Source organism: Sorex araneus, chromosome 3, assembly GCF_027595985.1.
Source record: "Sorex araneus isolate mSorAra2 chromosome 3, mSorAra2.pri, whole genome shotgun sequence".
In the NCBI taxonomy this organism is placed as follows: Eukaryota; Metazoa; Chordata; class Mammalia; order Eulipotyphla; family Soricidae; genus Sorex; species Sorex araneus.
In genome coordinates this window covers 166,942,703-167,010,069 of record NC_073304.1, presented here as the reverse complement: position 1 = coordinate 167,010,069, position 67,367 = coordinate 166,942,703, and the positions used below count along the sequence as shown (strand labels likewise).

Sequence of the window (67,367 nt, the reverse complement as noted above, 5' to 3'; positions counted from 1 at the left end):
GAATGCTCCTTTTCTGATTTTTCTTTTTTTCCTGGCCATACCCAATAATATTCAGGGGTAATTTCTGGCTCTGAACTCAGGAATCACTCCTGACAGTGCTCTGAAGACCAGATGGGATTCCGGGATCAAACTTGGGTGGCTCCCGTGGAAGACAAACACCCTATCCACTGTACTATTGCTCCAGCCCCCTTTTCTTTTCATGTCACACCCAGTGTGCTCAGGGATTATTCCTCATTAGGTACTCTGGGGTTACTCCCCAACAGTGCTATTGGGACCGTGCAGCGCCAGGGATCAAACCATTCTTCATTTACTTCCACAATAATAACGACCGTTTTTATTCCCTTATTTATTTATTTATTTTTTTGCTTTTTGGGTCACACCCAGTGATGCTTAGGGGTTACTCCTGGCTTTGCACTCAGGAATTACTCCTGGCGGTGCTGGGGGGACCATATGGGATGCCGGGGATCGAACCCGGGTCGGCCGCGTGCAAGGCAAACGCCCTACCCGCTGTGCTATGGCTCCGGCCCCTTCCCTTATTTTTGATGCCTGACCTAGCACATGGTTGTTACCTAGAAATGACTTAGTAAATATGGAATACAAGTTTTCCAGGTTCTTTCTCACCACCATGTGTTAAGAACAGCATTTAATAGAATTCCAAATTAGTTTGATAGCTCAACACTGAAGTTAATCTGGTTTTCTAGGGAGAGGTGCCTCCCAGGATGTTAGATACTTTTTGTGGGTTTTTTTGGGGGGAGGAAGGTGGCGGTAGGGGGATGGGCACAGCTGACTGTGCTCAGGACTTTCTCTGCCATCAGGGATTGCTCCTGGTGGTTTTGGGGACCATCTGGGGGTGCTAGGGATCAAAACCCTGTTGGGCTGCGTGCAAGATAAGTGCCCTATACACTGTGCTATCACTCTGACCCCATGCTTCCTGTTTTAACTCATTTCACTTCCTTTCCTCATGCCACAGGAAGCTGCCCTTGTCTCATTAAGATAAGCAGATTTGTGGCCTGGGAGATAACTGAATAGGCTCGGCCTGTAAGAACTACCTGTTTGAACCCCAGGACTTGATGATTCCCCAAACACCTCCGGATGTGGTTACCCCCATCCAAGAAAAAAAAAAAGAATAAAAAATAGGTTGTCCTACAGACACTTACAATCGACCAAGATCAAGGGACATAGCTCAGTGGCAGAGCACTTTTTTTTTTTTTGCTTTTTGGGTCACGCCCAGCGATGCTCAGGGGTTACTCCTGGCTCTGCACTCAGGAATCACTCCTGGCGGTGCTTGGGGAACCACATGGGATGCCGGGGATCGAACCCAGGTCGGCTGCATGCAAGGCAAACGCCCTATCCACTGTACTATTACTTCGGCCCCAGAGGCTGAGCATTTGCTTCATACAGGTGAAGCTCTGGGTTCAACCTCCCGCACTGCAAAAATGGAAACAAAACCCAAACCAGACTTCCCAGTGGAATAGTGCTATGATAAGAGCATCTGAGTTGCAGGCACTTAGTCATGAGTTCGAATCACAGATGGCTCATATGTGCCAAGTACTATCCTGGTGTTTGATTGAGCCTGACAGCTCTGCTCTCTGAAGTCCTCTGTGTGCTAGCTCTTTCCGGCTGTGCCACAGCTAGATGTGTGTAAGTACCACACACACACACACACACACACGTGATCTCCAGAGAGCACTGCAATTAAAAAAGATGTGCAAACACCATAGTTTGGAAATGTGGTTTCTGGCAAGCATGTGTGTGAGTCACTGTCACTGAATGTCACTGTCATCCCATTGCTCATCGATTTGTTCGAGCGGGCACCAGTAACGTCTCTCATTGAGAGACTTATAGTTACTGTTTTGGGCATATCCAATACGCACGAGTAGCTTGCCAGGCTCTGCCGCGCGGGCTCCATACTCTCGGTAGCTTGCCGGGCTCTCCGAGAGGGGCAGAGGAATTGAATTCGGGTTGGCCGAGTGAAAGGCAAACGCCCAACTGCTGTGCTATCGCTCCAGCCCCCCACCTCCGCCACTCCTGTCAGGACCACAATTACATCTGTGAGTGTGTGCCTCAATTCAGAGTGCCTGTGTGCAATTGCAGTGTGCAAACTCTGCAATGAAGAGCTCAAACTCAGTGTGCACCACTCAGGGTGTACCACGGCCAAGTGTGCAAGCACCACAGCCAAATATGCAACCTGCTGTGTGACCTCCAGCAAGTGCCAATCAAAATGTGTGCACACCATGGGACTGGAGTGATAGAATAGCAGGTAGGGTGCCAGACCTAGATCTTGCATGCGACACCCCATATGGTTCCCTCAGCACCACCAGGAATGATTCTTGAGTGCAGAGCCAGGAGTAACCTCGGAGCATTACCAGGTGTGACCCCCAAACAAAACAAAACAAGTATGTGAGCATCATAGCTGGGCGAGTGTGTAACACCCAGTTATCAGCAACATCATCAACAACTGTGTAATCTCTGGGTGGCTAGGGGAAGATCCGGTGACTTTCCCTCTCACCGCCTGGGTTCAGTGCACTTGGGCCGCTTGCCCATTTGGGTCAGCCCATGCCATGGGTGGACGGAGGAAACTAGGGCCGAGCTGGTTGATGGTCAGTTGCCGTTTATTCCATTCTCCCCATGTGCCTGTTCCAGTCTCACTAAGCTCCCCATTCTCGTCTCACACTGGCCCTCATTCCTGTCTCCTCCTGTCTCTCCTGCTCATCTCTCCGTGCTCCATCTTGCAGCCGCATCGCTTGTCTCTCCGCACGCCTGCTCTTGAATTCTTCCCCTACATTCTTCTCCCTCTGTTCCTCCCTCTGTCTTACTAGTCTCTCCATGATCCATCTTGCTGCCCTGGTCTCTCTCTCTCTCCAGCTCCCCATATTGGGAGTAGTCACCACACCCATCCTGGCAGCAAAATCAATATAAGAAAGCCCTTCCTTTGCTCATGGGCAAAATACCACTTATGGTGTTTTTCTCCTTTCCTTAGTCCAATAACTTAATTAACATATTAATTCTATTTTTTAATATTAGTTATTTTGTATGGACACAGTAAGAAGTACATTGAACTTGTAGGGTGGCTCTCCTGGGGACATCTCGCCACAGACTCAGACTACAGTGCTCAGGCCAGATTAATCATTCCTAACCCTAGCAGGGTTCAAATCTAGTTATTACTTTTTGGATCATGACAGCATTTTTCCATGACCATGCTCTTAACTTATAGTTAAGCATGATGGCACTTTGGCCAGGCCCATTTTGATGCCAGGGTAGCACATAGCTCACAGCTTGCCCTGGGTTCATCCAATCCCTTTTCAGGACCCAGCTTTTGGGGTGCTAGGAAGTAAGGACAGCTGAGGCTTAGGTCGAGAGAACAGATGCCCCGGAGGTAATATTATCTGGTCAATTAACTCCCATGTTACAAAAACATAGCATTAACTGTCCTCTTGAGCCCATACAGAAAGGATATTGCTCTGAATTAACTATGCAAAGGAGAAGAGAAAAACAGTATTTACAAGTCAACAGAGCACAAAGAAAAAGGTTATAAGTAAACACAGAGGAATGGGAGCACTGTGATGGGAGTAACCCAATAAACCTAAGCTCCCTGTGGCAAGGCAGAAAGGACAAACCAATGTTATCCTACAAACAACAATGAAGGAAAGTGGGGAGGGAATAAAAAAATGGAGAAATAAAAAAAAATATTGGCTTTAGGGTCAATATCTATTGAGCTTAACCCTCATAAGATACTTGAAAAATTAAAGAGGGGCAAGGGATGTAACTCAGTAGTAGAGTCCTGTGATGTAACTCAGTGGCAGAATGCTTGTCTTGCATGTATGAGGTCCTGGGTTTGATCCCCATGTTAAAAAAAAAAAGACATTTAAATTAAAGCAGTTCATGTTTATAGTAGAATATAAATAGTAACATAATAGAATAGTAAAGCAGTCACTGTATCACTGTTATCCCATTGCTCATCAATTTTGTTTGAGCAGGCACCAGTCACTATCCATTGTGTATACTTGTATCGAATACACCACAGGTAGCTTGCTAGGCTCTGCCATGCAGCAGGATACTCTCGGTAGCTTGCCAGGCTACATGTATATAACAGAAACATAGTAAAATAGAAAAGAATGAATACCATTAAGTATACCACTGCTCTGGTGTACATTATTTACTTCTGTATACTTGATTTTGTTTTTTAAGCAAGAAAGTTTTAATTGAAATGTATTTAGAAACATGTGATGGGAGAGAAAGGAGAAGTACATGGTCGGGAGAACATGGACTTCTCCAGAGTAGAAATAAGCAAGCAAAGGAGCAGAGAGACAAGGAAGCAAGATACATGTTAAGGGAAGAACATGAACTTGAAGAGCAAGCCGATAGTTGTTTTATTTATTTATGTATTTATGTATTTATTTATTTATTTCACTGTCACTGTCATCCCGTTGCTCATCGATTTGTTCAAGCGGGCACCAGTAACGTCTCTCATTGAGAGACTTATTGTTACTGTTTTTGGCATAGCCAATATGCACGGGTAGGTTGCCAGGCTCTGCTGCGTGGGCTTGATAACTCTCGGTAGCTTGCCGGGCTCTCCGAGAGGGGCGGAGGAACCAAACTCGGGTTGGCCGCGTGAAAGGCGATCGCCCAACTGCTGTGCTATCGCTCCAGCCCCATTTATTTATTTATTTATTTATTTATTTAGCTTTTTGGGTCATACCAGGTAATGCACAGGGGTTATTCCTGGTTCATGCACTCAGGAATTACTCCTGGTGGTGCTCCGGGGACCATATGAGATGCTGGGAATCAAACTTGGGTCGGCCGCCTGCAAGGCAAACGTCCTCCCGCTGTGCTATTGCTCCAGCCCCCGATAGTTTTATTTTTATTTAAAAAATGGGATATGGTAATAGTATACTCATACACATCTTTTGGTGTGAAATGCATTTAAATAATGCAACGTGGATTGGAGACCTAGCACAGCAGGGAAGGTGCTTACTTCCTGCTTGCACGCAGGCAAGCTGGGCTTGGTCACCAGTGGTGCTATATGGTCCCCCCACCAGGAGTGATCCCTGAGTGCAGAGTCAGGAGTCAACCTTGAGCATTGTCAGGTGTGCCCCCTGCCCCAACCAAACAAAATAAATAATGCAACTTAATTTTTTGTTTGTTTTTTGGCCACACCCTTCAGTGGTCAGGGGTTACTCCTGGATCTACGTTCAAGAATCACTCCTGGGGATGCTCAGGGGACCACATAGAATGCCAAGGATTGAATACCAGTTGGCTGCATGCAAGGCTGCTGCCCTACCCATTGTATCACTCTGGCCCGCGACTTAATTTTTAAAGCTTTTAATAAAGTTAAGTTGTAATCTCTGATTAAAGTCCTAAATACTTTGTTCTAGTCCACATAGTACTGTAATATATTGTTTATTTGTTTTGGGACCACTACCAGCACTGCTCAGGGCTTAAGCCTGGCTCTGCACTTTGGGATTCTCTCCTTATGGTGCTCGGGGATTACATGGAGTGCAGGGGATGAAACCCTCTTGGGCCGAATGCAAGGTAACACCTTACCCGCTGTACTATCTCTCCAGTCCCCTGTAACTAATTTTTTTTTCACTTTTTTTTTTAATTTATTTTATTGAGTCACCAAGTGGAAAGTTACAAAGTTCTCAGGCTTATATCTCAGTTATACAATGCTCAAACACCCATCCCTTCACCAGTGCTTATATTCCACCACCAATAAAAAAACAAACAAACAAAAAAAAACAGTATACATCCCACACCTCACCCCCCAACCCCCCACCCCGTGCGTGAGTGATAATTTCACTTCCTTTTCTCTTTCCCTTGATTGCATTCCAGATTTCAACACACAACTCACTATTGTTGTTAGAGTTTCAAAACAGACTCACTATTTTTGTTGGAATTTATCCCCCAAGAATACAGCTCTATTAACAAGGAAATATTTGATAATAAGTTTTCACTGATGAGAATGAAGAGATAAAATGTTGTGCGGCCGCGGTTGCGGCCGCGCGGTTTACAATTTCTGTATTATAGTAATTAAGTCCGCGGAGATTTAAGTTGGAAAATGAATCATTTCCCTTCCTGGAACAGCATGTAGCAAAAGCTTAGTTCACAGTCTCCATACATGGGTGCAAGCACTTGCTGGAACCCCAAATCCTAAAGCTGTCTCTGGTTCCCGCTCGTTCCACATCCACCGGCTGTGCAGAGGCAAGGGCACCCAGGCCGAAACTCGGCTGGAGCCGAGCACGAGCCCCTGCTGGGGCTGCCCCGGTATCCCGCGGCTGTTTCAAGTTCAAAGCACCCTGTAACTAATTTTTAAAATATAGATAATATGATGTACAAGTCCTTCCCAACGAAGGACAAGTAGAGAGAGGCTTCTAAAATCTCAGGGCTAGGACGAATGGAGACGTTACTGAGACTGCTTGAGAAATTCGAGGATCAACGGGAGGATGATGATGATGATGATGATGATGATGTACAAGTATTTAATATGTATCCATAGTACATATTTTTAATATATGTACTTAATATGTATTTAAAATATGTACTTAAACTACGCAATATAAAGGTGTGCAATTACAGACCGACTTTTATTTATAAGCTGATGTCACTTCACTGCTCAACTCCAGAGGGCACCATTCTTATAGGCTGGTCACTGCAACCAAGGAGAACAACCAAGGAAAAAAAAGATGAAGCGCGCCCTAAGGTTCTTCCGGCTAGATAACATTTCTCAGGCAAATGTTACAAAGTTGAGAAAAGCTAGGACTGCTTATTAAATAGCTTTACATTTCTTGTAGTGAAAACAGGCGGGAAGAGAAAGTGTTTTTTTTTCCCCCCTTATTTGAAAGCAGCGGAGAAAACGCGTGTCGGAGCTTGCCAACCACTAGACTCCAGGAAAAGAAGACGCCGGGACAGTCGCGGTGCCTCCTGGGAGTTGTAGTTCCGCTGGCCTCCTGGAAAAGGCGACGCAGGCATAGCCGCGGTGCCTCCCGGGAGTTGTGGTTCCGCCCTGCGCGGCTGCTGGGCCCGGAGGACTCCGTTTCCCGGCAGGCTCTGCGCCGGGGCGGGCGGCGGGAGCTGAGTGGCCGCGCTGGCGCCGCGGAGAGGGACGCGTCAGTGTCCGCGCGGCTTCTGGCGGGCGCGATGGCCTCGTTCGTCACCGAAGTCCTGGCGCACTCGGGGAGGCTGGAGAAGGAGGATCTGGGCACCCAGATCGGCCGTCTGACCCGGCAGGTGGAGGAAGTCAAGGTGAGGGCGGAGCAGCGGGGAGCGGCGGGAAGGCGCCCCCGGGTCGGAGGTGGGGGCGAGGCGGGTGGACACCGGGGCAGCGGGGAGGGGCTCGCGGCCCAGTGACTCCCAACTCAGTGCTCAGGCTGACTCCTGTCTCAGGGTCACTCCTGGCTCTGTGCTCAGGATCACTCCTGGCTCAGGGATCTCTCCTGGCGCTTCGTGCAGGGCTGACTCCTGGCTCTGTGCTCAGGGCTGACTCCCGGCTCTGTGCTCAGGGATCACTCCCGGCCCCGTGCTCAGGCTGACTCCTGGCCCTGTGCTTAACGCTGACTCCTGGCTCTGTGCTCAGGGTTTAGTACCGGCTCTGCTCAGGGCTGATTCCTGGCTCCGTGCTCAGTACTGTCTCGTGGCTCTGTGCTCAGGGCTCAGTCCTGGCTTTCTGCTCACGGATCACTCCTTGTGGGCTTGGGCGGACCATATGGGACACCAGGAATCCAACCCGAGGGCAAACCAAGTATGACTTACCTGCTGTACTATTGCAGCCGCCCTAGTTATTCGTAGTTGAGTTTTAGGCTGTTCCAACACCGACCCTGCCACCAGGATCCCCAGGCTCCTCCCTCCTCCCTCTGTGACAGGAACGGAGTTTTTAAGTTTGGTGGTTGTAGTTGGGATCTCGTGCTTGCAGTGTTGTTGGCTCTGTAATTTGAATTTATATATGTATTGCTACACTCCCTCACCCCCATGGCCCCTTACCCTGTCCATGTCTTCTTACACCTCCCCTTGATGTTTTACCTCCACTGTCTTTCTCCATAATCTAGGGTCAAAGGTAATCTCAGGTATCCCCCCTTTTGATACATATTGTATGTAGCACTGTAGCACGGTCGTCCCATTGTTCATTGATTCTTTCCCGTTGTTCATCAATTTGCTCAAGGGGGCACCGTAACGGCTCCATTGTGAGACTTGTTGTTACTGTTTTTGGCATATTGAATACACCACTGGTAGCTTGCCAGGCTCTGCCATGCGGGTGGGATACTCTCGGTAGCTTGCCGGGCTCTCTGAGAGTGACTGAGGAATCGAACCCGGGTCGGCCATGTGCAAGGCAAACACCGTATCTGCTGTGCTATTGCTCCAGTCCACTGGACATATTGTATACTTATAATAAAGCCCCTTACCTACATCATTGTAATTTGACAGAGAAGAAGAGAAATCGAGAGGGGCAAGGAAGAAGGTGAGAAAGGGAAGTAGTAGGGAAACAGGTCAGGGGCCCCGGGTCTCGCTATAATCAAAGCACAGACTTGACAATACCCAACACGAGAGATCTAGACGACCACCAGACTTTTGAAATGTGCCTGTGAGGGTGGCAGGTGGAGGGAAGTGGGGGCTGGGGGGCTGAGCGGGAGAGAGCGTGGGGAACACTGGTGGAGGGAAGCTGACACTCTGGTGGCATTGGTTTTGGAATATTGTATGCTTATGACCTATCTGTCGGTTACCTTGTCCGTCATGGTCCTTTAAGTAAAGATAAGTAAATTATCATTTTTTTCCCCCCTGTTTTGTATTTTAGGGTGAAGTGTGCAGTTTGATCAGCAAAAAGTACAATGAGTTCCTGCCTAGCATGCAGAGTGCTCAAGACCTGGTGGCGCAGGTGGATAAACTCTCTGAGGACATCGACCAGCTGAAATCCAGAATAGAGAGAGAGGTAGGACATTTGTTAGGGCTGGAGATGTGGCTCAGCCGTGGATGGGTTTGATCCCTGGCAACACACACACACACACACACACACACACACACACACACACACACACACACACACACACACACCCCATACTCATACAAGTTCATTATATTTGGTAGGTTTGTAGGCAGCTCGTTTGTGTTTTGGGGCAGGCATTGAGAGTCGCTCACAGTGATGACAGTGAGGAAATAAGAAGAGCCGATGAGTAATTCCAGGGCTCCCGGAAGCAAGACATGAACTCCAGCAACTTTGAGCCATGTCTTGGGTCTGTACAATTTTTTTCACTCACTTTCCTCATTAGCAAATGGAAGTTTAGGTAGAGTTTTAGGATTTAGACTTCCAGCCTTAAGATATAAATATCTTAAACAACCGCAACTTAGGTTTTTGGTGGTGGAGGCACAGCTGGCTCTTTGCTTGGTGAAGCTCAGAAGATCATGAGGTGCTAGGGTCGGGTGTGGCCCCCAAAACAAAATTAAAGAAGTACATAAACTAGGATACCAAAGAAAAGTCCAAATGATCCTGTCCTAAGCCTCACATGTTCTTCTTTATGAAGATAAAAATCCTGAGACTTTTTAAAAATGTGTAAGGTACTGGGCCGGAGAGAGAGCAGTATATGGGCTTGCCTGACATATGGCCAGCCTGGGTTTGCTCCCCGGCACCACACAGGGTGCACTGAATGAATATTGTCAGGTGTGATCCCTGAGTACAAACCCTGAGCACTGCTGGGTCTGGCCTCAAAACAAAGCAACAAGTATAAAGTACTATCCAAATGCACGACATTATTGCAGCCTTTAAAAAGTTACTATAAAAGTTGTTTATGTGCCAGAGTTAGCTTAAGGCACTCAGCGTCTGCTTTGATCTTGGGGCCACACCTGACAATGCTCAGGGCTCACTCCTGGCTCTTTTCCCAGAGATTGTGCCTGGCAGTGTTAGGGGGACTGTGTGGGATGCTAGGGAGCGAACCTGGGCTGACCATATGCAAGGCAAAAACCCCGCCCACTATACTGTCTCTCCTAGTTTAAAGTCTTGGCCAGCATTCTGATATCTGCAGCTCTCTTTATCCAAGCTCCAGCATAATGGTTGTCTTTTGACCTTCTGGAAAATTTACATGGTTTACCTTGCACGTGGCCGACCTGGGTTCGATTCCTCTGTCCTTCTTGGAGAACCCGGCAAGCTACTGAGAGTATCCCGCCCTCACGGCAGAGCCTGGCAAGCTACCCATGACGTATTCGATATGCCAAAAACAGTTACAACAAGTCTCACAATGGAGACATTACTGGTGCCCGCTTGAGCAATTCGATGAACAACAGGACGACAGTGCTACAGTGCTATAGTGCCATTCATGAACACTCTTTATTTCCTGTCAGAAAATTACTTTTCTTGGGCATGCCTAGAATCCATTTTTTTTCTTGTTTGTTTTTATATAGTAACTACCCAAAACTATATTCATTGAAACATGATCACATAGTTTTAATATTTCTCTGTTTCAGTTAATGATTCTGTTAATAAAAGTTAGCAACATACCTTACTTGTTGGGACAAGCTTGCCTCTTCCTACTTCCAAGTTCAGTTTATTTTTGGGGTGGGGAGATTGTTTGTTTGTATTCTTTTATATGTTAGAGCAGAGAAACACGCACATACCGGCAAAATTTTGCCTCAGACTTACAGAATTGTCCCCGTCTGTCTTACAAGGACAATTTGTCTGTTTGTCACTCCATGGGACAGTGTTTACTTACTAACTATAGAAAGTCTGGTGAGTAAGAGTGCTAGAGTACTATCACAAAAGCAAGCAAGTCTAGAAACAAATACCTGTTTATAATCTAAAAACTATTTTTAACTTATTATCTTACTAGGATTTTCTCCTCCTTTTTCGAAGAAGCAAGCAGCTGAAAGAGGTTTAAGCCAAGTCGTTCTGTTTTGCTGTTCTTGGGGGCAGGGGGACGTGAACGTTTCTCCCAGCTCTACCAAGCATGTCATGGAACACATGTGGGGCTGGCAGTGTGCAGGGCCTGGGACCACCTGTGCTCCCTCCAGCCCCACTGGGATGAATGTATATATATATATTTTTTTCATTTTGGGTTACACCTGGCGATGCACAGGGGTTACTCCTGGCTCATGTACTCACGAATTACTCCTGGCGGTACTCGGGGGACCATATGGGATGCTGAAATTGAACCCACATCGGCCGAGTGCAAGGCAAATGCCTACCCACTGTGCTATCGCTCCAGCCCCCCAGAATGAATATTTTTGATTGTAATAGTCTGGGTTTGCAGGCTGAGTCTCCTGTGTAAGGCCTGCCCACTTTATTTATTTATTTATTTATTTATTTATTTATTTATTTTGCTTTTTGGGTCACTCCTGGCGATGCACAGGGTTTACTCCTGGTTCTGCACTCAGGAATGACTCCTGGCGGTGCTCAGGGACCATATGGGATGCTGGGAATCGAACCCGGGTCGGCTGCGTGTAAGGCAAACGCCCTACCCGCTGTGCTATCGCTCCAGCCGCTGCCCACTTTATTTTTATTTTTATTTTTTTAATTTTATAAAGTAGTTCACAATATTCGATTACATTTAATATTCAAACACCAATCTCACCACTATTTGTACCTTCCCACCACCATATTTCGGATGTTTCCATTCTGAACCCCAACCCCTGCCCCAAAGCAGAGCTGAAATAATGTATTTTGTAGTGTTTGTGGGGCTGGAGCGATAGCACATCAGTAGGGCGTTCACCTTTCACGTGGTTGACCCGTGTTCGATTCCTCCGCCTCTCTCGGAGAGCCCGGCAAGCTACCGAGAGTATCGCGCCCACACGGAAGAGCCTGGCAAGCTACCCTTGGCGTATTGGATATGCCAAATACAGTAACAATAAGTCTCACAATGAGAAACGTTACTGATGCCCGCTCGAACAAATCGATGAGCAACGGGATGACAGTGACAGTATTGTTTGTGAACAAATCGATGAACAACGGGATGACAGTGCTACAGTGCTACAGTTATGAATAAACTGCCGAAAATGCCCCCAAGAAACTCTCCTTAGAGGAGAGTATGAGAAGATTGTCGTATTTTACCTAGGGGCCAGTAAGCCCACCTATAAGAGATCACTAACATGTTGTTAAAGGTTGAGCCTTGTGTGAAAAAAAAAAAATTCCCTCTAAGATTGGTTGCCTCTTACTTTAAACACCATCAGATGTGCTGTGGCACTCTTGGAGTATGGGTGGTGTGAAGTATGAGAGTCGTGGCCGTGTGCTCCAGGAATAGGAATAGGATCCTCACTCGTGGATGAGGCTCGGCCGGAGCATGTGGAGAGCGGCCGTGAGCCTGACAGCAGTTGAGTTCTGGAGGTTTTCAGCTATTGGGTCTGGGTCCCTTGGCAAGGCAGGGAGGGATCTCACCCGCTCCCCCCTCCTGGGTGCCCCGAAGGGAACATCCTGGCGTGGCATCCTGCCTGCTTTATTTTAGCCCATGTCAAGTCCTGTTGAAAGGGATCTGAGACTTGTAACTGCTTGTTTGTGACCGAATTGGCCTGCCACAGTTTCCGTGGTTGTTAGTAGAACTTAAGAAACTTTGAGTGGGAGACAAGAGAGTTTGTTCAATAGAGGCGTAGCCATTAAGTGTTTCTGCACAGTGCTCTCGTCACCCAGGCAGGCTGCGGGCAGTGAATTGCACTGTAGAAAACTCTCCCAGAGTTTAGGAAGCTCGGTATAGTGGAAATCAGGGAAAGGAGCAGGTCTGCTGTTGGAGGAAATGCCGTCTCTGTTTTCCAGGCTGTTTCCTACCCAAATGCTCTTCAGGAGTCCTGCACAGAGAAGCAGAGACTGCTTCACAGACATGCAGGCGATCCCTTGAGAATTGCCTTGTAACAAACCGGAGAGTGGCAGAACTGATAACCCCTAGCGACTCGGTAAGAGTTTCTGAGGCCTCATCTGTACTGAAATAAGATTCACCAAGTAATACCCCTCTAGGATTTTTGTTAAGGGCGAAGAGAGGGCATAAAGAATTTCTGTTTTCTCTCTTGCGCTTTTCACGCAGTTTTGCACATCATTTCTGCCTTACATATTTGGTGAGACCCTAGGTACCTGGTCCCCCTCTCCTGTGGGGGGGAATTTATAAATGTCATTGGCAAGCCATGAGAGAATGGATCTTTGCAATCTGTTTACACGAGGCTGTAGGGAGCCATTTTACAAGCCTGGCTCTTCTCCTCTAGTCAAGCGGAGGCTTACTTGGGATTCCTGTAACAAGGTCACCACTGCTGACCTTACTGATCTTATCAGTTCGCCATTCATCTCTCACTAGCCAACGCCCATGCCTGATCTGCATTTTACTACTGTTCCTATGGGGGTCCAAGCATGCATACCACCCCCTCCCAGCAAAGAGGTATAAGTATTGTAACTGCAGTAGAATAAACTCTCTCTCTCTTCTCCTCCTTCTGACTCTGTGTCTGTTCGTTCGGCTGCGTCCCCTCCTTAGCCCCACGAAGGGTCCTCCCTGCTGGACAGGACGGGACCCCCACACGTGGCCTCATTCACTGACATGTTTTGGTGTACGAAAAGCGATACAGGTTGAGGTAGCAGCATTTAGAAATTGAAACTGTAGGAATCCACAAGGTTGTTCAGAAACGGTGTATAGATGAGGGCTTCTCAGCCTTACTCCTGATGGTCTTTGAGACTGGATAATTCTCTGTCATGGAGGGTGACTCTGTACAATGTAGGCTGTATTCTAGCAGTGTCCTTGATTTCTACTGCTTTGGTTGTGACAGCTCACTTTATCTTTAGATGTTGCCAAATGGCCTTGGATGAACCGGGGCAAAAATTTCATTTTTGACTGGTTTAGAGAGTAAGAAAAGGGCCAGGGAGAAAGGACTGTCAGTATGTGTGAAATGCTTAAGGAGGACATGGCGTCCCCAAAGAAAAATGAGCCGAATGGTCAGAGAACTAGGAGGAAAATCCATAGAGAATGTTGCCAGGAAAGCAATCCTGTACTGATAGTTCAGTACTAGTTGTGTGTGCTTTGCATTTGCTACCAAGGACATGGCTGATGTGTCTGGAACCAGCTGACTTAGAATTGTTGCAGTGGCATGGGAGAGGTAGAAACCAGGTCATACAGTGAACAGTAGGTGAGGAAGTAAATAAAGACTATATTCTGTGATTCCCCCACCCCTCACCCATCTTTTCTGGCATTTAAACCCCAATGTAAGTTTGGTTTACCTAATAAAGTTCACAGGTAGCTGTGACTAGTCACTGGGTAAGTAGAGCATAGCATAAACGTACTTGTCTTTGATGTGTGAATTAGGTTCGCCGAGATCTTCACGTATCAACAGCCGAATTCACAGACCTGAAGCACCAGTTGGATAGAGACTTAGTCGTCTTAAGTTTGCTTAAACAGCTACAAGAGGTCAGTAGACTCAGCTTGAGCTTCAGTATTTCCGTGGTGATAAGTTTTTAAATTGATCTGCTTATTAAATTCCCTAACTTGAAGGTATTTGTTTATGTTATATTTTTATTAATTTGGGGGCTGGGGGCCATAGCCGGCGGTGCTCAGGGCTTACACCTGCCTCTGTGCTGAGGGTAAACTATATAACAGTCCTGGCAGGCTCAGAGTACCATATGGGGTGCCAGGAATCCAACCTGGGTTAGCTGTGTATAAAGCAAGCTCCCTACCCACTGTTTCTCTGGCCCTACACTTTTTATATATTTTTTTATTTTTATATTTTTGCTTTTTGGGTCACACTCCATGATGCACAGGGGTTACTCCTGGCTCTGCACTCAGAAATCACTCCTGGCAGTGCTCAGGGGACCATATGGGATGCTGGGAATTGAACCTGGGTCGACCGTGTGCAAAGCAAATAAATGCCTTATCCGTTGTGCTATCGCTCCAGCCCCACTTTTTATATTTTAAAAATAAACTTATGCTCACTTTGGCAGCACATATACCAATAGCAAGCAAATAGTCTTGAAATATAGAATGTAATTCCTAATATCTATGCTTATCTTTCAGTTTTCTACTGCTATTGAAGAATATAATTGTGCGCTAACAGCAAAGAAATATGTCACTGCCGCTCAGCATCTAGAAGAGGTAGTAGATGCTTTCTTAAAGCATAAAGAACTAGTTCCTGTTCTTATTTTTCTTATAATCGGGACTCTGTGTCTTCCTTCTATTCTAATTGCCCTGTTCCAAATGGAGTGTTTAACAGTGATTTTGTTTCATGACCAGGCACAGAAATGCTTGCAGTTAATAAAATCCAGAAAATACTTTGACTTAAAGATATTGAAGTCTCTCAGCATGGAGTTCACAGTTCAGAAGCAGAACATACTTTATCACCTTGGAGAGGAGTGGCAGAAATTGATTGTATGGAAGTTCCCACCATCAAAAGGTACTGTCAGTCTCAAGAGCACTTCCTTGGTTAATCTGGCTGAACCGGTTTGATCTCTGAATATATTCTAAGTATTTTATGTTGGTGTTGGAGACGGTCTTATTTATTGATTTCCACATCTACTTTGAATCTCATATTAACTAAATCGGACTCCGAAAAAAGTGTCCTCGCTTCTCTTAAATATGTCTCCTTTTCTTCTCCTAGAGAGAAGGTGAGTGGGTGGGTGAAGTCTGTGTGGACAGGATGTGGTTAGAGGTGGTAGTTGATTAAGAACACCCACATATATTCTCTGTATTATAGGATGTGCCTGTTTCTGGTTGCCCTTACCCAACTGTTTTGACTAGAAAGGGTAAAAAGAACCTGTTCAGATATTCTCTTGCCGAGGAAGTAGACAAGTAGTAGGACTCAATGGGTTGGAGAGATAGTGTAAGGATTAAGGTGCATGCTCTGTATGCAGCGGACCCTGGTTCGATTTCTTGGCATCATCTGGTTTCCGGCATGTCACACAGACCTGCAGGTACCACCAGGTTGGCTGAATAATCTCCAGCACTGTAGGGCCTTCACATTGAACCTCTGTCCTGGCTGGCCAGGAATCACCATCAGGGGCCCCCAGGTCTCTGAGCACTGTTTGAGAAGCCCCACAAAACCAAAACAGACAGAAGTGGTGACAAAATTTTGATAGGGGAGGTACTTTGCTAGCTAAAGATATTAGTTAAATGACTTTTTTTTTTCTTTTGCGGTGCTGGAGTTTGAACCCAGGGCCTTATACATGCAGGGCCGTAAGGCTGGTTCTTTTTTTTTTTTTTTTTTGCATTTTGAGTCACACCTGGTGATGCACAGGGCTTACTCTTGGCTCATACACTCATGAATTACTCCTGGCTGTGCTCAGGGGACTATATGGGATGCTGGGAATCGAACCCGGGTCGGCTGCATGCAAGACAAAAAGTCCTACCTGCTGGACTATCGCTCCAGCCCCAAGGCTGGTTCTTTACCGCTGGTCTCCATCCCCCCAGCATCTGACCTTGTCTGATTAAATTAGTAGACTCCTAGCCCCTCTGCACAGCATTGAGTATGAGTCACCCTTGATGTCTTGTTTATACAAGTTAAATTCCTGTGCAAAGGATTTACCATTACATCAGGTGTGTTTTCCAGTAGTCTCTTGCGATTTCGTTTATTTGAGCCTCATACTTTGCCCAGGGGCTGGAGTGATAGCACAGTGGTTGGGCGTTTGCCTTTCACACGGCCAACCAGAGTTCGATTCCTCCGCCCCTCTCGGAGAGCCCGGCAAGCTACCTAGAGTATCAAGCCCACGCGGCAGAGCCTGGCAAGCCACCTGTGCGTATTGGATATGCCAAAAACAGTAACAATAAGTCTCTCAATGAGAGACGTTACTGGTGCCCGCTCGAACAAATCGATGAGCAACGGGATGACAGTGACAGTGACAGTGACTTTGCCCAGATATGTATGTGTCTGCACTCACCTGTTTGGACTTAAGTATTTTAGGATTTGGATGGAAGTAACCTAGAAAATTTTGGGTTATACATTTAACAGACCATAAAATTAAGAGACAATGACGCCTGTTAATTCTTTGTTAGAGACTTTCCTGTTGAACTTGCTCAGCAGGCAATTGCTACTCTTCCCTTGGTAAGAAAGAACATAGAAGTTGGAAGTGAAACCAGTACCTCACTTTTCTTTCGTTTCTTGGCTTTGTTTAGTCATTTCATATGTCGTTAATAAGCATTTATTGGAGGCACATCATCTTGTGTTTATGCTTTAATTCCTTGAAGATACCATTAAAAGTTATTTCCTGTTTGAAAATGAGGCCAAAGACACGCATGCCATAATTAGTACATCATTGCATCGGAAGTGTGTTATGAATATTGTTTGCGTATCTGTAGAGTTCTGAGAAGTAGAAATGGGGCCTCATGTTGCTGATACAGTTGATATTTTTCCCCTCGCTTCTTTAGATATCAACAACTTGAAATTTTGCCTGCAAACAGAACTTCATTTATGTACTGAACAGGCTCAGAAGGAGGAGAACGGCCAGGCGCCACCAATCAGCTCTGTCCTCTTAGCATTTTCTGTTCTCGGGGAGCTGCATACCAAGTTGAAATCATTTGGTAAAGTATACCACTTTATTTCCTTTGCAACTCATTTCACAAGGTCCAACATTAGAGGCATGGCAGAAGGACTGTAAAATATTTTCTGGGTAGTATCACTGGTGGATTGATTTTAGAGTTTGGCCTCATGATTTGCTACGTGTCGTTTAATGGAATGAATATTACTCTTTTGTATTAAGGACTAGACTTCCATCCGTTTCTTTCTGACTGAAAATTTACCTGTTGCTATTTATTTGATTTGATTTTTCAAAGTTACCATAATACACAGAATGGTTGGAAAATTTCTCTGGGAAAATCCACAGAATGTGGCGGTGGTACAGAAAGCCATGCTACATATATTTTGTTAGACTGAAGAGTCTTTGTTACTTATTTTGATATCCTTTAAAAGCCTCTCCTTGTGTTTTTTAATGTTTGTATAATTGTTCAGGTCAGATGCTGCTAAAGTATATCCTTATGCCTCTGGTATCTCAGCCATCCCTTCATGCTATGATAGAAACTCAGCCCAATGTCACTATCATTCGCTTTGAATCTGTGGCGACAGACTTGGAGCACCCATCACCGTGTGAAGTTTTTACAAAGATCAGACTGATACTAGAGGTGCTACAGAAACAACTTCTAGGTATGTTCTTCAGGAGTTCCTCAAGAGTGTTTTTCATATTTCGGAAAAACTGATACTAGATTTTTTTGTGTATGAGTGGAGCATGGCGTGGGGATCAAACCCAGGGGCCTCCCCCATAAATGAATGATATGTTCTCTAAGTATGTTCCCTGAGCCACACCCCCGTCTCACTGTATGTTTTTTAGGGGGCCACTCCTGCCAATGCTCAGTCTGGCTTTCACTCAGGGGACCCTTTGGGGGTGCGGGGATTGGCTCCGTGTACTCCCTCTGTGGCACTCAATATTCTTTTTAAAAGTAAACAGTTCTTGGGGCTGGAGCAATAGCACAACGAGTAGGGCATTTGCCTTGCACACGGCCAACCCAGGTTCGATTCTCAGCATCCCATATGGTCCACTGAGCACTGCCAGGGGTGATTCCCTGAGTGCAGAGCCAGGAGTAACCCCTGTGCATCACCGGGTGTGACCCAAAGAGCAAAAAAAAAAAAAAAAAGAGTAAACATTTCTTCAAATTGGATCTTAAAAAGTGGCCACAGTCTGAGTGAATGGAGATTTTGAGTAACATATGACAGAGGAACATAGTAGTTACCTTATTTTCTAATTAGCTCCTGATACTGGTTGATAGTAGGGTTAGTGGAAGTGCCCCAGATTCTGTCTTTGTCATATTTGTGGCTCTACATGTCTGCGTTATTCTCACTAGACTTCTAGTAACATTACATTTTTAGACTTTTGGATTACGGGAGAAGCAGATGTGAACTCAGTGCTCGTTCACTCATATTAATAGAAAATCTCCATTTTGAAACAAACATATAGAAAATAATCCCTTTTCAACTTATTGGTTATATTCGTACTTAAAAGTCAGTTTTTTATTGTTTGAATTCTTTTATTTTGTTTTGGGTCATACGTAGCGGTGCTGAGCACTAACTCCTGGCTCTGCGATCACTCCAGCCCCAGTAGGGTCATATTTTAAGGTTTTTTTATAACATAATTTTTTTCTCTGGTAAATTAGAAGTAGATTCACAATAGTTGGTTCCTGTTACGGTTATTCTGTTATTAACTATTAATATTTATTAGCTATTATTAATATTGTTATTAACTATTATTTAATTGTAGTATATTATTTAGTTGTAGTATGTTTTAAATATAACTCCCTCAAAATGCAATGGGGAACATAACACTGTCAGATGTGCTTTTTAAAAAGTACTGAAATATTCTGTTTGGTAGGTGAGATATTGTTCCATATACATTTTACTGATGTTTTAATTAGAACAAATATTCATAACTATGCAGAGGTAGAAAAAGTATGTTTATTCATATTAAAGAACCAAAATTCTGGGTTTTTGAGGCTTGGCATGCAGAACTTCTGAGTGCTTGTCATATGATCAGTAGATTAGCAGAGATGATTATAATGTAGATGGTGTAATATCTTATTGTTATAGAGAACAGGTAGTAATACATTGTAGACAGTTCATTTGAGAAGTGAAAATAAAATAATTGTGTGTCATGCTTTGTCCCACGCTGTCAGTTGAGGCACAATTACTGGATTATCTAAGCAGTTTTCTTCCTCATCATCTTAAAGTTATAAATTCTAGAAAACTTGGCAATGTGAAAATATTTCCAGACTACGAATAGTTTCTTCTTTAAAACTTTCTCTTTTGCATTTAGATTTGCCGGTTAATAATGACCTAGAAAGTGAAAAAACATCTGAAATAATTTTGCCCGAGATCCTGGGTGAGCTGATCTGGGAGGACTTATCTGAGTGCCTGATTAAGAACTGTTTGGTCTATTCTATCCCAACGAACAGCAGTAAGCTACAGCAGTACGAGGAGGTAGGTGCAGATGTCACTGGAGCTTTGAGGATACCGGAGCGTCCCTCGGTATCTTTCATCCATGGAGATCATTTATCCTTTCATTATGTCTTTAAAGAAAATACTTTGTTTTTTTGTTTTTGGGCCACACATGGCAGTGCTTAAGACTTACTCCTGGCTCCTGGCTCTGGGATTACTCATGGTGGGGCTTGAGGGACATGGGGTTCCAAGATTCAAACCCGGGTTTGCCACATGCAAGGCAAAGACCCTGCCTTCTGTACTCTCTCTCTCTCTCTCTCTCTCTCTCTCTGGCCCTGGATTTGAACATTTTATTTTACTTTTGTTCTTGGGCTACACCTAGTGTTGTTTGAGACCTACTCCTGACTCAGTGCTCAGGAACCCTTGCAGTGATCAGGGAATCGGGATGCCGAGGATTGAACCTGGGCTCCTGCATACAAGGCCTATTCGCTAGCCCCTTTAAACAGTCCCCCTCACCCTGGATTTGAAGTTGTAACGCTGAAAAGGTAGCACATGCAGTGTAATTTTTCCTTTGAATTTCTCAGATCATACAGTCCACTGAAGATTTTGAAAATTCTCTAAAGGAGATGAGATTTTTAAAAGGCGATACCACTGATCTGCTGAAATATGCCCGAAACATAAATTCTCACTTTGCCAACAAGAAGTGTCAGGATGTGATCGTGACGGCTAGAAATCTAATGACTTCTGAAATTCACAACACTGTGAAGGTACCAAGTTATAATATTACGTTGTATTAGGAAACAGCTTATTTTTGAGATGAATATGGTAGAGTGTATCCCACTCACATGGAAAAGCCTGGCAAGCTCCTCGTGGCATAATGGATATGCCAAATACAGTAACAATAACAGGTCTCATTCCCTGGATCCTGAAAGAGCCTCCAGTCATTGGGAAAGATGAGTAAAGAGAGGTGGCTAAAATCTCAAGGCTGGGATGAATGGAGACGTTACTGGTGCCCACTTGAGCAAATTGATGAACAAAGGAATGACAGTGATACAGTGACAGTGATGGTAGAGTGGAAGAGAACATAACAGTTTCAGAACTCCCAGAGGCACGTTCCTAATCTTCTAAGCACTTTCTTACCTTTAAGTTATCACTGTATTATTGTCATTGCATTGTTCATCAATTTACTCTGGCAGGCACCAGTAATGTCTTCATTCGTCCCAGGCCTGAGATTTTAGCAGCCTCTTCTTATTCGTCTTTCCCAACGATTGGAGGCTTCTTTCAGGGTCAGGGAATTGAGACCTGTTATTGTTACTGTTTTTGGCCACAGGGAGCTTGCCAGGCTCTGCTGTGACCTTAAGGTGTTCCTAATAGTCTCCTCTTTCATTCAATGTTGTGAGGTTCAGATTGGGTAATGCACTTGAAAGCATTTTATGAATTGGAAAAAATTCCCCATAAATTAACAGATTACTGTTGAAGATTGATAGTATGTCATTGTTTGGCTTTTTCCTCAACTTTATTACTTGAGTTTTTAAATATATAATTTGTGATAGGTATAATTGGGTCTTATCATGTCCATGGATTATATTCTGTTATTATGTACACGGATTATATCCTGTTGTGAAATGTTGACTGTATTGCTTAGATTAATACAGCGTTTCTCTTTTTCTTTCCTGTGGCCCTTGTGTCATAGTGTTTGGCCCCTTAGTCACATGCTGTGGCCCCTCATTTATGCAGTTTTCACCTGTGATCCCCATGGATTACCCTGGGGGCGGGCAGGGAGTGTCATATGATCCCCTGAAATGTTAAACCAATATATATGCTTTGAAGTTAGAAATAATAAGATGATGTGATCTATGTTGAATATAAGCAATTATCTGGAAAATCAGACTGCCACGCAGTGAGAGTAATTTGCTTTTTTTTAAACTGTATTTAACCACATATTTTATATTTTGCTCCTGATTTTTCCTAGTTGGTAAATGATATTAATATGTTTGTTAAATACAAGGTATTACTTAGATTCAAGCAAAACAGATTAAAGTCTTTTTTTTTTTTTTTTTTTTTTTTTGCTTTTTGGGTCACACCCTGGGATGCTCGGGGCAGGGCTGACTCCTGACTCTGCACTCAGGAATTACTCCTAGTGCTGCCCGGGGGACCATATGGGATGCTGGGAATCGAACCCGGGTCAGCCGTGTGCAAGGCAAACTCCCTACCCGCTGTTCCATCGCTCCAGCCCCAAGGTCTTTGTTTTTAAATTATTTTTTATTTTGGTTTTGGGGCCATACCTGGCTGTGCTCAAGGCTTACTCCTGGCTCTGTGCTCAGGGATCACTCCAGGCGGGGCCTGGAGACATACGGGGTGCCAGGATCAAACCTGCATTGGCTGCACGCAAGGCAAGTGCCCTGCCCGCTCTGGATCCCTCTATTAACTTATAAATAGGAAATTCATTAGCCAGTTTTCAGCTCACCACACATTTCTCTCAAATCTCTACAGGGTTTTTGTTGTTGCTTTGAAAGGGGAGTATATGCTTGCCTGAATAAATTCTTTGACTAAGTGAGTGTTCTGGTGGAAAATAATTGATTAAATGACACTGGAATGCAGAATTATATTTGTCTGCAATCATTTAATGGTCTAGACTGAGAAAGATGGTTTTTCCATTTACTTGATATTTCGGGTTAATTTCATAGCTTTGATCTTTCCAACAAGATTGAGATTACTTGGGGAAATTGTATGGTAAAGTAGATTACTATTTCTTATGATATATAGAGTCATTTACATACTGACATATTTACAGAACTCTTTCAGCTTTTTATAGAGGCTTTTTTTTTGGGGGGTTTTGTTTTTTGTTTGTTTGTTTTTGTCTTGGGGCTACACCTGTCAATGCTCAGGGGTTACTCCTGGTTCTGTGTTCAGAAATTTCTCTGGGGTTATGTTCGGGGAACCATATGGGATGCCAGTGATCGAACCCGGGTCGGCATTTAAAATTTTTTTTTTTTTATCACACCTTGCGATGCACAGGGGTTACTCCTGGCTCTGCACTCAGGAATTACTCCTGGCCATGCTGGGGGACCCTATGAAATGCTGGAATTGAACCCAGGTTGAATGTGTACAAGGCAAACGCCCTACCCGCTGTGCTATTGCTCCAGCCCCGGGTCGGCGTGTTTTTATTATCTTATAAGTAATTCATAAATATCTCATTCTTTGTTGCTTGCTTACATTTGCGTTATTCTGAAAGCACTGCATTTTCTCTTTCTCTGTTTGAATCTAGATTACTTCTGATTCTAAGATATGTGTGCCAGACTTACCCAGTCCTGAGGAGGCCGACAAGTTAGCAGTACAGAAAGTGTCCACAGCTGACTACAAAGAAGTGAATTTGGAGTCAGAAAATACACTGGACCAACACACATTTTCTTTCCCTACCTGCCGCATCAGTGAGTCTGTGAAGAATTTAATGGAGCTTGCCTATCAGACATTACTAGAGGCGACAACCAGCAGCGATCAGTGGTAGGACTTTTGAATCACCCTAAAGTGCTGTAATTTGGGTCAGAGAAATAGCCCGGCTGATGGGAGCATATGCTTTGCATGTAGGAGCCCTGAGTTTAATCCCCTGAGCAGGCCAGGAAATGTTGCAGAGCACTGAGCTGGGAGTAGCTTTTGAGCACAACAGGGTGTGGCCCCAAAACCAAAAAGAATAAATAAAAGCTATCATTTGGCAAAAGGAATATCTATGTAAACTATCTTTTGTTTTGTTTTGTTTTTAGCTTTTTGGGTCACACCCGGCAATGCACAGGGGTTACTCCTGGCTTTGCACTCAGGAATTATTCCTGGCGGTGCTCCGGGGACCATATGGGATGCTGGGAATCGAACCCGGGTTGTCAGCATGCAAGGCAAACGCCCTACCTGCTGCGCTATCGCTCTAACCCCACATTTTTAAAGAAAATTAGTTGGAGTACTTTGAATTTTCTTATTTCTTTTCCCCCTAGAAATAACATGAATTGTTATTTGTAGTTAACATACACTTATGTAGTGGACATACGTGTTACAGTTGGCATATACATATTGACGTATACATGACATGTGAATGATGAACAAAATCATTTACTTTTTTTAATCACATTTTATCAACAAGCTGTTATACTATTTTTTAATGTGAATTAAGTGGTTTTTACATGGTAAAGTGCATATAAAGAGCTTAGAATATTACCTAGAGAATGATTAATATGCTTTTTATTCTTGGTATTAGTGGTAATTTTTATAGCCCTATCATCTGTTTCAGTTTGGTCTGTCCCTTTAGCTTAGCTTTTACTTTCCCTGTGGAAACCCAGGCCTTAGTTAACTTACATTGTAGCTATTTTCAAGCAGTAGTAGTTTGTTGTGTAGCCAAATGAAGAATGGAATGTACCAAACATTTGATTTCATCCTTTCAAGATGTTGAGGTTATATTCAGGATACTTCAAGTTCTATTCTGCAGCCCTAACTGAATTTCTGTTTAATACACGTTGAATTTCTGTTTAATAGAATCTCTTAGACTAAAGCGAGTAGACATGACAGACTGCTGATTGCAGGAGAGATTTACAAAAAGCTTTATTTCTTTATTTGGCTTTTGGGGCCACATCAGGCAGTGCTCAGGGCTTCTTCCTGGTTCTGTACTCAGGGATCACTCCTGGCAGGCTTGGGGGACCATATTTGGGAATCGAACCCAAGTCAGCCATGTGCAAGGCAAATGCCCTCCTGGCTGTCCTATCGCTCCGGCCCTTACAGAAAGCTTTGAATTTGAATTTCTGTGCAGCAGTTTTCACTTCTTGTGTCCATAGTAGAGGATGATTTCAGCTAGGGTGTGTGGTGATCCAGTTGCATCTCCACACGGGCTTCCAGAGTCTAAGGGATTTTTTTTTTGGAGGGAGGGGCTGATGTCTCAGGTGGGCTCACTGGGCCTGTCTGGCACATTCAGTAATCCTCTGCCAGTGGGGAAGGACAGTTTAGTGACGGGGCTTGATGATATGGAGCTGTTTGGGCCCAACTGGGTCGAGAAGGGCAGGGACCAGGGTTTGATCTTTGGTGCCCCAGGTTGTTCCCCAGGAATGATCCCTGAGTGCAGAGCCAGGAGCATAGCTGAGGGTACCCCCAGTGGCATCCCCTGGCCCCCACAAAGAACCCTACTGTGCTGAGAGAGCACTGGGGCCAGGCGCAGTGGGGTTGGGGTCTCCAGGGTCATAGATGAGAGGACTTGGTGGATTTTGGGGTGCTGCAGGTTGAGCCGGGACCTGTGCCCCCAGAGCACACGCTCCTGGCTCTCCTGGACCACCTTCCCAATCTAGAGTTTGAGTTTTTATCTCCACATGCAAACGGATTGCTGAATTTCACTCTCATGTTTAAAGGACATATTCCCAAGATCCTTTAAGGAAGTGTATTTACAGGCCCGTCCAGTTTAAAGTAGAAGAAAAAAACACATATAGCGGTGTTTTCTTCTTCTCATATTAGTCATCTCAAATGCACCAGACCAAAAAGTTAGAGATGCAAGGCAATATTTTCTAAACTTTTTTTTTTTTTTTTTTTTTTTTTTTTTTGCTTTTTGGGTCACACCTGGCGATGCACAGGGGTTACTCCTGGCTCTGCACTCAGGAATTACCCCTGGCAGTGCTCAGGGGACCATATGGGATGCTGGGATTCGAACCCGGGTTGGCCGCGTGCAAGGCAAACGCCCTACCCGCTGTGCTATCACTCCAGCCCCCTATTTTCTAAACTTTTTTGACACCATAGAAGACCAAATAATACTCTCATAAACTAATGTCTATTGGCATTCTTCCCACTAAAAGCAGTAATTATTGAACTGGATAGATTAAGAATACAAATATAGTACAAGAGTCCACTTCCCCATTATTAAACTGTAAAAAGCAACCTATGTGGCAAATAAAAATGAAATAATTTAATCAGATGTCATAGTGATCAGATAGTAACAGCATCGGAGGGTGTATGTCAACTGTGACTTCACTCTCTAAATATTTGTGGAATTCCTGTGCCTTTTTCCAGGTACAGAGTTAAAAGATACCCTTAAGTAGAAGTGAACTATACAAACCTTCTGTTTGCCCTAAGTGCATTTTAATAAGACTCCTCAGGTATTCTAAGGCCAGATTTAAAGGGCAAAAAAAAAAAAACCTCGAGGTTAGATTCTCTCCTAGAGTTGTTGATTCATCTCCTTGCTTTGGGGTGGGAAGGAGAAAAGGTGAAAGCTGAAAGTCAGCCTGATTTTAAAGAACCCGGCGAATGCCTTTATTGATACCTTGCCCTTTGCCGAGCGCGTCAGCGACGGGTGACATTTGCCGGAGGCTTAGCGCCAGTTGTTACTGAAAGGATGGGGTACTCGGGGCACCAGCAGAACACAAATTGATAAATGGAAAAGAGGTTTGGGGTTGGAGGCATTGCTGTTTAAATTATTAATGGACCTAGGTTTTCAGGACTGCGATCTGGTTAATAAATGGCAGTTGAGGCGCAATTTCCATCGTGATTCACAGCATTTCCAGAAGTGGCCTCAGGCTCAGGCATTCTTTGGGACTGTAGATGGAGTTGCTGGCGCTCACACAAGGTGCTCGGAGTTTGAATTCTTTTCCTCCATTTCCTTACATGTTGCTCTTGCATTTGTGTTTTTCTTCTTAGTGCCGTTCAGCTTTTTTACTCTGTGAGGAATATCTTCCATCTGTTCCACGATGTCGTACCAACATATCACAAGTAAGTGCCACAGTGTCCGACTTCTAAAGTGTAATGCCGCGTGTCTAAGATATTTGCAAATCAGGTTAAAAACAGTATAGGGACATGCATCTGTTTTCCCACACACTCATCAGTGTGGAGTCTTTTGGCAGGGTGGGGATGTACGTGGTGGTGTTCAGGGCTGCTTAGACTTCAGTCCCAGCAGTGCTTAGAGAACCGGGTCGTACTCGGTTGGAAACTGGACACCTGCATGAGGCATCTCTCTGGCTCTCCAGGCTAACTTTGAAGGGAATTTATTGCGTCACTGTGTTAGGTTCTCAGTCCAAAGAGTAGAAATGGCGGACCTGCAGATTTCCTTGTCCTCTTTTGTGGATCACTGGGATAAAAACAACCTTACTCAGTTGGGTGGGAGTGAAGCAAGTTGCTTCTTTTTTTTATTTTTTATTTTTATTTATTTATTTTGCTGCTTTTTGGGTCACACCCAGCGACAATGCTCAGGGGTTACTCCTGCCTCTGCACTCAGGAATCACTCCTGGCGGTGCTTGGGGGACCATATGGGATGCTGGAGATTGAACTTGGGTTGGCCGCGTGCAAGGCGAATGCCCTCCCCGCTGTACTGTCTGTCGCCCAGTGATGTGCTTGCTTCTGGCAATACGCAACGTTTAGAGTAGATGAGTAGAGCCTAGAAATACCTGAAAAGAGTAGTAACTTTGGGCAGGAGAGATAGGATGGGGGATAAGGCACTAGCCTTGCATGCAGCTGGCCAGTTTGGTCCCTGTGGTTCCCCAAGCACTCTCAGACGTGATCCCTGAGCACAGAGCCAGGAGTAAGCTTGAGCACCTAATGTCCACCTCTCCCTCCCAAAAAATAAAGAGTAGTCACTTTACACCAACCACCAGACCCCAGTTTAATAACTGGTGATTTCTTTTTCAATCCCTCATCCCAGGGAGAATCTTCAGAAGCTGCCCCAGTTGGCTGCCATTCACCACAACAATTGTATGTTCATCGCGCACCACTTGCTCACGCTGGGCCATCAGTTCCGATCACGTCTTGCTCCCATTCTTTGTGACGGCACGACCACTTTTGTGGATCTTGTTCCTGGCTTCAGGAGACTTGGTAACTGATACCTTAACTTTAGGAAATCACACCTGTAGTGCCGCCTTTTCAGTTTGGTAATCTTCCCAATTTATGTGTGAGGTGATTCAAAATGAGGTGGGGTTCCTGAGCTTCGTTGGCTAGTGGGAGGGATGCAGCGCATTCAATTTGCATGCATTCTTGGTTCCTGGATTTTATAAAGGAGTACCTGCAGTCTCTATGGATGCTTTGCTTTTGCAGAATATCATTTTATGGGACATCAGAGTTCCTGGCTGCATAGCTAGTATGCGCTGAATTCACTAAATTGAAGTTATTTCAATAGAATTGCACGTAATAAGATTTTTATTGTGCCGGTTAGCATTGTTAGTAAGAACTGTCATCCCGTTGCTCATCGATTTGCTTGAGCGGGCACCAGTAACGTCTCCATTGTGAGACTTGTTGTTACTGTTTTTGGCATATCAAATACGCCACGGGGAGCTTGCCAGGCTCTACCTTGTGGGTGAGATAACTCTTGGTAGCTTGCTGGGCTCTCTGAGAGGGGTAGAGGAATCGAACCCAGGTTGGTCGTGTGCAAGACAAACTCCCTACCTGCTGCTCTATCGCTCTAGCCCGCTCCTGGCTGTACACTCAGGAATTACTCCTGGCAGTTCTCCGGGAACCATATGAGATGCCAGGGATTGAATCCAGGTCAGCCAGGTAGAAGGCAAATGCCCTACCTGCTCTGGCCATTCCCCTCCCCCCCATTTTTTTTATAGAAAGATATACAGGAGTACACGAGTAAGTCTTACAGTGGAAAAGGTATTGTTGAAGATACCTCACTGGCTATTAAATGCTGAAGGAAGGGGTTCAGAAACCTAGGAGGCCATAGTTTGCAATGGGAGACGTCATGGTTGAACACTTAAGGGTCTTGTATGCACAAAAATGTCCAGGAAGCAAGCATCCAGGAGTACTGAAAGGCTTTCAATCGGACCGATCTGATTAAAATGTCCAAAGTCAGCCCCACGGAGATAAAACAGGAACCGTAAGAGGATGCCAAAGGGGGAACAAAGCCTCATAGACAAATAATTTTTCTTGTCAGACTCTGGACACTTGGGGAAGACTTATTTCCTGAGAGTGGACTGTGGAGACGCTGGCTAACTTACTAGAAGAAATTAAAAAAGAAAAAAAAGAGGTGTGGCCACACCTGGCAGTAGTTGGGCAGCTCTCGGTGCCGCGCTGGGGCCACACCTGGGCGTGAGGGATCTGCTCTCCCGAGCCTTGGGGCAGCTTGCAGATGTTACTCAGCAGCTGCCTTCCTTTGGGTCGCCCAGCTGCACGCCACGGGCTGGCCTCTCCTCCACTCTGGTTTTGCAGTCGAACAACTTTTAGAATTCTTTTCTTTTCCCTCCCCGCCCCCTCTCCCATCCTAGGGACAGAGTGTTTTTTAGCCCAACTGCGGGCACAGAAAGGAGAGCTTCTGGAAAGATTATCAAGCGCTAGAAATTTTTCCAATATGGATGACGAAGAGAATTATTCTGCAGCAAGTAAAGCAGTCCGGCAGGTGGGCGACCTTAGAACTCTGGAATTTGTCCTCTCTCTTTGGAAACCTGCCCCCACCCCACCCTCTCCTCTTCTCTCTTTCGGTCCTAGGAATTGAACCTTGGTCTTGGGTATGTGATGTGTCCACTTTCCCACGAGTCCCTTTCGCAGCACCACTCCCTTTGGTTTTTAACGGCCCAGAATCTTTGAGGAAGCCTGGTTGATTTCTTACACTCCTGAGGGGAAATCTAGATACCTTTTATGCTTTTGTTTCTGTTCTGTTTGATCAAGCCAATGAACGGGAAACTATATTTCCTTAGTGACTTATCCTTCCAGTGTATTTTCCCCATCTGCTTTACCTGTGGCCAATGTTATCACTTATGGTTGAATATTCCCAGAGGAATTTATTTCAGATTTACCTCACCTTTAAAGAAATTCCTCTTAAGGAAGCACCCAGTTTAGGGATGGAAATCTTAAAAATACGAGCTGTAACGGTCTGTTGCATGTAAATACCGTATTCTTTCGACAGGTACTCCACCAGCTAAAGAGACTTGGAATTGTGTGGCAGGATGTCTTGCCCGTTAATATATATTGTAAGGCCATGGGGACTTTGCTCAATACGGCAATTGCTGAGATCATTGGCAGAATCACAGCTCTTGAGGTAAGAGTTATTAGTTGTCTCACCAGTCTTAAGGCTCAGTTCTTATCCCAGATTGTCACTTTATTAACAAAGGGATGTTGGAATTTCCTGTTTAATCAACAGTGGCAGAAAGAATTGTTCCATGTTGCCTGTCAAACTCAAACTGTTCTTTTTTCCACTTCTGTCTTATTTCTCTCTTAATTTGTTGGAGACTTGCTCATTGCAAGTCTATATAAGAAAATCAGGTTATGGGACCAGAGAGGTAGAGTAGTAGGAAAGATGCTTTCCTTTCATGTGGCCAACCCAGGTTTGATTCCCAGCACTGCAGATGGTCCTCTGAGCACCTCCAGGAGTGGTCCCTGAGCACAGAGCCAATGTGACCTCCCCAAAAAAGGGAATTACACTGCTTCTCTATGTAGTATTTGCAAGTTGTGAATGAAGAGGTTGGAAATTAGGCAAAGTCTCTAAGATATAAAGTGAATGCGGCTTTGTGTAGGTGTCATTGTTTGATCACCTTGTTGCCATTGTTATAAATATGTTGACCCTACAGGAAAATGGCCTAAACTGTGCAGCTGATGCCCCGAATGCATAGACAGGCCAAGCCCTTGTTACAGTATCAGTCTGGTTATGTATCCCATGCTTTGCCAGGAAACTCTGCCACATTCTTCTGGAGAAATAATCTCTTTCATGCAGGAAAATGAAATTATTGACAATCCGTTAAAGCATAATTTGTGTCATGCTAGCTTTAAAACTCTCGTCCGAGAGCTGATGAAATCTTGGGTTGAGTCAGGTAAATAATTGGTTGGAAAATAATTGAATGACTTGAGCCCATGGACAGCCTGTACCAAAGATCTACCATCTCCTGTTCTAAACTGGCCCAATTCTTCTCGTGTTCCCTGTGTGTTAAACTAGGACATCTCAACTGAAGATGGTGATAGATTATATTCCTTATGTAAAACAGTGATGGATGAAGGGCCCCAAGTATTTGCACCTTTATCTGAAGACAGCAAGAATAGGAAGTACCAGGAGGAGGTCCCCGTGTATGTGCCAAAGTGGATGCCGTTCAAAGAGTTAATGATGATGTTACAAGCCAACCTGCAAGAAATTGGGGACCGGTGAGTATCGAGCTTCTCTAGAGACCTTTATCGCTTCACAAGAGTATTCTTGTGAAGAGTATTCTAACATGGGTAGCAGCGCTTTTCCCTGTGCTCTGGAAGCCTGAGAGACCCTTTGCCACTTCGGCCAAAGGGGCTTGTGGTTCCATGGAAGGGTCTGCGGAGGCAGTGTTGCTCTGGCCCCGGGTGCTGGGGATTCTTTGGGCCTCTGGGACTGCAACCAAGTAGTGGCCCAGTCTAAGGCAAGTGTTTTTTGGTTTTGTTGCCTTTTTAAAATTTTTTTTGGTGTCAGGCATCAAACTGGGCTCTCTTGTGTACAAGACGCGTGCGCTTTGCTTTGAGCCACTTCCAGGCCCTAAGATGGGCTTTGAGATGTGAACAGAGAAGAGAGAAGTGACTCTTCTCCGTAAGAGATGATGAGCACCTAACCATTATTTGCTTGACTCACAGTTTCTCAGCGGGGGGCGGTGGGGGGGGATGGATGGAGGGGGTTCTGTTGTTTTAGAGATGAAGCAGTGTGAGCACAAAAAAGGCAACTGATCTGTTTGCTTCAGTGTGGTTTGTCACAGGTTATATATTAGGCTAGTCATAATGGAAGTGTCAGAGTTGTTCTCAGCAAATATTGTCCATTCTGAAACAATGTAAATGAGATTTCTTCTTGCGGGAACTCACATCAATATTTCTAAGTTGCATTTCATACACATTTTTATTTTTTTTTACCTCTTCTCTCCTGCCCCAATTTTTGATTTTTATTGTTGCCTCTAGTAGGTAAGAAAGAAAGCTGTTAAGTATCAGACTCCAGAGGGCAGCAGATAAGAATTTTTCTTTTTGTTATTCTGTAATCTAGTGAAATACCTTATTTTTTTAAATACCTCATACAATTTGTTTTTCTCCCAGAAATTTCAGTAAAGATAATATTCCGTTGAGGGATTTTTCTTTTTTTTTTTTCTTCAAAAATACTACACCTCTTGTCGTATAGCTTAAATATTTTCCCCAAAAGTTATATATAGGTGAAATAATATAATATATAACATTTTCAGGATTTAAACAGAAATAATAAATGTTTGTGTATTTCTTACCACTTAAAGAAAAATTTTGCCCTGCACTTAAAGACCCTCGTGCATTCTCTTCAAATGCTTGCCATCAGAAGCAGCGACTGGCTTGACCTTTTGGTTATTTTCTTGCCTTTTATTTTTTATTTATTTATTTTTTTTGCTTTTTGGGTCACACCCAGCGATGCTCAGGGGTTACTCCTGGCTTTGCACTCAAGAATTACTCCTGGCAGTGCTTGGGGGACCATATGGGATGCCGGGGATCGAACCCGGGTCGGCCGCGTGCAAGGCAAACGCCCTACCCGCTGTGCTATCGCTCCGGCCCCTTTCTTGCCTTTTAAAAACAGTTTTGCCACATTGCATGTATCCCTAAATAATGTAATGTTTAGACTTGCTCATTTTTGAAACATCCTGTAAGTGGAATCTTCTATAATTTTTTTCGTTGTTGTTCAGTTCTATCTTTCGAAATTCATTTCATGGTAGTATATATATTATGATAGTTCATTTTCACTACTGAATTATTTTCTAATCTACTGTCACTCTCACTGTCATCCTGTTGCTCATCGATTTATTCGAGCGGGCACCAGTAACATCTCCATTGTGAGACTTATTGTTACTGTTTTTGACATATCAGTACGCCACGGGTAGCTTGCCAGGCTCTGCCATGCGGGCATGATACTCTCGGTAGTTTGCCGGGCTCTCTGAGAGGAGCGGAGGAATCAAACACGGGCCAGCCGCATGAACAGACATTTGAATTCTGTTTTATCATATTTTTACCAGTATTTGGTATTACTGGTATATCAGGCTTTAAATGGTGTGAAATGGTGACTCATTGTTACTTCAGTTTGTATTTCCTTAAAATCTAATGAAGTTGAGCATCTTTTTTTAAAAAATTTTTTTTTACTCATTCATGTTTCTTCTCTTGTAAAATACCTCTTTAGTTTATAAGGTCGTGAGTGATTTTTTTATTGGAAGTGCTCTGTGTCTTTTGCTGTTGGTTTTTTTGTTTGTTTGTTTGTTTTTGCTTTGCTAGGGCCTCAGACATATATATCGCTTGTCACCTGTAATCCCATTGTTCATCCATTTGCTCATGTGGGCGGGCGCCAGTAACGGCTCCATTCGTCCCTGTCGAGTGCTGTCGAGTATATACACATATATATTTTTTTAATTTATTTATTTTTAATTAGAGAATCACCGTGAGGGTACAGTTACAGATTTATACACTTTTGTGCTTATACTTCCCTCATACAAAGTTTGGGAACCCATCCCTTCACCAGTGCCCATTCTCCACCACCCGTAAACCCAGTGTCCCTCCCACCCTCCCCAATCCCATCTCCCCCCCACCCCACCCTGCCACTGTGGCAAGGCATTCCCTTCTGTTTTCTCTCTCTAATTAGCTGTTGTGGTTTGCAATAAAGGTGTTGAGTGGCCGCTGTGCTCAGTCTCTAGCCCTCATTCAGCCCGCAACTCCCTTCCCCCACATGGCCTTCGACTACAATGTAGTTGGTGATCGCTTCTCTGAGTTGACCTTTCCCCGGAACGTGAGGCCAGCCTCGAAGCCATGGAGTCAACCTCCTGGTACTTATTTCTACAGTTCTTGGGTGTTAGTCTCCCACTCTGTTATTCTATATACCATAGATGAGTGCAATCTTTCTATGTCTGTCTCTCTCTTTCTGACTCATTTCACTCAGCATGAAACTTTTCATGCCCATCCACTTGACTACAAAATTCTTGACCTCCTTTTTTCTAACAGCTGCATAGTATTCCATTGTATAGATGTACCAAAGTTTCCTCAACCAGTCATCCGTTCTGGGGCATTCGGGTTTTTTCCAGATTCTGGCTATTGTAAACAGTATACACATATTTTTTTAATGCAATTTTTTTGGCAGTTAAGATTTTCTGTTGCTTGTGACTCAAGTTATTTATTTATTTATTTAAAAAGTTTTATTTATTTCTTTTTTTTTCTTTTTTTTTTTTCTTTTTTGGGTCACACCCGGCGATGCACAGGGGTTACTCCTGGCTCTGCACTCAGGAATTACCCCCTGGCAGTGCTCAGAGGACCATATGGGATGCTGGGAATCGAACCCGGGTCAGCGGCATGCAAGGCAAACGCCCTACCCGCTGTGCTATTTCTCCAGCCCCTACTTATTTATTTTTGAAGTACCATAATTTACAATACTGTTACATGTCGCTTCATGCTTACATGGCTCCGTACCACATGCACCTCTTCCCTTCACTGTTGTTCCAAAGATCCCTCCCACCTACCACACCACCCCCGGCCCCTCAAGTAACCTCAGTTCTGTCGACTAGCACTTTAGTTCTGTTGCTTTTGGGCATTTGCTTGCTTGATTCTGTATCTTATTTTTCAGAGATTCTTATTTTTAACGATTTTTTTTTAATTCAGAAAGTCCTGATTTGTTTTGCTTGACATCCAAGTGTTTATATCTTTTTTCTTGTTTTTGTTTGCAATTAATTTCCCTTCTCAAAATATTGTGGTCTGTCGAAGATAGTTGATCTGATCTTTGTCATCTTGATTTTGTGGGGATATATTTTGTGACTCACTTTTTAAAAGTATCTACAGAGCCCAAGTCTGTGACTGTATGAGAATGTGGCTGTAATCATGAAGCTGAAGCAGGGCTTGGTATTCATAGAAAGGGAGAACTGTCTTGCCTTCTTAATGTGGTCTCTGCATCTGTGCTGATGAAAAATGCAGTAACATTTGGGTTCAGAGTGATAGTTCAGCGGGCAGGGTTCTTGCCTTGCATGTGGCCAACCCAGGTCCCATTCCCCAGCATCCCGTATGGTCCCCCTGAGCCTGCCAGGAGTGATCCCTGAGCACAGAGTCAGGAGTAAGCTCTGAGCATTGCAAGGTGTGGCCCCAACCCCCAAAATTAGAAACAAAACAAAAATAAAAGCACCACCAAAAAACACAGCAAACAGACAGAAGAGTCAGGGATTAGAGTAGAGATCAGTAGAGAAGGGGGGATATATGGGGATCATTTTATTTCCATTTAAAATGGAGAAATAGGGCCTGGAGCGATAGTACAGCGGGTAGGGCATTTGCCTTGCACGGGTTCAATTCTCAGCATCCCATATGGTCCCCTGAGCACTGCCAGGAGTGATTCCTGAGTGCAGAGCCAGGACTCAGCCCTGAGCATCCCCAGGTATGACCCAAAAAGCCAAAAATTTAAAAAATAAACAGAGCTGTGTTTGAATCTCGCCCGCCATTCAGAGACGAAACAGGAAGTCGAATTTTGTCTTCTGTTTTGCAGGTGGGCAGATGGAAAGGGACCTTTGGCAGCTGCATTCTCATCCAGTGAAGTCAAAGCTTTAATTCGTGCCTTGTTCCAGAACACAGAAAGAAGAGCGGCTGCCCTCGCTAAGATTAAATAGCTTCACCGTCTGGAGAAAGCTGCATCTGACCATGTGGATTCCTTTGTTGGCATAGTTATTCTCTTAAAGATTTCACCAGAACCAGTGACTTGGCATTGTATTATTATTTTTTAATGCATTGATTTTGGTGAGCCAGTTTATCATGGAAGCTTGATATCACATCGTTCACATCACAGTGCTTTACCTCTTGGCCAGTATGAGGCTTTGTTGAAGAACTGGACGTTCAGACATTAAGTAAAGTACCTCAGTTCATTGACTTTATAGTTACCCTCTGTGGAGAAGAAACTGTTAAAGCCGCGTTATTTTATGTCGTTTCCTAGGCCTTGGGGAATTGTGTCCATTGCAAATGTAGACCCTGTTCTTGAGTCAAGGAATCTAGATTTCCACAACTCAGGGTAAAAAATTTATAAGCAAATAGGAGATATATTTTAGAGGGGAGAACACATCTGGCTTTGTGGAAATCAAGGAGGCATTCTTTGCTATTTCTTTCTAATAAATAATAAATAATGCTTTTCAGATAGAGGGTGACTGTCTTCCATGACATGAGAGCATTGACAAGATACCAACAGATGTTACCTTCCATGCTTTTTCTTTGTATTGGCATATGTGACTTTTACAATTTGTGTCTTTTTTTTCCATAACAGTTCCTGATTTTTCATAATTGTTAGAACTTCAACAACTTGATGTTTTTGAAGCATTTTTCTAATCCAACTAAATTCTGCTTTCTTGGGTTGGATACTTTTGCCTTTTCAGTTTCTACTGTTTCTGTGTCTTATCAAAGGGCAAAGACTTTAAATTACCTTTTCCCCCCCAGTTTACATGTTCCCTGAGATGCTAATTCATCTCTCTCCTCTCTCTCTCTCTTTTTTTTTTTTTTTTTTCATCACACCCGGCGATGCTCAGGGCTTACTCCTGGCTCAATGCACTCAGGAATCACTCCTGGCGTTGCTCGGGGAGGACCATGTGGGATGCTGGGAAACCCGGGTTGGCTTGGCAAGGCAAACGCCCTACCCGCTGTGCTATCACTCCAGCCCCTGGGCTCTTTCTCTTAATTCTTTATTTAGTATACATAGATAATCTTTAACTCAATGTTTTGTGTTTTAACTCTTTGCAGCCATTAGGGGTGGGTCTTTTTTTGGGGGCAGGTGGAGTTTGACCCCACCTGGCTCTTATTCCTGGCTCTATGCTTAGGGACCCCTCATGACAGGGCTCTGGGTATTGAACCTTGGTTGGCTGTGTGCAAGGCAAGCTCCCTGCCTGCTGTACTGTCACTCCAGTCCCAAGTTAGGTCCTTTTTGGAGGAAATTTTCAATAGGGCAGTCACAATTCAAAATCCTAAGTACTGGCCCAAATAGAACGCAGTCTCATGCCGTAAAATCTTCAGTCTTCATCTTCTCATTCTTGTTCTGGCCCAGCCTCTAGTCATCCAGATTGCTTCGTTTTTCTTTTTCCAATTTATGGGTCACGGAGGAACTTATAATAAAGAAGCAGAAGAATAGTTTTCTTTTTGTAACAGAACTCAGATGCGGTTAATCAAAGCCATTTGTGTATACCCATCAGGACCTACTAGGAGAACTCACAGGAAAAATAAAATAGAATGATCTGGGCCCAATTTTAATGTTTGGAGAACAAAAACTCTGGAGGAAGGGGCCATTTTATAGGCAAAAAAAGTACCTTTTTGAAAATTCACACAATTCCAGATAGCTTTTCTTTCCCTCTCAGCAATTGATAGACTGGGGAACTGAGGACAGAACTGAAATAAGAGCATCACAGGACTGTTACACAGAATAGCAGATCTCTTTTGTTCATGGAAGCTATTCCTGTTACTTGACAGGTATAGCAATTTGGGGGTGGGATCTCTTATAACCGAAAAGCACATCCCTCACTCTTTCCCTCCCCATCAGGAAGGCAGAGAACTGCATTCCAGTGCTTCGGAGGAGGCTGTGTTGCTTCTTTCCGGTTGGACTGGTTTCCCTGATGAATCGTTTTGAATACCCTGGCATATAGGAGAGGCAGACTTCAGCCCCCTCCCTGGCCAAAACAACCCGAGGCTGCCTGATGATTAGGTGGATGTTCATTCTGGGCGGGGGGATAAGCCATCCGTTGAGCACACTGGATTTGGGCAGTTTGAACAGGATCTTTCTGTTCTCATAGGGAACCTGAGTTGGAATGGGAGCAAAACCCTCTTCCTTTAGAAAAAAACATGGAAATTTAGGGGAAAGGAATTTTAAGAGATTTGATTCATTGGGTTTGGGCTCACATTGAAGAAACCTTCCCTTGTTACAAATAGAATTGTAGAAATGACTAAAATTTCCCAAGATTGTTTATTAAAAAAGAAAAAAAACGGGGGCTGGAGAGATAGCACAGCGGGTAGGGCGTTTGCCTTGCACGAGGCCGACCCAGGTTCAAATCCCAGCATCCCATATGGTCCCCTGAGCACGGCCAGGGGTAATTCCTGAGTGCAGAGCCAGGAGTAACCCCTGTGCATCGCCAGGTGTGACCCAAAAAGCAAAAAAAAAAAAAAAAAAAAAAAAAAAGAAAAAAAACGGAGGGGGGAGTTTTGTTAAAAAGACAAGCTTGCGGGGCTGGGGAGATGGGTCCTCAAAGGAGTACTAGAATGAAGCCCTGGTTTTGCTTCCTGACACTGTATGGTCCCTGTGTCTTGCAGGGAGCAGTGGCGCATCACTGGATGTCATCCAAAACCAAAAAAGGCAGGAACATTAACAGTTTATATCCTTAAGGGGATTTGATTGCACCTCCTAATGCCATGCGGATACTGAATTGACCTGTGTCTCGTGGTCAGTTTTTTTCTTTCTTTTTGGGTCACACCTGGTGATGCACAGGGGTTACTCCTGGCTTTGCATTCAGGAATTACTCCTGGCGGTGCTCTGGGGACCATATGGGATGCTGGGGATCGAACCTGGGTAGGTCGAGTGCAAGGCAAATGCCCTACCCGCTGTGCTATCGCTCCAGCTCCGTGATCAGGTTTTTTTAAACTTTTTTTTTTTTTTTGTCACAACACCCTGTGATACTCAGGGATTACTCCTAGCTCTGAACTCAGGAATCATTCCTGGCGGTGCTCGGGGACCATATGGGATGCCAGGGATCGAACGTGGGTCAGCTGTGTACAAGGAAAACTCCCTACCTGCTGTACTATCTGCTCAGACTCTCGTGGTCAGTAGTGATGAGATTTCTGAAGCCAAGAGCCTCCAGATGGCACTCTCTCCTCAGACCTAGGAGCATGCAATTCCAGCATCCATGCTGGGTCTGTGGAAATGGTAGCAAAGAAGCCTGTACACTTCACCCTGGACTTCTCTTTTGACTTTGAGCAGCCCTGGAAGGTCGTCTAGACACTGAACACTCTTAGCTCCTTCATGTCACTGAAGAATCACTGTGGATAGCTGAAACAGTATTTTGTTTGATTAATAAAACCGTGCTTCTTCTTCCCACACTTGCAAATACTTATTGTAATACTTAAGGACTGGAGCGATAGCATAGTGTGTAGGGCGGGTAGGGTGTTTGCCTTGCATGCGGCCGACACGGGTTCGATTCTCCGTTCCTCTCGGAGAGCCTGGCAAGTTACCAAGAGTATCTCGCTCGCAAGGCAGAGCCTGGCAAGCTACCCATGGCGTATTCGATATGCCAAAAATAGTAACAAGTCTCACAATGGAGATGTTACTGGTGCCCGCTGGAGCAAATCGATGAACAACAGGATGACAGTGCTACAGTGCTACAGTGCAATACTTAAGGCAAGCATTCCCCACTTAGGGGGGATGTGGGGGAGATTTTGTTCTATTTTAATTCCTGAAGCTTTTGTCTGTCATCTGAAGATTATGAATGGTACACACGAGTTTCTATATTTTTTTAATAAGGAAACTAGCCCATAGAAGTAGTGTGAGTTCCACAGCTAGTTTGTGCCATGGATAAATGAAGGGTCTGTAGGAGTCACTTCTTAGTAAAGGAAGGTTGCTGTACAGGCAGGAAGAGATAAGAAGATTAGAAACTACCTCACATACTAAAGGTCTCAGCACAAAGTAATCATAAAATTGGGTTTGATCATTACATTCTTCATAATTCGATTGATTCTGAACACTTTCTGACTTCCTCCTAAAAAAAGGGCATTTTGCCCACGATTTCTGAAGAGCTGCAAAGCCCTGCTTTGGAGGTTTTAAAATAATCCCTCACTTTGTCCCGAGTTAGGTTAGGAATTTTATGATGTCACATAATATAACTGGAGATAACCTTGATGTCGCAAAACCAAGTTATGAAATCTGCTCAGAGGTTGGGGGAGGGCACTAGTTATAAAGAGTGTAAGTTTTTATTCCTCAGAAATCAGATGTTCTAGATTTCTTGTTTAGTGGAAGAAAAGTAGGTGGGAGAAAATGGGTCTTAGCTTTCTCAGCTTTTGAAGACTTGTGCAAAGGCCAAAGATACCTTTCCCTCCCCCTGTCTCGAGCCTTAAAAGTAGCTCGAGAGCATTCTGATTCATTCCACCTAGATTTGGGGGATACCAGGCATTGCTCTAGTCAGAAACTACTCCCTAACCCAAAATTCCCAGTCCCTCTGGTGATTCAAAACAAAGATATTAAGGGGCTGGAGCGATAGCACAGCGGGTAGGGCGTTTGCCTTGCACGCGGCCGACCCGGGTTCGAATCCCAGCATCCCATATGGTCCCCTGAGCACCGCCAGGGGTAATTCCTGAGTGCATGAGCCAGGAATGATCCCTGTGCATTGCCGGGTGTGACCCAAAAAAAGCAAAAAAAAAAAAAAAAAAAAAAAAAAAACAAAGATATTAAATGAAATAAGTAGATTGGTGGCTGGAGCGATAGCACAGAGGGTAGAGCATTTGCCTTGCATGCGGCCAACCTGGGTTTGAGCCTTCCAGGCTACCCATGGTGTATTCGATATGCCAAAAACAATAACAAGTCTCACAATGGAGACATTACAGGTGCCCACTCGAGCAAATTGATGAGCAATGGGATGACAGTGACACAGTGATAACAGTGAAGTAGATTGGTATGATCAAAGAAAATAAGGGCGCTGGAGAAAATAAACGTTAAGTGTGAACTCTGTTGGGATTTCAGGGAAGGGAGGAAGAGAAGTGAACTGCATTTCTATGGGATGTCCACTGCCTTGAGGGGGGAAAGCCATGCAGATACCTGGGTGCAGTCAGCTGTAAGCAAGACATCTGCCCTTGCAAAGTCCTCACGTGGGGTGGGAGGAAAGCAGAGTAGGCGTGGGAGGGAGGAGGAAGAAAGGCTAGGGAAGTAGGAGAACACTGTAGCACTGTCATCTCATTGCTCATCGATTTGCTCAAGCGACACCAGTAAGGTCTCCACTGTGAGACGACTTGTTACTGTTTTTGGCATATCGAATATGCCATGGGTAGCTTGCCAGGCTCTCCGAGAGGGATGGAGCAATCGAACCCTGGTTGGCCTCGTGCAAGGCTAACACCCTCCATACTGTGCTATCGCTCCTGGAGAGAAGGATGTAAAATCATGTAGGCCATTGTGAGGATTTTATACATTAAGATGGGAAAACTTCAACAGCTTAAAAAACAAAACAAAAAACCCTTTAACCAAAAACTGAAAATGGGCCGGAGAGATGAAACAGTAGGTAAGATCTTTGCTTGCACACAACCCACCTGTTTTAGGCCCGGACACCCTATATGGTCCTCAAGCACTGTCCAGGAATGATTTCCAAGTAAGCCCTGAGCACAGCTGGATATTACCCCACCCCCTCCAAAAAACAAACCCCAATAAAAGACCAGGAAAGTATAAAGGTAGCAAAAACCTGGGTCACTTCCTGTGTACCCATCACCTTTACTCAGCATTGAAGATCATACAGCCTGACATGCTGCATGTGCCCTGTCACCCTCTCCCGGAGTAAACACTCGAGCAAATTCTGGGTAGCCTGGCATTTCAGACCCAGGCTTGTTCCCGGGACAGGTCTGGCGGAGATTTCTTCAGAAACATTTTCTTTCTGTACCCTTTTCTTTCTGTACCTGGACTGGAGCAATAGCACAGCAGGTAGGGCGTTTGCCTTGCACGCAGCCGACTTGGGTTCGATTCCTCTGTCACTCTCGGAGAGCCCAGCAAGCTATTGAGAATATCCCACCCGCACGGCAGAGCCTGGAAAGCTACCTGTGGCATATTCGATATGCCAAAAACAGTAATAACAACAACAACAACAACAACAAAAACCAGTAATAACAAGTCTCACAATGGAGACGTTACTGGTGCCCGGTCAAGCAAATCGATGAGCAATGGGATGACATTGCTATAGACAGTGCTACCCTTTCCAGCTCTTACCGTGTCCTTCTCTGTCAGCAAGAGTTGTCCTCAAACTGCTCTGCTTTCTCCCTGGCTCCCCTACTTCAGTTCACCCTAGACCCTCTCTACTCCCATTCCCCAACCCTGGATATTAATAACGCCCCCAGGATGCAGCTGCCAGCTACCATCCATTTTCTCTTTGAATCCTTCCTTCTGCTCTTACTACGTGTCCCAGATAACCCAATACTACCTGTGAGTATTTCTGGGTTCTTAAAAGTTACCTAGAAAGCTCAGTGGGCTGCTTTGTGTTCAGATCTGGGTTGGATCCTTGGCACCAAATAGCACACTGAGCACCATCAAGCACCATCCCAAACAAGTCAGGAATAGCCCTGCCCCTCCCCACCCCCCAAATTACCTAGAAGTAGAAATGTCTTGCTGATTGCATCACCAGAGAGGATACCCCTGCCCCCTTACGGCCAGGGTCCTCCAGATTCCCTTCTTGGATAGTCTGAGTAGATGAGGTGACCCAGCTCTAATTCTTGGGTGTAGACTGGAGTCTGGGCATGGCTTGGTTTAAGGTGGAGTCACTTTCCCTGTCAGGGTCAAGTGGTACAGGTCAAGTTGCCTGGCTTCAGTGTCTCATTCTCATTCTCTAGAATGATGCTCTCAAGAAGATTATTTGGGGTCAGAGAGCTAGTACGAAAGTAAGGGGCTTGCCTAGCATGTGCCTTGGCCATAATCCTTATTTGAATCCTGGCACTGCATATGGTCCCCTGACACTGGCAGGTGTGGCCTAAAAGCCCCAACATACCAAAAGACAAATAAAAAAGTTCCACTTGGCACGAAAGTCTCCACTGATGCTTGATTACCATGCTGTATGAAAAAAATTATAATATTCAAATTTTTAATTTACCTTTGCTATATATTTAATTTTAATGCTAATTTCTTCTTAAGTGTATGGCCTATAAATATTTTCTCATGTCTGTACCTACATTATTATTATTTGAAACTGAAAATCTAGGACTTCTCAGTATCTATTCAATTCGTTTTGGTGTCTATTTATTTATTTTTAAGTGGGAGTTGGGTCACACCCAGCGTTGCTCAGAGGCTATTACTGACTCAGAGTTCAGGGAACCATTTGTAGTGCCAAGAATCAAACAGCTGCTTACAACACAAGCACCTTAACCCCTGTACTATCTCTCCCCCTCCCCTTTTTTTGCATGGGAATAGGGTGCCCACATCTGGCAATGCTTTAGGGCTTACCCTGGTGGAACTGTGGGAACTATTTGTGGTGCTGGAAATTGCACCTGGAATAGCCTCTCACAAAGCAAGTGCATTATTATACTACTTCTGACCCCGAAGTATATTTTTTTCTTTTTGGGTCACACCCGGTATTGTACAGGGGTTACTCCTGGCTCATGCACTCAGGAATTACTCCTGGAGGTGCTTCGGAGACCATATGGGATGCTGGGAATCGAACCCGGGTCAGTTGCGTGCAAGGCAAACTCCCTACTCGCTGTGCTATCACTCCAGCCCTTGTTGGGACATTTATTTCCTCCAGCATATTTGCTGTGCTGAACTGTTCTCTTTTGGCCAGCGGTTTCCACTTGCTAGAACTGCTGTATCTTATATGGATGATTTCTGTTCTAAGTTTCTTCTTTGTTCTTACTCTCAGGATTTTATCTGTCGTGTGTTACACATTATCTTGGTGTTTTTCTTAGTGTTTACTTTGTTTGGAACTCAGAGCTTCTTGGATCTGCATAAATGACTCAGTCCTCAGACTGGGCATGTTGCCAACTCTGAGTTCTTCCACCAATAGTTCTTCCCCATTCTCTCCTCTCCCTCAGGGATGTCTTTATTTTGGATATTTTTCTTGAAGTTATCCCGGAAGTCCCTGATGTGTCTTCAATTCTTTCCATTCTTATCTTCTCCTCTTTATTGATGGTTTCCTGTCCCTCACCCGCCAGCATACTGATGACTTTCTCCTGGCTGCTGAATCATCCTCGGACTTTTGGGGCTCACCTCCCATCGTTTGGGTCCAGGACTTACTTTTCTTTGAGTTCTCTCTCTCTCTCTCTCTCTCTCTCTCTCTCTCTCTCTCTCTCTCTCTCTCTCTCTCTCTCTCTCTCTCTCTCATGATTTCCCTTTGCTACAGTCTGTACTATGAATGTACTATGGATTCCCTCAACTCATGGAACATTTATACTTCATCGGAGAGGTCAGAGAGTTTGGGGTTTTTGTGGTGCTTGTCCACCTGCCTGGGCTTCATGTAGGCAGGTAGACAGGGAAAGGCCCTCGGCAATAAAACTTAGGTCAACAGAACTTCTGGGAGGAAAATCCTAAGACTGATGCATCCTGTGGATACAGAAAACAGACCTGATAAGAACTTCAGCTGACCCTGAGGAGGTTGGACCCCTCCCCACGAAGTTCCTCAAACCCTCGGACCTCTCCCTTAATCTGATTAAAATGTGATCCAGCCATATGGGATGCTCGGATTCGAACCTGGGTCGGCTGCATGCAAGGCAAATGCCCTACCCCCTGTGCTATTACTCCAGCCCTACCCCCCGCCCCGCATTCTCTCTTGAGCACGTTACTCTGTCTCTTTTACTCTCCACTCTCTCCCACTTTTCTCTTCCTCCTTCCCTCCAAAAGCCCTCCAAATAAAATCTGTTTGCTTCATTGCTTGTCTACTCCTGAAATTCTTTTCTGCGACTGAGACAAGAACCCTGGGAACCCTGGGTAAGGCCTGGGACTGGTTTCTCCTTTCCTGCACAGAGCCTGAGTCCGTGGCTCCCCGAGAAATCAGGTGGTGGGGATCAACTCCTGTGCCCAGAAGACCAAGCAGTCTTCAAGTGTGGCCTGACGGCCACCTGGTGGGGCTGGCGGGGCTCAGACCCATGCCAAGCAGGGGCTCATGGCAGACTTGACCGGTCCTAGTCTTCCCAACGAGTCCCGGGTGGCAGAGGCGGAGTGAGAGAAGGTGACTGTCTTTCTCTCCTCCTGACTCACGTGAGTCACCCATGAGGTCCACCGACATCAGTCTTAGTCTTTGCCCATTAATTCTGGCGGACTCCTTCACTTCTTCATGATGGTGTCTTCTGCCCTGTGAAGGGGCAAGGGCCTGGGGGAGAGCCTGGTTTTATGCAGGCTTGAGCAGGAAGCCAGAGCTCACCTTCCGCCATCTCACACAGAGCCCGTGGGGCCGAGTACTCAGTACTGCTGCCGGGGGCAGGGCCTTTGTTCTCCCCCCCTGCACCATCTCGGCCTGGAATGCTGGCGGCCCCCTCCCTGCCTGCATTTGGGCAGCAGCTGCCCGCCTGCGATTCTGCCAGGCCCAGGTTCTTCTTCCCACTCAGGCCTGCGCGGGTGGAAATGCCGACGGCTGGGGGTGTGTTTTTCAGCCCTCTGTTTCTTTCGCTGGGCCTTTGTACTTCTGCACACGGGTCAGACGTCTTGGTCTTCTGCTGCAGTGGGTCAGGCTCATCCTATTGACTTCCTGGAGTTGGTTTTCTCCCCCAAGACCCTCTCTCTCCAGGCTTAGGTCCCATTTGGTGGTACTGGAGTTAGGACTTCCATGTATGAATTTGGCGGTGGGGGACCCAGTTTAATTCCATACCCATCAGAGCTCCTCCAGCTCACACGTTGCGATTATGTTTTAGAGACTGGTTACAGTCACAGACTTTTTTTTTTTCTAATTGTGGGTCCATTTTATTTCATCGGCTTACTAATAGCTAGAAATCTAGTGACCTTCAAAGTGGGCAGACTGTGGGAGGGGGCAGGTCGCAGGAGGGAAACCAGGGTCACGGGTGGTGGGAAATGAACCCTGTGAAGGGATGGGTGTTGGATCACTGTATGACTGAAACTCGATTATGAACAGCTTTATAACTATCTAATGGTGACTCCATTAAAATAACAAAAATAAAGTGGACCAGCTCAACGGAGTGACCGGTCAATAAAAGCATTCAGTGGGCGTTCATTTAGTTAGCCACATGACTGGGACAACTGCTTTGTGACTGGTTCTGAGTGACAGAGAGTGGAGAGGTGGCTTGTCGAACAGGTCATGGGGTCCAGGGACCCCTGACAGAGCTTCAGTCCCTGGGGACTTTGCTCCAGTTCTGGCAGGAAAAAGGAGGGAAGCTAAAGGGACACTTGCTGTTTTTTCCTCTGGATGTTTCTCCTGAAGTTCAAAGGGAACCCGAGAGAGTCTGGGCCCTGGAGTTTGATTCTTTTCCTTGCCCTTCTTGCCAGTAATCAAATCAGTAGTCTCCCACAGATTTCTGAAAATTCCCTTTACTATCAAACCTTCATAGACTGGACTGGACCAATGCTTGTGTCCCTCCATTCTAAGTTGACCTGATTCATCAAACCTCTTTCTTTCTTTCTTTCTTTCTTTCTTTCTTTTCTTTCTTTCTTTCTTTCTTTCTTTCTTTCTTTCTTTCTTTCTTTCTTTCTTTCTTTCTTTCTTTCTTTCTTTCTTCCTTCCTTCCTTCCTTCTTCCTTCCTTCCTTCCTTCCTTCCTTCCTTCCTTCCTTCCTTCCTTTCTTCCTTCCTTTCTTTCTTTCTTTCTTTCTTTCTTTCTTTCTTTCTTTCTTTCTTTCTCTCTCTCTTTCCCTCCCTCCCTCCCTCCCTCCCTCCCTCCCTCCCTCCCTCCCTCCCTCCCTCCCTCCCTCCCTCCCTCCCTCCCTCCCTTCCTTCCTTCCTTCCTTCCTTCCTTCCTTCCTTCCTTCCTTCCTTCCTTCCTTCCTTCCTTCCTTCCTTCCTTCCTTCCTTCCTTCATCACATCCAGCAATGTTCAGGGGTTACTCCTGGCTCTGCACTCAGGAATTGCTCCTGGTGGTGTTCGGGGAACCATATGAGATGCTGGAATTGAACTCAGGTTGGCTGTGTGCAAGGGAAATGCCCTACCCGCTGTACTATCACTCCAGCCTTCAAACCTCCTCTTTCTTGTCTTTCCTGCTCAAGTCGAGACCCATTTCTCACTTCAAAAGGCAGTGACCTTGTATGGAGCTCACAGGTCTTCCCAGGAACCTGGAATGAAGCTTGAGCGCTCTGGATTTAAAGTCAGAAGACCCCAAGGGTTTTGTTTCGTTTTTCAGTGCTATGGATCTTAGGCAAAAGTGCTTCACACACACGGTGAGTGCTTTATCTCCTAGCCGTACCCTGAGAAATATCCGCTTTTCTTTTTGTCCCTCACACCTCCTGGCATGGAGAAGCTGGGCAAAACATTCAGCCCCTCTGGTGTCAGTGTGGTAACTAATCAAATAAATGGAAAACTCATTCCTTGCTTATCTCCCAGGATACTGTGAGGACAGGATAACACAGAAGTAGCAGTCGCCCTCCAAGCTGATGGATCAACTAAAAAACCCACTTAGTTTTATGTAATCCATGAGAAAGATTCCTGAGGTCATTTCATCATCTTTGTATTCTACGTGTGTGTGTGTGTGTGTGTGTGTGTGTGTGTGTGTGTGTGTGTGTGTGTGTAAATTCCAGGAAAACAGAGAACTTACAAAGTGTCTCATCCTGCACTGGGTGCAACCAGGCATTAATTGGCTTTGGATGACGAATAAAAGCTGGTTTTGGAGAACAAAGAGGAAAAGATCGTCAAAGAAGGTCACATATGGAGAGTCTGACTGACTTATATTTTCTGAGTCACAAAGGTTTCGCACTCATGTCAGTTAATAAGCATTGATTTTTAAGTGCTAGGTTTTGCTGACCTAGAACAGATAATTTGAAGTCACATCCGGCTTTTTAGGTCACATCTGGCAATGCACAAAGGTTACTCCTGGCTCTGCATTCAGGAAATACTCTTGGGGGACCATATGGGATGCTGGGGATTGAACCCTGGTCGGCTGAGTGCAAGGCAAATGCCCTACCCACTGTACTATCGTTCCAGCTCCTTAAATTTATTTTTAATTAACCGCATAATTTGATTTTTTTCTTTGTTGCTTCTTCACAACTTAGTTAAAGCAGGTGCAAAAAAAACGCTTTTTGTGTCCAATATAATGATTGACTCACCATGTGAGGATTCCCATAGTTCATATTTGGCTAAATATTTCCCAAGTTTATGTCTTTGCAGATACATATGAATGTATCCTAAATAAAATAGCTTAAATGCAAGGAAAAGTGCTATTTAAGTGAGCAATTAGGGCAATTGATTTAGAGTATCTAAAGACGAACTCTTTTTTTTTTTTTAAATTTATTTATTTTTAATTAGAGAATCACCGTGAGGGTACAGTTACAGATTTATACACTTTTGTGCTTATACTTCCCTCATACAAAGTTTGGGAACCCATCCCTTCACCAGTGCCCATTCTCCACCACCCGTAAACCCAGTGTCCCTCCCACCCTCCCCAATCCCATCTCCCCCCCACCCCACCCTGCCACTGTGGCAAGGCATTCCCTTCTGTTTTCTCTCTCTAATTAGCTGTTGTGGTTTGCAATAAAGGTGTTGAGTGGCCGCTGTGCTCAGTCTCTAGCCCTCATTCAGCCCGCAACTCCCTTCCCCCACATGGCCTTCGACTACAATGTAGTTGGTGATCGCTTCTCTGAGTTGACCTTTCCCCGGAACGTGAGGCCAGCCTCGAAGCCATGGAGTCAACCTCCTGGTACTTATTTCTACAGTTCTTGGGTGTTAGTCTCCCACTCTGTTATTCTATATACCATAGATGAGTGCAATCTTTCTATGATAAAGACGAACTCTTAATTTTATCTCTGACTTGCACAATAACCCAGACATCACGGAGGTTCTTTATGGACTATAGAAATAGTTTCCTAGAATACAACTTGGTCCATGGGCTTTTTGTCTGAGCAGTTGAACAAGGAAGGCCTTCTTCCCCGTTCGTCCTGCAAACGTCGGCCTGTGAGGGGGCAGAGGGCCACGTTCCCTCGCCACGCAGGACCGTCAACTAGATGTATCTGGGGGAAAGTGAGTTTTAGAGCTTCTTGTCACCATTATAAACTGGGTCCCTCTCATGCTTGTTTTTCTCCTTCAGATCTGCCATTCTTTCTTGTCTGTGTGCTTCAAATCTTACCAAAAGCTGATATTTAATTTAATTTTTTTTTGCTTTTTGGGTCACACCCAACGGCGCACAGGAGTGACTCCTGGTTCTGCACTCAGGAATTATTCCTGGCGGTGCTGGGGGACCATATGGGATGCTGGGAATCGAACCCAGGTTGGCTGCATGAAAGGCAAATGCCCTACCCGCTGTGCTATCGCTCCAGCCCCAAAACCTGATACTTTAAATAAAATGGAGCCTAGAAGTCAAATCATCCTCATTCCTTAGTGTTTGTTGTTGTGGTGATTAGTTTAGTCACTTTCCCATTTCTATCATCCACTGAACAAATTTCTAATTGTGGCTGGTGAGGGTCGCCACTTGAGTCACATTTCTGGTCTGAGAATTTTTTTTTTTTTTTTTGCTTTTTGGGTCACACCCAGCATTGCACAGGGGTTACTCCTGGCTCATGCACCTAGGAATTACTCCTAGTGGTGCTCAGGGGACCATATGGGATGCTGGGAATTGAACCCGGGTCAGCCACATGCAAGGCAAATGCCCTACCGATGCTATCACTCCAGCCCCTGGTCTGAGAACTTTTCTGAAATAATTCTGTAATGTCTGTATTTTGTGTGTGTGTGTGTGTGTTGAATTCTGTCATGTCTCTATGTTTTTGCCCCTAAGGTCTTTGCTCAGTTAACTCTCAGCTAATTATTGAATGGAAGAACTTTGATGCTTGAAACAAATAAATCTCTGAATCTTTGCAGAGGGGTTCTGGGGTCTTTAGGGATGTACTTGAAGCCAGGAAGTTTAGCCTGAGCCTTCTCTGAGGCATGCTCAGAGCCTCCTGATTAGCTATAATGAAGAGCTGAGGATGTCGTTAGATCTTTCTCCGTCATGTGGATATAGGTGCATCGTCATATATGCATACTTTCTAGAGTCTCCAGGATGTTCTAGAACCTCCGAGAGCCTGCTGTGGCCATCTCATTTCTCAGATTTTCTTTTTCTTTTTTTCTTTTTTTGGGTCATACCCAGCGATGCACAGGGATTACTCCTGGCTCAGGCACTCAGGAATTATTCCTGGCGGTGCTTGGGGAACCATATGGGATGCTGGGAATTGAATCCAGGTTGGCCGTGTGCAAGGCAAACCGCCCTACCCACTGTGATATCACTCCAGTCCCCTCATTTCTCAGATTTTCACTGGAACGTTTTTGACTCTCCTATTGCTTTTCTCATTTGTTACCCACATGTCCCGGCTGCCAACAGTTGCCCTAGAGGAAAAAGCTGTTTCCACTGGGCACCTTCAGAGACAGGTCAGGCAAAGAGATCAGTTAGTTCCTGAAGGAGCCTGTGAAGGCACACGTTCCTTGGCAGCCAATAACACATGTGATGTTTGAGCAAACCTGTGTTCCCAATAGCTCTGTCTGACCCCAGCATCACCCAGACCAAATATTTTATACCTAAGTTAACTCACATTTTATAGCCTACTTCTCCCTCTGGGAGAATCTGGCAAGCTACTGAGAGTTTCCTGCCTGCATGGGAGAGCCTGGCAAACTCCCCGTGGCATATTTATAAGCCAAAACCAGTAACAATGCTGGGTCTCATTCCCCTGACCCTGAAAGAGCCTCCAATGCGGCATCATTGGGAAGGACGAGTAAAGAGAGGCTTCTAAAATCTCAGGGCTAGGATGAATGGAGACGTTACTGAGACCACTTGAGAAATTCGATCCCCAGCAATCAATGAAATGATGATGAACTTCATCATCATCATCATCATCACCATTATGATGAAGTTAACTCACATTATACCATACCCCAAGCCCAGCAGTTATGAGTCCCCCTGAAAGGCACTGCCACCTACTCCCTGGCTGTGAGCTTTTACCTTCCTAAACCCTCTTGCTTGCTTTCCATCTTGTTCTTGAACTCCTTCTCGAAGTGAAGGCAAAGAACCCACCATTGGGTTGAGGCAGCTCGGGTTCCTCTCGTCTGACCTGGAAGAGTCAAATCTCATCCCTATTTAAGTTCCAGAGCCACAGTGACCTGCTCCCAGGTCACTTGAATGGAGCCTGACAGTTGGTTTTGCTGAACTGGCGGGGCAGGTGCCCATGCCAAACAGGAACTCACCAGGTCCTTTTCAGTTTCTGGAGCCTCTGTCCAAACCACCACCCTCTCGACAACATCCCTCGGTCACCAAACCACCCAACAGCCTGACAGCCACCAAAAGAACAGGAGCAGAATTAACATGTGTCTTGGTCTTAATAAGGAAAGAGGAAATGAGGGTCACGGACCAGACCCTCTGTGCGCATGAACCAGACCTTCTGAGTTTCTCAGAGTTCCTTGTTATCAGGAGCTGGTGAAGGCAAGGATTGCAAGAATGTGGGTTTTGTGGGTCCCCCATTTTATGGGTCCCTCATACAAGGCAAGTGCTCTCATGCTCCACCAGATCCCCAGATCTGTGCATCTTATCTTAGGGTGTTTTTACCTTGACTCTACACTGTATCTTTCCCCTTGCTGGGATTAGAGCAAATTAAAATGCCACAAAGCCTACTTTCTTCCTTTATTGTCCTTTCATTGTTCTTCAACAAACATTTCCCATAGTGCTGCAAGCACTGGGCTCATAGAGTTCTAAAAAAATGTTTATTTTGGAGTCTGGGGATCTGATGGAGCAGGAGAGCATTTGCCTTGTATGAGGAGGCCTCAGATTCGATCCCCAGCAATGGGTTAAAAAGTCTTATGGTCTGGGGATCTGGGAACACGTTCTTTGCTTGCAGGAGGCTCTGCTGGGATCTCGGGCATGGCTTGTTGCCCGGGCACAGTCAGAAGTGGCCCCTGAGCAGCAGTGGGTATGGTCCAAAATCTAAAGTGACACAAAAATCAAAAGTCCATTTTAACAGTTTTTTTTCCTTTTGACCTGTTTTCTCATTCTTCTCTGGAGGAGGGAATTTTGGAGGTTTTTGCCATGCTCACAACATCACTGTAGCCCTGTCGTCCCGTTGTTCATTGATTTGCTTGAGTGGGCACCAGTAACGTCTCCATTGTGAGACTTGTTGTTACTGTTTCTGGCATATTGAATATGCCACGGGTAGCTTGCCAGGCTCTGCCGAGCAGGTGAGATACTCTTGATAGCTTGCCAGGCTCTCTGAGAGGGGCGGAGGAACCCGGGTCAGCCGTGTGCAAGGCAAATGCCCTACCCACTGTGCTATTGCTCCAGTTCTCACAACATCATCTCTACCATACTAGATATGCTCTTCTCTGATGGCCTTCCTCTGAAACTAAGCTCACACGTCTTAGCACTTGTGTAATCTCTGCATCCTCTGGGCTAAGGATCCACCACAGCTTTATTCCTACCTGGGTGTTCATTTTCCTTTCCTTTCCCCTTTTAAAAATTAACGATTATTGGGGCTGGAACGATAGCACAGCGGGTAGGGCGTTTGCCTTGCACGTGGCCGACCTGGGTTTGATTCCCAGCATCCCATATGGTCCCCTGAGCACCGCCAGGAGTAATTCCTGAGCACAGAGCCAGGAGTAACCCCTGTGCATCACCGGGTGTGACCCAGAAAGAAAAAAAAAACTTAACAATTATCTTTGATCTTTCCTGCCAGGCTGCAGGCCTTTCCCCCTATTTGTGCTTCCTGCTCGGGCTAGATGCTGGCACACAATATTCATGGTGGTAGGCCGAGAGCACTGTCTGAGGAGATCTCAGAGCCTGTCAGGGCATTCTCAGACATGGCCACCACTGCTTCCGTGAGACATAACCCTCACAGTGCGGAGAATGCTGTGTGATGCTGGAACCTTACAGTTGACACCCTGAGGGCATGAGGAAAATAGGGAACAAAACAGCCTGGGTGGGTCGGCTCCTACTTATCCAGTAGAGTCTGCCGGGTACCAGGCAAAGAGCTTTGGATTCAGCATGTCATTGCATCAAGTATCAGCTCTCTAGGTTAAGCCTATTAGTCTCATTTTACAGGTGAAGCGGAAGCACAGGGGCTGGATGAAGGTCTGATTCGAACGCTCACCATTGAATGTTCCCATATGAAGGAGCAGTGAAAGGGGCACGAGGAGATGGAGCCCCCCCACTGCCCCTGCCCCCCAACCCTGGGTGTTCTCCTCCCCAGGGCTTGTTCTACGTCCTTGACTACAGACATGTGACTCCTGGGTGTGTAAACCCACCCTGGGCTCCACGGGGCCTCTCTTGTGCTTTGAAGCACAATCGTACCGCAGGCTCCTGCGGGTCCAGAGATGGGAAGTCTGTTTTCCTGGCATCGGGGTGATAGGCACAGCCCCAGGAGAGGAGAAAGCCATCTCTTATCATCGCCTGCAATGATTCCAACATGCGGACGGCCCCAGACTGCGAGGAAACCCAACCCACACAGAGATGAGATGTGATCCAAGGGGGACCAGAAACGTTTCAGCAAATGCTCGAATGACTCCGGTTCCGCCCTGACAGCAGGAAGAGGGAGTCGAGCTAGCAGGCATGGGGCACACATTGGGGCACAAGGGACCTGGTTGCTAAGCAACAGTTGCTGGCCTCCCCTCCTCCCTGTATGTAACCTTTTTCTCTGTTTCCGAGCTTCCAGTTCGCAGCTGTCCAGCCCGGCGCGGCCCTGGGCCCCCTCTCCAGCAACAAGGGGTCTATTCATGGTTTCTGAGCAGAGTTCATTGTGTCTCAGGCGCGTGTGTGTGTGGGGAAGGGGGATGAAGGGCGGAGCCATGTGTGAACTGGGCTGACTGGGCTTTTTACCAGAGCCGATCTAGCGCAGGAGAGAACGCTGCCTGGCGGACCCCGAAGCTTTACCTTGATGCCACTGACCCAGATGGTAAGGTGACACTCGGGTCTCCCCCAGCACCTCATCCTGCCCTGGGGGTGCTAGATTGGGGCCGCCTTTGCAGCCCTGGCAGGCCCTAGAGGCGCTTTGGGTGACTCACCTTTCATGATGTGACCTTCCAGAGACTCTCCTTTATTCACCCCTCACAGGCCTTTGCACAGAGGCAACACTTAGCAAATCTCAATGGCGTTCAACTCCTCCTCAGGAGGAGGAAGATAAAGGCCGTTTTTCCCAGGCTACTCTCAGAACGGAAAGAGGGGTTTCTGAGGGAGGGCGTTATTCGAGGAGAGGCTGGGCTGAAAGCCAGGAGCCCTCGAGGAAGGCCGTGCCGTGCCCTGGGAGTCTCTCCAGACTGTGCCCTGCCTCCCTGCCCAAGGGCCTCCAGCCTGAGGGAAACCACTTCCTTAGCTCTCCGGGCTAGAGAAGAACCCTGTCACCCCTTCTCCTGCTGCTCGCTCGTCTGCTTCCTCATGGCTGCTTTCCTGACAACAGCCAGTGTCACAGCTCCTGCCCTACAAGCCTCAGCTCTAGGCACAAGGAGTGTGTGTGGTCGGGGCGGGGCCAGGATCTTCTGGAGAAACAGGCCTGGCGCTCTGGGTCGGTGGACGCCAGCCCTTCAGTCTGGGCTGGGATTGGTGGACGGGTAGAGGTGGTGACGCTAGTTATTCCTGGGATGTTTGGGCTGCCATGCGTATGAGCCGCCCTGGGTGGTCAGGGGGATCATTTTCAGGGGACCCCAGAGGTGAGTGAGCTGATGAGTCTCCCAGAGGCCTTCCTCCAGCCAGCGCTGTTCAGAGCTTCGTGTCAGGATTTCATGAACATGGAGGGCCGTGCCACGTCGCAGGGGAAGGCATCTGTGAGGAACATGAGAATCATGTTCATTTTAAGGGGATTTGTCTACTAAACTATAAATTCCTGTAAAGGTGATCTCTAGATTATAGGTAATTCTTATTAACATTATTCAACCTAATACTTGCTTCTACCTTATAATTTAGAAATTCCCTTTAATCACATAATCTTGTTAAGTCGATCTTTCCTCCTTCCCTTTCTCCATCCCCCCTCCTTCCCTCCATTCTTTTCCTCCTTCCTTTCAATCTCTCATTTCCTCTTCCCTGCCTTCTGTTATACTTCTTTTTTTGGTGGTGGTGGTGGTGGGGGGGAACAAAGCCTCCCCATTGGTGCTCAGGAGACCCCACCAAAGAGTCTCAGCCAATCAGGTTTGTGGTTCAGTGCAAGGGCCTGGGGATGTGGTTCTGCTTGGGTACCACGGTGCTAGGCATAGCAGGGCTGTCCTGGCGGTGCTGGGGGGCCTCCAGGGCTGCACTCAGTGATGCTCAGGGGTGCTAGGTATCAAACCAGGTCAGAACATTCTGGGTATGCTCCCTAACCACTGTACTACCTTCTAGCCCCATTGTACATTTTGTACAAGGCCAGAACGAGGCCCTGGGTTACTTAGTCAAAGAGGAAGGAGAAAGAGAGGAAACTTAGAACAATATAAGTCTACAACAGGAGTCGGTGGGTTGAGGAATGCTTCCTGGAGACGTGTTGAGCAGGCTATGCAGGGGCGAGGAGAGTGAGGTTTCCAGGCCGGAAATAAAGAGGCAGCTAAGGCTGAAGAGGTGAGAAAGGGCGAGATCCCAGAGCATTTTACGAGCTCTTCCACAGCTATGCCTCAGGGTTTAACCTGAGGTCAATGGAGATTCACCAGGGGACAAATTTGGTTAATTTGCTCATATTTGCATGTTAGAAAGATTGGCAGGGAGAATGAGTGAATAAAGACAAGGATGTCCAGCAGGGAGACGATTTCATGGAAGTCAGGGTTATCTTAGAACTGCGAGACTACGGCTCAGAGAGAGAGCCTTGCTTGGCAGATTCACTCAGGAAGCTGCAGACCAAGCTTTGAACTGCTGGTTCAAGGTCCTCTCCCTCCCCTACCCCCACCATTACTCTTCTTCATGGCTTACGACCCTCCAGGTGAATATATGACTTACTCAGCTCTATTCTTTCTTATCCTCCATGATTTTCCCTCTTTAATTCTGTTGGCTGGAAAACTTAATACTCACATCCCCAATCTCAGAAGCTGCCTCTTCCAGGAAGCCTTTCTTATCCTCCCAATAAGATGTAAGCTCTCCTGAACGCCAATGGTAGTTTACCTAAATGATTTTTGTTTGAGGGCCACACCTGGAAGTACTCAGGGCTTACTCCTGGCTCTGGGCTCAAGGAATCCCTCTGAGGAGTACTTAGGGGACTGTGTGGTGCTGGGGTAACCTGGGTGGGCCACATGCAAGGTAAGTAAATCTCTGGTCTAGCCCTGAATGTTTCTTCTGTCCCTTAACATGGTTGTTGTTTACCTGATTTGTCTTCAGAACTCAACTAGAAATTCTTTGAGGAAGTGGGGTTGGGAGCCGATATGGATTTATGTTTTTGGAGGGGGGAATTTATCTTTTATTGGGGGAACACACCCAGCTGTGTCCAGAGACTTCTCCTGGCTCTGTGCTCAGGTCACCCTTGGATGTGCTTGGAACCATATGTGGTACTGGGAACCCCAGTCTGCTGCATGTAAGGCAAGCACCTCGCCCTCTGTACTACATCTCCAGCCCCCCACGGATTTTTCTTGAACTCCCTAAAGTATCCTCTATCTAAAATTAAAACTTAATCAATTTAATGAGTGCATTGGGGAGGAGAATTTTTTTCCTCTAGATGGAAAGAAATCATGAATGGTGAGATCTTGAGTTGAGGAAGGGGTCTGGGGGATTCAGGAGATGACCCCTGAACTCATGGGAGGCAACTGAGGTCATGGACATGAGCTTTGGAGTTGGCCCAGCCTGGATTTCCATCTGTGCTGACCTGTCCTGGCTGTGAGAGTAAGGTCAATGGGACTGGAGAGACAGCTCTGGACACAGGGGAAGTCACTAAGATGAATAATGGTGTGGGACTGACAGGACAGGGCTTCTCGAGGATGTAGGTCACCTGCCCTGTATGTGTGAGACTTTGTGTTTTGTCTGTGGCAACACACACACAACACCACACACCACACACATACCCCCACATCACACACACACCCCACACGGCACCGCACATCGTACACACACACACCACACATTACACGCACATCACACCACACCATACATCATACACCACAACATACCACACATCACACACACATACCACACATCACACATACACACTACACCACAACACACAACACACACATACCACACATCACACATACACACACTACACATCACACACACCACATCACAAACACACACACCACATACACACTACATCACATATCACATCACACACACACTACATCACATATCACATCACGCACACACTACATCACATATCACATCACACACACAGTACATCACATATCACATCACACACACTACATCACATATCACATTACACACACTATATCACATATCACATCACACACACACACACACCACACCACACCCCACACCACACCCCACATCACAAACACACACACCCCACATGCACACACACATGCCATACACACCACACATATACCACCCCCCCACACCTACATCCCCCACATACACACACACACACACACACACACACACACACACACAGAGGCACACACACACAGGTACCTATGGGACTTGCATCGGGCTGTGATTTTTCTTCCCAGTGCGGGGCTGCTGAGTGACTGACGCTCTTCCCCCAGAGTCTGCTGCTGGCTGGCCAGGCCCCCTCGGAGGCTCAGTATGCAGAGAAGGGCCCAGGACTCACCATCTTCCGAGCGGAAACAGGCCACGCACTCCAGCAGCAAGTCAGCAGGCCAGACTGGGGTGAGGGCAGAGAAGGGGCCATCTGCCCACGCCCCCACATCCTCTCTCTGGGCCGGCCTCGGTGAGATCCAGACGCTCCTCTGCCTCCCCACAGCCTCTCAGGCCGGGCGCTGGTGTTCCGGGCGGCGTGGCTGTGTGCTGCTGGCAGTGCTGGGACTGTTGGCTGGGGCGAGTGTTGGCTCTTGGCTCCTAGGTAGAGGCGGGCCCCTTCAGTGGCACGGGGGACGTGGGTGGGGCTGGGGGGCAGGCACAGGCTGTGGGATCGGCAGAGAGCAGACAGCAAGGGACCGTGGGAGGAGCAGAGAGGAAGGGCTTTAGCTTCTGCACGACGAGAAGTGGTGGGTTCCCGAGTCAGTTCTCCCGGGAGGCCCACGGCAAACTTGGTCTTGAAGCCTTTGCAAGTCAGAGAGACAGAGGCAGATACGCAGAGGGTCCTGGGTGGGGACGTGGCCGAGGTGGGTGTTGACCGGATGTACTGGTCTCCCTCTGCCTGCTGGTCTCTCCTGCCCACATCCTCTTCTCTCTCACTCTCTCCCATCTTTGCCCTGGAAGTGACATATCTGTGGCCTACTGCCTCTCAGCCTGCCCCAGGGAACTTGCAGGATGAGGAGGGGACCCTGAGTTGCTCAGAGGCCAGCGGTGACAACACCCTGCTCCCTGGGATTCCCAGAAGAGGTGGGTCATTCTGCTGTGAGAGGCTGCGAGACACCACCCCAGCCAAGCTCAGGGGTTCCGTTTCTTGTGCGAGCCAAAATGAGGGATCCTGAGTATGTCCCCAGTGCTCTGTATTCCTTCTCTGGTGTGAGGGTAGCAACGGGGTCCAGCCTTGTGAAGCTATTTCTAACCTGGGCCTTTCAGCACACCTGGAGGTTGTCTGGGTCTCTGGCTGGGGCATTTCCGGGAGCCCAGACTGCCCGGAGAGATGGGAAGGTGCCCACGTATGTGAGGGAGGCATCATGTCATGAGTGGGGAGTCCTGTGTGACTATTAGGGGTCTCCACCCAGGCCAGGGAGCATCTCTCCAGATTATTTCTGCCCCAACCCCTTCCCCATCTCCCTTGCAGGTAAGAGAAGAGAATTAGAAGGTTCGATGTTATCCCAGAGTGGGGTCTAACCCGCGAAGTGAGTTAGAAGAAGCTTGGAGTTGGCCATGTGGCCTTGGGCACGTTCCTTCTCTGAGCTTCTGTTCCCTTCTCTCTAAAATAATAATAATAATAATAATAATAATAATAATAATCTGTCACTGTCATCCTGTTGCTCATCGATTTGCTTGAGTGGGCACCAGTAACGTCTCCATGGTAAGACTTCTTGTTACTATTTATTTTTTCCCCGCCCCAGTTGTTACTATTTTTGGCATATCGAATACGCCAGGCTCTGCCATGCGAGCGGAATACTCTCAGTAGCTTGCCGGGCTCTCCGAGAGGGGCGGAGGAATCGAACCCATGTCGGCTGCGTGCAAGGCAAACACCCTACCTGCTGTGCTATCAATCCAGCCCTAACAATAATAATAATGCTAATAATAATAATGTAATGCTAATAATAATAATAATAATAATAATAATAATAATATCTACTGCAGAGAGTCAGAAGGGTGATACAGCCCAGGCGTAGGGAAGAGCAGGCACTGAGGAAACGATCACCTGCTGGGTGATGTCACAAGATTTGAAATCAGGAGGTGACATTTCATTCCTTTCCGCCCAGATGATGTGCCACCAGGCTGGTTGCTGAGTCCCTGTAGGTCTCACTGTGGAGCCTGGGGGTGGTGCCTGCGCCCACGGGGCTGCCTGGACAGGCGGCTGGGCACGTCTAAGCACCCAGCTGAGACGCTCCTCCAGAAGGGGCGGGCTTGCTGAGGACCAGGGAGAGCAGCGCCCCCTGCAGGCCACTTCAGTCCCCAGGCCCCTCTGCAGCAACTTTTCCTGGCCCCAGGTTCAGTGTCTTTCAGAATAAACCCGGAGGATTTCTTGCTAGAAGTGCAGGTGCCACCCCAGCAAGACTGGCTCCGGGTCTGTCATGAGGGCTGGAGTTCCGGCCTGGGTTTACGGATCTGCAGGCTCCTCGGGCATCTCAGGTAACGGGGTTGCACCTGGGGGATGGCCGGGCTGCCCCGTCGCCGAGACCCCTGCCTCTCACTCCTTACCTGCTCCCGGGCTCACTGAGACCACCTCGTGGCCTCCGGGTATGGCGGGGCCCTGCTGGTTTTCTCCTCCCTGTTGAATCTCGGTCCCAGCTCCTGCCCTGTCAGGCATTGACGACCCGCTGTCCCTGGCTGCCCACTAAAGCTGGCCTCCTCCTGTTCTGTCCCCCTCCACTGCCAAGACTCACCCACCATGAGGGAGTGAACCTGTCTGACGTCAAGCTCGGCAGCTCCCAGGTGTTTGCTAGGTTCTCTCCTGGAGTGGGGCCCCCGGAGGAGTTGTGGCAGCCCAGGTAGGGTTTCTGCTTCCGGAAGCGGGGCCCCTTCCTCTCCGAGCGGGCCAACCCCTCTCTGTCCCTGAGGCAGTGCCATCAGATGGGGGACAGGACAGAGAGGAACGTTTCCTAGTCAGAATTGGTGGGCTCCTGAAATGGCATTCTTAGTCTCATGTTTCACACTGGGAAACTGAGGCCCAGTGAGATGAAGGGCCTTGAACTGAAAAATGATCAGGGCCAGAGAAATAGCCCCAGGGGGCTGACAATGCAGGCCTGGCACGCTGCTAATCACCCTGGGGTGATTCCTGACATCGTACATCACTGGGGGGCAGGCCCAAGGCCCCGAGCACTGTTGGGATAGCCCCGGCATCTCAGGACCCGAGTAGCACCACATCCTGAGCCTGTGCCCTGGCTGGCTGGGAGGGTCCTTTGGATCCCCTGAGCTCCACTTGGGAAGCCCTCCCCCAGCACCCCTAAAAGAGAAAGCTAAAATAGAGCCTAAGAAACCTTTTTCTTTTGGTCTGTGTCTGGGACGGCCTCCGCAGCTGTGCTTGAGCTCACCAGGGTACGCGGTGGGGGCGGGGGGGTGGGGGGGGCGGGATCGAGCTCAGGCCTCCACACACCCAACAAGCACCCCAGCCCATGGCGAACCTTGATGCCAGGCTTCTCTCCTGATGGTTGCATTGTTTTGGCCAAGTGTTGCTTGGAGCCGGGAGGTACCCCCACAACCCCCCAGGAGAGATCAGGCCTTTGTCCATGAGCCAGGGTGACGGGGAAGCAGACGTGGGCAGTGAGGTGAAGCGCCTTGCCCAAGGTCCTGGAACTGAAATGTGATCAGGACCAGAGAAACAGCCCCAAGGGGTGATGGTGCAGGCCTGGCATGCTCCACAAGTGGAACTCAGGGGATCCAGGGAGACCCAGGGGACCCAGGGGATCCTCCCAGCCAGCCAAGGCACAGACTCACAGACTCAGGATGTGGTGCTACTCTTGGGCTTCCTCCAGGTCCCCGTGTCCTGCAGGCCACTGGGTGGGCTCATGGCCTATGCTCTCAGGCCTTCCTGCCCTCGCACTTTCCCCATCTGGACAGTTCCCCAAGGCCCCTAGCCCCTGTGGCCCCTGGCCACAGAAGCATGGATGGAGAAGAAGGGAGCGCTCGGAAAGGTTCCCTATGTTATGCACCCGGATGGGCGTTAGGAAGTAGCGCTGGAATTGAGTTTCCGGAGATGCTGGAGGGCTGTGGATTTGGGAAACCAGACGGTACGAGGACCAGGCATTGGGTCACTGGGGGCAAGAGGCGTGTGAGGAGAGAAGAGGGATTTGGCCCAGAGGCACTGAGGGGTAGAGGGAAAGGAAGGGGCGGGCAGACAGCGAGGCTGAGCACCACAGGCCTGGGGTTTGGGATGGAACACTCTGGAAGGAGCACACAGAGGCGGTTCATTGGCTCACCAGCCCCAGGTCAGGACCTCCGGGAAGAGCTGAGTGTCACTGCTGGCAGGTGCTCATTGTGCAGCTTTGGTCAGGCCCAACCCCCACCTGCAGCTGCTCTTGGTTATGGGGCTGAGAAGGCACGGCTGTCCTGGGGGTCCCCGTGGGGGACCTGGGAGAGGAAGCAGGAAGCAACTGGCTCTGGGTACTCAAGAGATGCCAAGCCTCTTCCTCCAACCCTCAAATGAGGGTCTGGGCTTGGAGTGGCCCCTGGCTTATGCCCTGCCCAGCCCTTGCTGGCATCTATGTTTTGCAGCGACAATTGCACTTCTGGCAGAATTGTCTCCGTCCAGTGCTCTGGTGAGTTGTGTCTTGGGTCCAGAAAGATAGCAGTGGAAAGGACCCCTCCCACCCCCACCGCCCCTCATCCCCCCACCCAGCCCTGACTCTGGAGGACCCCCAGAGAAAGGCTCAGTGGGGCTGGGGTTGCGGGTGGGGGGAAGGGGTCCTCGCCCACCTGTGCTTTGGGGCTTTCCCCCTCCTGCACAGACAAGAGCCCTGGCTGAACTGCTCTCGGCCCTGACTGTCCCTGCAGCTCCGGGCTGATGACCACCGTCCCCCTACACACACACACACCCACTCCTCTGCCACCACCTTGGCCTCTGCCACTTGCTCCCCCTGCTAACAAGCCTCAACGTGGAATTGTTGGTTATTACCCAGGTGGCAGCTTCAGGAGACTCTCTGGAGGTGATCAGTCAGGGTCCAAATGGGCGGGAGTGTGTGGACCCGCATTCGAACACCTGTTACGGGACAGCTGGGCTTTGCCTGGGCACTCCACCCTCCCCCCTGCCCTATATCAGACTCAGGGCCCCAGTGCTAATGATGCTGCTTGCCCGTCCCCCGTGGACACTCTCCTCTCTTTCCTTTCTTCTCACCGATGCTTCTGTCCACAGCGTGTGGGGCAAGGTCCCTGGCTTCTCGGATAGTCGGCGGGCAGGCCGTGGCTCCAGGGCGCTGGCCGTGGCAGGCCAGTGTGGCCCTGGGCTCCCGCCACACATGTGGGGGCTCGGTGCTGGGCCCCCGCTGGGTGGTGACCGCTGCACACTGCATCCACAGGCAAGTCCCGGGCTGCCGGTGAGGGAGGCGGGGAGGCGGGGAGGCGGGGAGGCGGGGAGGCGGGGACCGCGCTCACCTTTCCTGCTGGTTCTGGGAATGGCCCATGAGAAATGTCCCTGGACAACCACCTGCCTCCCTGGGGCAGCACCAGGTGTGCCCGGTGGTGCGGGTGAAGTTCTCTGCTGGGTGCCAAGAATGTGCTGTGTGAATAGCAATGACAGACATTGCTTTAGCATGGTTAATTTATTTTAGTTTATTCTATGTGGAGGCCACACCTGGTGATGCTCAGGGCTTACTCCTGGCTCTGCATACAGGAATTACTCCTGGCAGGGCTTAGGGGATCGTATGGAATGTCAGGGATCAAACTAGTGTAACCGCAGACAAGACAAGTGCCCTCCCTGCTGTCCTATCACTCTGGCCCTAGAGCGGTTCATTTTTATAAAGGTTTTCATATCCATGACACTTTATGTGACTTAACATTTAGCACTCATGAAGTCACTTTCCATGTAATTATTTGCTGAATGTCTTTCCTCCTCCTCAGACCAGACATGCTCTAGGAGCTGGGTCAGCCTTTTGCCCACTGAACTGCTGTTCCCCTAATGAACTTCCCACTGCCATGTCCCCCTGATCTAGGACAGTCCTGGAATATAGTAGATGCTTAATAAATACTGGTCCGTAGCAGGAAGGCCTAATCCATGAGTGTGTTCTTTGGGCCTCTTCTCCTGGTGATGGGCAGGGCAGACAGTATGATACTAGTTCACCCGGAGGAAACTGAGTCTGGAGAGATGCATCCCTCCCCACCTTTGCACATAATAAATGAAGGATTTTCTGACCGTTGAGAGTTTTTTCTCAAAAGCCCCTCTGATGTTTGTGGTCAGACTTGGAGGAGGTGATGCAGGAGAGAGGAGGAGGAGGAGCAGCAGCAGATGGACCAGTGCCTCCCTTTCTCCTGCCATCTGTGGGCATCTACTCAGAGCCCACGATAGGCCCTGGCCATGTCTTACCACCTGCTGGGGCTCGCCAGGGGCTGGACAGCCTTGGGACAGGGATTCCTGCAGGTGGCCCGGCTGGCTTCCTCCTGCCTCCCTGCCTTGCGTAGATCACCCTCTCCCGCCCACCTCTGCCCTGGGCTCAGCCCGCTGCTGTGTGCAGTTTCAGATTTTCCCGCCTGTCCAGCTGGCGGGTGTACGTGGGGCTGGTCAGCCTCAGCGCCATCCAGCCACACCAGGGGGCTGTGGTGGAGAAGATCATGCCCCACCCGCTCTACAGTGCTCGGAACCACGACTATGACATTGCCCTCCTGCGTCTCCAGACACCACTCAACTTTTCAGGTGAGGGGAGGTGGGGAGGGTGGGCGGGCAGGTGGGCACTGCAGGGCCAAGAGACGAGCTGGGGCCCAAGGGCCTCTAGGCACCGAGAGGCCCCACACTGCCTGCTCTATCAGTGGCTTAATAATTTGGATGTTTTTTTTTTCTTTTTGGGTCACACCCGGCAATGCACAGGGGTTACTCCTGGCTCTGCACTCAGGAATCACTCCTGGCGGTGCTCCGGGGACCACATGGGATACTGGGAATTGAACCTGCGTCGGCCGTGTGCAAGGCAAATACACTACCTGCTGTGCTATCACTCTAGCCTCGAGTTTGGGGGTTTCTTGCACCTGAGGCTGCAACAAACAGCTCTGCTTGGGACCAAAACTCTAGTCCTTTCCACAGGGGGGCCATGGGTGGGATTGTCTCAAGGTTCTCTCTGATTCCATCTACTAACAGGCTGCCCCACCTCTGTCCCAAGGACCCCAGATCCTGACCACTTTGTCACGTTACAATTAATAAGCCTTCCCCCTCCCACCTGTTTCCAAATAGTCTTTCCAAACAGCCCAGCGTCCCCACACTCCTTAACGTTTTGTTCATTTATTTTGGGGCCACATCCGATGGTGCTCAGGGCTTACTCCTGGTTCTGTGCTCAGGGATCAGTCCCGGTGGGGCTCATGGGGGCTATATGGGGTGCCGGGAATCGAACCTGGGTCGGCCACATGTGAAGCAAGTGCCCTGCTCGTTGTGCCATCTCTCTGGCTCTCCTCACACTCCTGAGGGTAGATGAGGCAGGCATGTGAGGACACTGAGGCAATACAAGAGCCCATGGCAAATACTTCTTCACCCTAACGCCCAGGTCTCCCAGCACAGAACTGGCCCTAGAAGCTTCCGGCAAATCCGTGCCAATGTACATGCACCTGCACATAGACACACACACACACACACACACACACACACACCAGTGCTCGGTGCTCTCTAACCTGTTGACAGTCAGCAGGTCATATTTCCAAGTGGACTTAAACACGTGTTTAAGGAGGAAACAAGTTATTACCCACCTGGAGAGTCCATGTTCCAGGAGGTAGCTAATAACCATACAGATAAAGGGTGACAGTGTGCCGTGTTCAAGTTCCGAGTAGGGCTGAGCCCATGCATGTGCTTCCACAGAGCCAGGAGTAAGCCCTGAGCATCGCTGGGTGAGGCCCCAAAGCAAACACAAAATCACCTTCGTGCCCCACCTGGGGTCAGGCCTTGCTCTTTCGGAAGCCGTGCCCAGGAGGGACCAAATGCCTTGGGGAGAATCTCAGACGAGAAGCTGGGGACCAGCACCCTGTAGGAGCTTTACTCTAATCCCCAGGTGAATTAGGGCACACCATCCTCCCCATGAACGCACCCTCCTCTTCCCCGCCCACGCCTGCCTTGTGCAGCCTGCGCAGCTGTCCAGGGCGCTTGTGGTGGTGGGCAGGAACCAGTATGGTTTGAGAGCGGGAAGGCTCTGCTATCCCTGCCTCCCCCAGGCTTGCGGGGAGGGACGTCAATGCCGAGTCGGCGCCAAGGACCCCCGTGCCTCTCCGCAGACAGCGTGGGGGCCGTGTGCCTGCCGGCCGAAGATCAACACTTTCCCGCGGGCTCCCAGTGCTGGGTTTCTGGCTGGGGCCACACCGACCCCACCCACAGTGAGTCAGCAGTGAGGGTGCAAATGGGGAGGGGGATTGGGGAGAGGAGTTGGGAGGGCGCCTCCACTTCCGAGGCCACGTGGCAGGGCCAGCCCCCTCCCTCTGGCACCCCCTTTGACCAGACTTAGTGACCCCAGTGTCCCCTGCCTGCATCTCTTCACAAGAACCGTTCCTGGTTTCCCTAAACTCCCCTCCCAAGAGTGCTTGGGTCTTGGTATTGGGGGGCGCTGGGGGAGGGATCTGCATCTCCCTTTTGCCTTGGCTCCCAAGCCCGCCAGCGCCCTGCCTCCTTGCTCAGGACCCCGGCGCCCACCCTGGCTTCTTCCTCCCTTGGGGACGTCTCCCCGCCTCCCCGCTGCTGCCCTGGCCCCACGCGTCCGGCACGTGTCTTCTGCAGCTCACAGCTCGGACACGCTGCAGGACGCGCCGGTTCCCCTGCTCAGCACGCGGCTCTGCAACAGCTCCTGCGTGTACGGCGGCGCCCTCACGGCGCGCATGCTCTGCGCCGGGTACCTGGATGGCAGGGCCGACGCGTGCCAGGTGGGCAGCCCCGCTGGGACCGGGTGGAGGGCAGGGGCGGGGCCACGGGGCCACGGGGTGGGGGTTGGGGGGCTTGGGCCCTCATGCCTGCTGCTTCTGAAGCAGGAGGGGCTCGTGGAGCCGCAGGGAGAGGGGTCCAGAGCCCTGAGGCGGGTGGGATGGGGCAGGAGGCTGGAGGAAGCACCTCCCCTGGAAGGACTAACTGCCCGTGTCTCCTGGGTCCCTCAGGGGGACAGCGGGGGCCCTCTGGTGTGCCCGGATGGGGGCACGTGGCGCCTGGTAGGGGTGGTCAGCTGGGGGCGTGGCTGCGCAGAACCCAATCGCCCAGGCATCTACGCCAAGGTGGCTGAGTTCCTGGACTGGATCCACCACACGGCCCGCGTGAGTGTGAGGGCAGTCCTGGGGACCCGGCTGAGCTGGGGGCTGGCCGGAGCCCATGGCTGTGTCCCCCGTGGGAGGTGGTGGTGGTGGGGTGGGATGTGGGAACACCAACTCTGGTTTCTGTGCCTGTCCTGCTCCCAGGGGAAGAGCAGGCCTGAGCCTGTGGCCCAGAGAACCCTCAGTTCCCCTGTATGGCCCTTCCTGGCACCCTCCTGTGCTCTAGGGAGGACTCAGGAACTGGCTTAGCGCAGAGCAGGGCAGGGCGTGGGATAGCCTCAGGTCTGGGTCTGTGGTTTCTGAGGCTGCCTGCAGGACCCCGACGTCCTGTGCTGTGCTCAGGGTGGATTTGGACTTGGCCTGTGCAAACTGCAGGGCTGCAGCTGAAGTGGGGGCGAGGGGGGGGTCAGGTGAGAGACCTGCGCCCCAGAGCGGGGGATCTACACCACCAGGCTCGTTTACCAAGTAATGCGGGGAAGATGAAGAGAGCTGGGCACAGGGGCGAGGGACGCTGAGAAGCGTTTCCCAGGGAGCCTGCACGCGCCTTCTCGGCCCTCACCAATACCTAGAGACCAAGTATTCTCGGTGCTGTGTGGTGGGCGAAGGGGCCGAGGCAGGGGGACCGTGGAGCAAAGCACATTGGTTGAGGCCATGGCGCCCCCTGCATCGCGCTCTCTCCCCTTCAGCCCCCTCCTGTTCCCCGGCTCTCTGGCAGGTCCCCTAGATGGAGGAGCAGCAGCAGCCCCCAACACAGAGGACACAGACCCCCCCAGCGCTGCCCGGGAGACAAGTCATCCCTCCAGCCCCCCTCCAGGGTCCCAATTGTCACCAGAGAGGAAAGAGCCGGCAGCGGGCGGGAAGCTCCAGTTCAAGGCCCCTCTGCACCTGCACCCATGGCCTCAAACTATTTTATTTTATTTTATTTTATTTTGTTTTATTTTATTTTATTTTTGCTTTTTGGGTCAGCGTTGCACAGGGGTTACTCCTGGCTCATGCACTCAGGAATTACTCCTGGCAGTGCTCCGGGGGACCCTATGGGATGCTGGGAATTGAACCTGGGTCAGCCACGTGCAAGGCAAACACCCTACCTGCTGTGCTATCTATCGCTCCAGCCCCGGCCTCGAACATCCTGGGGAGATGCTCAGGGTGGGTCCCCCTGGCCAGGCCTCTTCTGAAGCTGCCCTCACAGAGACCCCTGGGCCAATGGGGTCAAGGACGGGGCAGCTCAGGTCAAG

General features: G+C 47.7%; 2 protein-coding genes across 4 annotated transcripts in view; both read left to right on the top strand.

Moving 5' to 3' along the window:
• Nucleotides 1-7,071: 7,071 nt before the first annotated feature.
• Nucleotides 7,072-35,882, top strand: ZW10 (zw10 kinetochore protein). Its single transcript, XM_004604703.2, has 16 exons — nt 7,072-7,242; nt 8,786-8,920; nt 14,247-14,348; nt 14,952-15,029; nt 15,168-15,327; nt 17,295-17,447; nt 17,875-18,066; nt 19,727-19,890; nt 20,433-20,615; nt 23,117-23,352; nt 26,503-26,574; nt 27,500-27,669; nt 29,058-29,188; nt 29,696-29,827; nt 30,719-30,921; nt 35,246-35,882. The coding sequence occupies exons 1-16, from the start codon at nt 7,138-7,140 to the stop codon at nt 35,364-35,366; spliced, it is 2,337 nt and encodes a 778-aa protein (XP_004604760.1). The 5' UTR covers nt 7,072-7,137; the 3' UTR covers nt 35,367-35,882.
• A 17,465-nt stretch (nt 35,883-53,347) lies between these two features.
• The window catches only part of TMPRSS5 (transmembrane serine protease 5), a 14,195-nt gene continuing 175 nt past the window's right edge, over nt 53,348-67,367 (top strand). Inside the window, exons 1-13 of one of the 3 annotated variants that reach the window (XR_008629142.1) lie at nt 53,348-53,446; nt 57,156-57,279; nt 57,374-57,472; nt 57,832-57,954; nt 59,208-59,349; nt 59,598-59,708; nt 61,432-61,475; nt 62,069-62,231; nt 63,384-63,562; nt 65,120-65,214; nt 65,612-65,754; nt 65,983-66,135; nt 66,848-67,367. The exon at nt 66,848-67,367 is cut by the window's right edge and continues 175 nt beyond it. Coding sequence is in view for 2 of the 3 variants with exons in the window: in XM_055130460.1 (XP_054986435.1) it covers nt 53,429-53,446; nt 57,156-57,279; nt 57,374-57,472; nt 57,832-57,954; nt 59,208-59,349; nt 59,598-59,708; nt 61,432-61,475; nt 62,069-62,231; nt 63,384-63,562; nt 65,056-65,214; nt 65,612-65,754; nt 65,983-66,135; nt 66,848-66,856 (1,467 nt within the window). In the remaining variant the exon portion in view is untranslated. Of the gene's footprint in view, nt 53,447-57,155; nt 57,280-57,373; nt 57,473-57,831; nt 57,955-59,207; nt 59,350-59,597; nt 59,709-61,431; nt 61,476-62,068; nt 62,232-63,383; nt 63,563-65,055; nt 65,215-65,611; nt 65,755-65,982; nt 66,136-66,847 lie in introns of all 3 variants that reach the window. The other 2 variants (XM_055130461.1, XM_055130460.1) reach the window with 2 other exon arrangements.

Excerpts from the sequence above, each read along its gene's own strand:
- ZW10 (XM_004604703.2), top strand. The coding sequence starts at position 7,138 with ATGGCCTCGTTCGTCACCGAAGTCCTGGCGCACTCGGGGAGGCTGGAG. Across the intron at positions 20,616-23,116 it reads AAATTCACAACACTGTGAAG|ATTACTTCTGATTCTAAGAT; the intron begins GTACCAAGTTAT and ends GTTTGAATCTAG. Across the intron at positions 29,189-29,695 it reads CAAGTAAAGCAGTCCGGCAG|GTACTCCACCAGCTAAAGAG; the intron begins GTGGGCGACCTT and ends TTCTTTCGACAG.